Genomic DNA, 71,669 nt, shown 5'->3' on the forward strand with positions numbered 1-71,669 from the left:
AGCCTTTGGACCATTCATTTTTGTTTGAACTGAACATAATCTTTAGCTACTCTCATTGATTTTGTCTCGTATTCCTTTCAATTTGATGTGCTCCTCTATAAACAATTGACCAGTTTTCGTTATAAAATACTCCTCAAATGTACATATATCAATAAGAAAAGAGGATCCTTTTGCTGTTCATATTGATAACGAGAACATGCAATACTAAGATAAAATTAGTAGGTCTTTTTTGCCTAATGGAAAATATCAAAATAAAGGATTAGAGTTTAAAGAGTCCATTGGATTCAAATTTATTTTTTAACTCTCTATATTAAAGATGCTCTTTATATTAAGAAAGATACTCTTTAAAATAAAGAGTAACCTTGGAGATGCTCTAAGTCCGCTATCTTCTCAAGTACATAGAAACGTATACGTTTCTTCTCCCTTAAAGGAAAGTTGCATTTCACCTTTAATTTCTTAGACAAAACCACGTTGCATCATAAAATGATCTTAACACATACCTTTCATTTACCGTTGTAATTGCTTTTAGTTTAGCCTAATAATTTTCTGTTTTATTACAAAAAATCATGCTGCAAACAACCGCTTTCTTCGTTCCATAACAAATTATAATTTTTTATTTTGGATATTTAAAATATAAATAAATTTATTATTTTTATTTGAATAGTCAAAAAGGTATTAATGTTATATTTATTATCACTTTATTTGATATAAAAATTATTAATACACTTAGTTATTTAATCTTTATCTTCAATTTTAAGGTGTTTTTAAAATTTAGAATTAAAATTTAGAATATTTAATTAAGAATATAAGAGTTAATAAATAATACTTAATTCAACCGCTATTTGTTAATCTATATGCAAATTAAATTTTATTTATTTTTATAGGACGGAGCGAGTATTTTGAATATTTGATAAATTATATATTTAATAAATAGCTAGCTATTAACTTATAAAATTTCAAATAGATGTTGATATAAGAAATTGTTATTTTTTATAGTTTTGTTGATTATTTTATAAATTTTATACTTTAATTTTTTTATAATATTAAATTTTTCTTATTTTATTATATATTATTTATTACAAATTATATAAATTTAGAAATAACTTTTATATAATAGAAATTACATTTATTAACTTTATGAGTCAACTATAGTTTTATTAGATTTATAATTTTATGAGGAATAAAAACAGTGTTTAAAAGGAGAAGCTAGCAATTGTAGATATCCAATCATGAAAAGAAAGAAAAGTATATTCTGGTGTTTGGGTCCATATGCATTGTAGTCAAACATTTTTGCTACTTTTAGAAATGTGTGGCGGGTGTAATGTCAATCCATAACCAAGGTGGGGCGGGGTCCCATCTTCGAGATATCAAAAACTGATAAACATCAAATAATTATTTTAAAAATAAATAAAAATAAATTATTATAAGATCACTCACATTTAACATAATTTACACTTTAATCTCTCCTGTTTGAAAATTAAACGATATGACTTTTCACTTTTATTTCCGTCAACAGTTTAGTCCCTCTATCCATTTTTGTTATTACTCAACGAAGTTAAAGGACTTATGAGTAAATTAATTTTCAAATATGAGGGATGAAATTGTTGGTAAAAACAAAAATGAGACCAAATCGTTGAGAAAAATATAAATGGGGGACCATATTATTTCGTTGACTTAGTTGACTAACACCAAAAATGGATAGAAGGACTTAATCGTTGACAGAATCAAAAATGAGGGGTCATATCATTTGATTTTCAAATAAGAAAGACTAAACTGTAAATTATATAAAATGTGATGGTGTCAATAAAATAATTTTAAAAAAAAAGTTAAAAAAAGTGTCATTGTATAGAAATACGAAAATTGAATAATAGTTTTTTCTGCTTAGGTTTTGCTCTGCAGAATAGTTTTTTCTTAAGTCCTTGTGCTTAAGTTTTCCCAGTATTCTTCCGTTATTATGGAGATAACATCTCTGTGTCAATCTTTATCATTATCTGATGAGGAGGAGGATGTCATTGTATGCAATTTAAATGAGAAAGCAAGGAATGTTGAAGAGAAAAAAGTTGCGAATTTCTTAATTGGAAAGATCCTGTTTATGAAAAAAGTTAATAAAGAAGGTGTTATCTCTACTGTGAATTATCTCTGAGAAACAAAAAAACCTTTGATTGTGGATTTATTGGGGAAAAATATGTTTGTTTTCCATTTTGATACTGAAAAGACAAAATGAGAGTGATGAATGGAGATCCATGGAAGTACCAAGAAATTTTGAGTGCTCTGGAGATTCCTACTGGGCTGGGAAATTATTCTGAAATGAAGTTTGATTTTGTGTCCTTTTGGTACAGCTCCATAACTTTCCTCTAATGTGCTTGAACAAAAAAGCAGGGCTGTCGTTAGGAGCTAAGATCGGTATAGTTAAAGATGTGGACCATGGAGCATCTAGGGGCTGCTTAGAGAAATATATAAGAGTCTGTGTCAAAATTAGAATCACAGCACCTTTGAAACACGATAAAGGAACGATGGGTTCTTAAGTACAATGAACTGATCAGGGCAGACTCTAATCAAGGGTTTAATGGTCGTGGGAAGAGACCAAGAGTAAACTCTGAAAAGGATAAAGTTAACAGGTTTGTGCAAAAACCGCCATTGACAAAGCTTGAAGAAGAAGGAATCAATGGAGATGGTAATAGCGTAATAAATAGGAAGAATATAATCGAATCCTCATCAACTCAGGAAATTCGGGTAATAGTTAGAAAGGAAAGTAATCAAGGAAGGAAATCAGGGGAGATTGTGGAAAATCTGAAAATTTTAAATTTGATTGAAATTGAGGTGGACAATAATACCGACCTAAAAGGGAGGGAATTAATTGCTCGCTCAAAAGAAAAATTTAAATTGGAGAAAGAAAATTTGTCTGGGCTTAAAATTAAAGATAAAGGAGTTAGAAAGCCCAATACAAAAAAAAAGATCCAGTTAAATACTGCCATTAAAATGGTACCATTTAAAGATATAACTAATGTCGATAGAATCCTTACTGAAACTGAGCCACACGCATTATCTCAAATCGGGGACAATTCAGGTGGAGAGGCTGATTATACGGTGGATCCTGCAGGGCAGGACCACCGAGGATTTTGAAAATCCTATGTTGAAACGTTCAGAGTCTGGGCTCCCTTAAAACGTTCAAGAAGTCTAAATTTAATTATTAAATCTATTTAGCCTATATATTTAGATGACTCTTGATGAGTAGTTTAGACACATGTCCATTCACACATACAACCAATGTGGGATTTTCCCACTTTAACACTCCCCCTCACGTGTAGCGTGTACGGGCCGAGCAACAAAGTCCCCCCTCACGTAAATCTCACATGGGTCCGGCCAAACTCAAATTGTGTGAATGGATAAGGCTCTGATACCATGTTAGATTCCATCTTAAAACCAATTGGTTTTAAGATGGAATCTAACATGTTAAAGTGGGAAAATCCCACATTGGTTGTGTGTGTGAATGGACATGTGTTTATATATTAGATGGGCACCTCCATTTAATACCAATTGGTTTTAAGATGGAATCTAACATCGTTCAAGTAATTTTCGTTATTATTAAAAAAAAATTTTATGAAAAAAAAATGTCTATTTTATTCTAAAAAACCTAAAAAAACAAACAACGTGCCATTAGATTTACGATAACCAAACCATTTATAATTCAACCAAAAAAAATCTCACCCTAAACAAAATTTCTAATTTTGCCGCTGTCCATAAGCATAAAATACCGCGATAGATTCCGCTACATGTGATTTAGTTACCTAATTTACAACTAAAACGAGAATTAACAGTTAATAGGGTTTAATTTGCATAATTCACATATTTTCCACTCGCATTATTAACTGCTAAAGAGGCTTTGAAATTGGTGGGTGTTCATGATGGTAATGCCATTTTTAATTGTTTAGCAATTTGGGTCTATAAAATTTTCAAGAGACAAGGAAGCTAAAGCTATTGAAATGATGAATATGGTGCATCGAATTTGTAATTTAAAGTCAAGCTTGATGCGCCGTAGTTGTTAAAGCTATGAAAAATAAATTTGATGATATTAATATTTCAGTTTTGTTATCCCAGATTGCAAAACTTTTTTAGCTAATTTATTTAATTACTTCTTCCGTTTTTATTTAATTGTCGATTCTACCTCAATTGAAGTGATTTAATGAGAAGGTTAAATTTAAAATATAATTGTAAAGTTACATAAAAACAACTATCGATAGATAAAAGTATTTATTTAAAACGACAACTAAAAAAAGAGAGTATTTATTATAGTTTTAGTCACGATCAACTAACGATGTTGCTCAAAATTTAGTTGGAACATTAAATTTTATGCCTGATTTTAGTATGTGGGAACTTTTTCACCTGAATTCTTGTTTCATGCTTTGACTTTTGATACTCGCGTTTAATGCTTTAAATTCTTGTTTCATGCTTGGAGTAAAAAAAAGGCAGCGTTTGATTTGGTGCTACCATTATATTAATTAATTGAAAAATTATTTAATACAATTGTTATGTTAGATCACTCGTATAAAAAATCAGATGTGCATTAGCCATGTGAAATTTTAGTGATTAAAAAATAAATAATAATTAAAAAAAATTCTATCGTAAATGCTCATTGCATTGATGGAAATATGACATCTCTCAATTATTGGATGGGATAAACACTCTAATTAATTAAACATATGGTCAAACCTTAAAACTCATGTCAATACTTTGTTTGTTGAATGTTTTCAGTTAAGAGTGTTTATCCCATGCAACCGTTGCGCCACGTCATTTTTACATCAAGCCAATGAGCATTTGCGATAGGGAATCTTTTAATTAATACTTATTTTTTTTATCATTCAATTTTCCACATAGCTAACGCACAATTGGTTTGTTGCACGAATGACATGGCGCTACGGTTGTGTGCAATAATTTTTCTTCAGTTAATGTGCTCTTGGTCCGCAACATCATTGATTATTCAACGGATTTCTATGACTCTTAAAAATATTTTAAGAATAATAAGTGAAATTGAAATAATTTTAAAAATCAATTCATCTATTGAGCAACACTTAACTTTCTACATAAGCAGTAATAAAAGTAATATATTTTTCGAAAATTTATCGATACACTGGTTGTACATGTCATATTTAAACCATTGAGCATTTACGATAGAATTTTTTTAATATTACTTAATTTTTTAATCATTAAAAATTTCACATAGCGCACAATTAGTTTATTGCACGAATAACATGACGCAACGATTGCATTGAATAATTTTCCCGTTTTTCCTGATAGAAAATCATGGTACCTAACTTGCACATTTACTAAGTCGATCCCAACTATCTCTTCTTTAGGATCTTTACTATAGAACAATTCATATCCGTCACATCCTATCGGCATAGACACTCCAATGGGTGAACACGGATTTAAGCATTTCCCGACTTTTCCGATAATCAAAATCCTTATCCACGAACTTGACACACCATAATCTTTCATTATCCATGAATGATTAAACGCATGACTACGCCAAAGATACTAATTGTTGAATCGTTATATGCCAAAACATTTAATGCCGAAGGATCAATTGACGGGAAAATCAATTCTTCTGATATAACAATTTTTCGAAAAGGCTCGTCTCTCACGTTGAACTCTAATAACACATTAGATTAATCTTTTCAAAGAATATTCCAATGAATAGTTCCATTAATAATAGTCTGGCTACCTGGAAGAAATAAATCCTACAATATGGTACACTCTGAGAATCCATAATCTTCCAAGAACCTGAATTGAGCGAGAAAATTTCAGCTAAAGATCTGAAACCTGTAGGGTTAGAAAAATTGATCATCTTCAATAACTTGTAATTTTCGAAATATCTATGCGTTTATTTCTACTAGTTTCGCATTACGTGCTATGCACGTGGCTCGTAACGTAACTCGTCAATGAACGTATTAGTAAATTTATTATAATTATATCAATTTTTTATTTATAATTAATATTAAATTAGTTAAAAAAATTTATAGTAAATATAATATATTCGGTTATTAAATTTTTTTCATACTGAATTTATTCTTCTTTTGATTTTATAATAACCATAATTAAATAATTAACTTAATTTATTAATAATATCTTTAAAAATAATAAGATAGAAATTTAAATAATAATATATTGACCAAATACAGTATTTTAATTTTGTAGTTCAATCAAACTAAAAGATAAGTATTCCTACTAATTTGGAGACAATTTAGTTATTTTTTACATATTAAAAACTAAATTGGAGATAACTTAGCTACCTATTATAATTAGGACTTTAATTACAATAGTGATTAATTAAATAACTAATTAGTTAATGACTATAAAACCTTTATTTAGTACTAAACTGAAAAGAATTACTCAGTAAATTTGTCTGTCCCCTCCCCCCATCCGTGCTTTTATATATAGTATAGATGTGGAGGAATTCAAGCATGTCCTTATCTTCTCTGCTTATCATCTTTATAACTTCGGCAGAGAGTGATTACAACTAGCTATTCTCACTCTTATAGAGTTTTATACGCTTCAATAATGCAAAAGGATTAATTCGCCCCTCATTTTGATCAACAATATTGAAATTGAAATTTATGACTTTTCTTGACAAATAAACCAAATTTTGTAATTTTTGAACCATGTAAGTTGATTCAACCAAATTTGTATTTATAAATGTCATGTAGGACTCACGGTTGCAATGTCAGCAGATTTACGCACTGTGCACATAGTTAAACGTCGTTTAGAAGAAGGGCTTATCGGCACCTTGTAAAGTTGTTAGGGGTTTATTTGTCCTTTTTAAACTTTAAAGGCATATTTACTCATGACTTCAAACGTTAGATGCATATATGCCCCTTTTTCCTATTTAAAAGAGAAATAAAAGACGAGCATAATAAAAAAAAAGAAATAACATTAATAGATATCGAATCATGTATACACGAATAATATATTCTGGTCTTTGTGGTAACATTTATGAGTGTGTCGTGGGTTTAATTAAAGTCGCTCTTTAAACACAAAATTTCATGTACGAATGGTTCGAATTAGGGGTGTAAAAGAACCCAGCCGAGCCGAGTTTTGTAGTGTTCATGTTCAACTTGTTTAGATAACAAGGTGTTCATGTTCGTTCGAACTTTGAATGGGGGTGTCCATGTTTAGTTCGTTTAGATTTTATAGTTTTTACGTTCGGCTCGTGTTCAGCTTGTATTCGTTCTTTAGCTGCTAAACGAACAAGCTCACAAACAAGCTCGATAAGTATCAAACGGGCTTGTTCGCGAATTCGTCTGGGAGGCCGTTCGCAAACCCGTTCATTTAACAGCTAATACATATAAAATACTCGAGCACAAAAATACATCTAGTTTTGTAAAATCTATGTAATTTTAGAATTATATAAGATATTTATATTAATTAATTTAAATACGAGTCACTTCACGAAAATCTAAACGAATTTATTCACAAACTCTTATTCGAGCCCGTTCACGAACACTTATTCGAGCTCGTTCACGAACCACTAATCGAGCTGTCCGTGAACCTAAACGAACCGAACACCATTACGTTCATGTTCGACTCGTTTAAATTAACAAACATAAAATCAAATTTGAACTCAGTTTGTTTAGAATGTGAACGAACACGAACTGAGCACTTATCGAGTTGAACACTAAATTGTCACGAGTAGCTCGGTTCGTTTACACCCCTAGTTAGAAGCTTACTTTTTTAATTTATATTTTCTTGAAAGCAAATTTCCTTTTGAAGACTACGATAATTAAAGAGCAAAATATTATGGGGCGACATTTATTACTCCCTCCGTCCCAATAGAGTTGTCCACTTTGAGAAAAAAAATTGTCCCAAAATACTTGTCCACTTTCAAAAAGTAACTAACTTTTACATTCAATTTTTCTATATTACCCCTATTTAAAATCCACTGATAAGTAAATTGAAAGTGGACCCTATATTAAATAGGGGTATGAAAAAAAAAGTAAGGAAAATTTTATAAAACCTATGAACAATAATTGCTTTTCTTAAACTGTGTGATAAAGGTAAAGTGGACAACTCTATTGGGACGGAGGGAATATAATTTACATTTTAGTCTATCGTGTTTGAAAATCAAGCGACATGGTCCCTTATTTTTATTTCTGCCAACAATTTTATCCTTCCGTTAATTTTTGGTGTTAGTCAGCCGAGTCAACAAAAATATTTGGTCTTCCATTTTTGTTTTTCTCAATGTCTTAGTCCTTCACGTTTGTTTCTGCCAACAATTTTGTTCTGCATGTTTAAAAATTAATTTATGCTTAAATCCTTTGACTTCGTACTAACACCAAATATGGGCAAAGAGACTGTTGATGAAAATAAAACTGAGTAACCATATTTTTTGATTTTCAAATAAAAATAAATAAAATGTGAATTGTGACAAATTTGAAAATTTCGTAGTAATTTGCTATTAATTAAAGATCACCAACTTGGACCAAACCATTTGCTTGTAACTCAAGGCTGTAGAATCTAAGGACTAAGGTTGACGTGGGTCTTAATTTTATGAGAAAAAATCATAAATACCCATACTATGTATAAATATTTTGAAAAATACAGTTTGACCAGTCTGAGTTGATGTTTACGGTTTGACTTTTAAAAGTTGCGAAATTACACTTTTTGAGTTGAAAAATACGGTTTTTTATTTTTAAAAATACATTAAGTTTACTATCGGGTTACTAACAGTTTACCAACAAAATGTTTACTAACGGTTTACTAACAATTTACTAATGGTTTTTATTTATAAAAATACGGTAAAACTCCTATCGGTTTACTAACAAAAAATTTACTTCAATTTACTAACTGTTTACTAACAGTTTATTTAAAATTAATTTACTATTAGTTTATATTTTAACCGTATAGTTAATTTATTAACCGTTTACTAAAGGATAAATTAATTTACTATCCGTTTACTAACAGGTTTACCATAGTTTACTAAAAATAAAAGTTAATTTATTAAATAAAAAATATAGTTAATTTATTAACCGTTTACTATCAGATTACTAAAAGTTAAATTAATTTACTAAAAAGTAAAGCAGACTCCTAAAATTTATAAATCGAAAATAAAAAAAAATTAAGATTAGAAAGAGTGTTTAGACATATTAATGGAGAAATCATAATAATTTTCATGATGCTTCCCGGAGAAAACACATCATTTGTCCTATTTTTAATTATAGTTGTGATTCTTGTAGTTTGGTTAGTTAAAGTAAATAAATCAGTAGTCAACCAATAGTAACCGGTAGTGAACAATAGTAAACTGGTAGTCAACAGATAGTAAACCGTCAGTCAACCGATAGTCAATCAATAGTAAATCAATATTCTAACATATAATAATTTTAATTGGGTATCCTTAAAAACACAAATTATTACAACTTTTGTAATATTAAGCTTGAGGATCCATCTAACAAATCAGTATGATTCTTCATAATTTTAAGGTCATTTTTATTAGAATAAGTACAAAGTTACATCGACACTTCAACTACATAGACATTGGTTACAACAAAAATTATACCAAAAGACAAGAAAATATAGTGGACACTTCAAATGCATAGACCACTCTTGTTCAATTCACAAAAATCAATTGACCATCTCATTATCATCTTCAATAATTTCTTCGATCTTCATCTTCTACAAAGCGTGAGCAGTATCATTCTTTAAGATACTTGGAATCAACACATCAACTCAAAAAGGAAATTCTTTGGGATACAATCATCATTCTTTGGATCTCATATCCGCTGCTAGACTCCATTGGTTCGAATCATCTTTGATTGGTTTCTGCAAATTGGAATAATAGTTTAAAAAAATTCATTCTATATAATCTGATTCTATATACAAAATCAAATATTATTCTATCGTGATTGTTTTACTTTCCTTACAACAACATGATCATTCACCCAATTATCAATATTTCTAAGAACTGTTATAATGTTCCTTCAATTTCCTACAATGTTTTGCTTTACTTATCCTAAAATTGCACAGTACGAACACATGTGTCAAACATGTAATAATAACAAAAGCTTTACTAATGATCTTAAAGAACAAGAATGTGAAAAAGGCAAACATCTAGAAAACCATCTTTATGACACTACAACCTCTAAAAAGAGAATTTTCGCATCTGTCTACAAATTAACTTGGCAAAAGATGATGAACTTAACATTGTATGCACAAAACGGCAAAAGATGATGAACTTAACATTATATGCACAAAACTTTGTCAGAATTTAAATAAGCTTTAAGAAATCCATAATAACAAAATATCAAATGAAAGGCTCTTTTCAGAACAAAATAAAGTAAAGACCAGTTCTTCTAAATTATACGAAAAAAGAACATTATAGATATGAATCTACTAAAAGAACCCTAAAAATCTAATCTTTTTTTTCACAAAGGGTTCGAAAATAAAGAAGAAAACAATACCAATTTCGGCAACCCATCGCCGTTGTAGCCGCGACACGACAACCCGCCGCCGCCGCCATCGACAATATACCCATGGATCGGCAACCCATTGATGTTGTAGCCGCAACCTTGAAATTCAGAGAAAAATCGGAGAAAAGAGTACTACTTGAGGAAGACGGAGATCGGAATAAAGAAAGAAACGTTGCAACTGATAAAAGCTTTGGACTTGATTAATTGAAACAGTAATATTGCAATGAAGAATTTTGTTCCCAAATTTTAAACGTATTATTCATTACGGGTTTTAGAAACAGTAAATCTCAAATTAAGTTGGGCTGTAACAGTGCTGGGCCTAATTTCCTCTAATTTTATTGGATGCTTGAGCAAAGCCCAGTATTTTAACTCGGAGTCTCGGATGATCCATCTCACAGGTAATTATAGACATCCCCTGAAATTTTGGAAGAGCATAAACAAAAGCAGTAGAGAGATTTGAAGGCTAATTAGGACAAAATACCTAGAGCCTAAAGAAACATGTATTTAACAAAGCTAGCCAACCCAATGTATTCTACTGCCACTCCCACATAACATAAATTCCATCTAAAAACAATAATTAGAAACAAATCTAACTCTAACCACCCCTATCAACTACTTTTTAACTGTTTCTGATATAACCAAGCGGCCACTGCCTGGGACATAGCTAACCCTAACAATGGCGTACTGTGGTGCTTGGACATCAAAAAAAGCTGCAAGAATCCTAAACACAATCGGGACTAGACAACGGCTTTGATGCAATCAAGGCCATTTAGCTTTAAACTTTTTGTCGCTTTTTTCCACTCTTCGTATCACTTCTGCTTCTTTTGGTTGAGCCCGAAGACTTGCCCCCCTTCCTAGTTTCTTGCAGTTCCTCTGAATCTGTTGAGTTATCATCCTCTTCAGTTTCTTTAACCTTGGATGAGTCGGATTTCAACTTCCCAGTACCATTAACACTCTTTGGAGATTTACCCTTTGCAATGGGAGTCTTTGGGGTGTCTTGTTTGGATTTACCAGTCTTCACTGCTTCTTGCTTCAACTTTGAGGCTGTTGTGGGTGTTTTGGACCCGTCCTCTTTCGACTTTCCGGGTTTAGATGTACTGACATCATCAGGTTTTGATTTGCTGGATGCTTTTGAACTCAGATTGGCAGACTTAGTTCCACCTTTATTAGAATTATCTTTAGTTTTTCCAGCACTGTCATCATCATTAGCTGTTTCAATCGCTTTTGAGCCATCCACAGATTTGCTGTCTGTTTTAGTGGCCTCCTTTGATTTCTTTCCAGATTTTGTTGCTGCGCTTCTGGATTTGCTCGAGGAGCCGCCTCCAACCCTACCAATCCAGCACAAATTATCAGAAGTCGAGGCACAATAAGCCAGAACCAAAAGGTAATTAATAACAAACTTACCTCAAAGGAGAAGCATCCAGTTTTACTTGCTTAGAAGACTGATCAGTATTGGTTTTAGCTTTCTTTTTCAGAGGCCTAGTCAAAATCATTAGTCAAGTAATTTCATTAACTGTACTTTGAAACCAGGGCATATGGATGAGCATTCGGTTCGGTTTTAACAGAACCAAAAACCCAAAACCAAAGAAACCTATCAAGCGAACCATTGTAGCCAACCTGACTGAATAAGCAACATTAACCAAACCCGAACCGACTGAATAAGTTGGTTGGTTTGGTTAATCTGGATATACTAAATCTCAAACTGAATCCATAACTAAAAAACTGAAATCTAAATCTGAAAACAGAACCAACCGAATCCAAATTTATTACCAAAATGACTGGAAGTCATTGATTCAGTCAGTTAAACTGGTCTGTTCAAAATTTTGTTTACCCCTATCAGGGCATTAGACAATATAGACATACCTATCAGAATGAATCTCTGGACTTTGGGGATCAGCTTCTTCTACTTCTTCTTCTTCCTCCTATCAACAATAAATGTCAGCTCAAACACTAGAAAATCCGAGAATATACGAGTCAGGTAGCCACCCACCTCATCTGACGTAAGTTCCCACTTTTGTCTTTTGAGATTTAATACTTCTTTTTCTCCATCATCATAGCAAACCTACATGCATGAAAATAGTCAGTATACATATAAATAGACATTTTGTATCACTTGCATATAGAGATTTTTTTACTGAGTATGTCATGAGTGTACGCATGGCAAATAAGCATACGAAATAAATATAATAGAATATAATCTGAATTAAAAAAAGAAACCTAATTCAAAACATAATCAGAATCAAACTTCACCTCATGCCTCTTTTTAGCAGGATCATAATTACCAATGTAACCTTTATAGAATCTGCATTTATAACATAAGAGAATTAGTGGACTTTGGGTTTAAAAATAACCATGATAGGGAGGAGCAGTAACTATAATCCTCATCTTTAGTCCACAATTGACCGTTGAGGAAAAGGAAAAAAATAAATCGGTACGTCATAATGACCAGATTATAGAACTTAAAGTGCCAACTCATCATAGATACAGACCTGACTACAACTAGAAATTCATTTGACACAAGAAACAAAGCTTATTATATCCACGGAGGTGCATTACTTTGATGTCTAAGTACGTCTTTACAAATTATTTTGATACCAAGGTAGTTAAAAGCGTTAGGCGCATATCGCTCTAGGCGGAAAACGCAAAACAGGCGCTTTTGACAACCTTCTTTGATACCATCCAAATAAACCGAAGTTCACTGCTAACACTTCATTTACCAGAGAATTGAACATCAAAGAGATCCCCCAAGGTAAAGGAGACTAAAGATCCAAGTGAATAGTAAAATTCACTCGCACATTCATCCATATTATCACTACGCATTTATATAAATTATTCTATATAGGAGCATGAACATCAGCTCTAAAACTGCTGGGGAAGAAAATACCAGAAAAAGAGAACTTACGTGCGATCTTTTGGCCACCAAACTTTGATTCTTGAACCAACAAGCTTAGCATCATCGTCTTTCACCGCAGATGCCTGGCAAATCAGTAGCTAAAGTGAGAAATTCACAAAAAAAAAGGACCTTTAAAACAAATAAAGAAGTGGGGATTGCAAAGATGTTTTCTTGAAGGACTACATTTAAAATATATTTTAGAAACAAAGGGTAAAATATTATTAGAAAAACATAATGATATTCGTATTTAATCCACTAGTATTCATATGTTAACTCCAATGACCAATGGAAAAGACAGTTGCATAAATTAGATTATAAAAGAGCAACCCCAAAATGACCACACGTACATAATTTGACTTCATGCTAATAGACACTGCAAACTGCCTCCTCCGAAAGACCAAAAAAATCCTCAAATAACATACAAATCAATGATGCATGTCTAAGTTTATACGCTAAACAATAGATTTATTTACAATGGTGCAATATTTATTCATTTTCCTGTAGGGCGGAGATATAAATTGAAAAGATGCTCTAACTGCACAGAAAACTCTCAGGCTTCGCAGGAGGGATGGAATTTTCTAGAGAGAGAGAATGCCAAACTGCTGCTTATGATATGACCCACAAAAATCAAATACATGATTGTAAGAGATATAAATGACTGCACCAGTTCGGATTTTATAAAAAGCAAACCTTCTCACTGCCTGAAGTATGCTTCCTCTTGATGTTGTTCTTGGGAGTCTCTTCCAATTGATGCGCGTCTTGAGCTGATTTTGCAGCTGATTTTGGTGAAGGTATCTTTTCACCGAGAAATTATGATAACATTAATCACCAATTTCTTACTGATGGAATCAGCAAACAAACTTTACATGCAACAACACTCACCAAACTGTAAGTCACAAACGAAGACCAAGTGAGGAAAAAATACATACCTTATCATCAACTTTAGTTGTGCTCTTCACAATATTCTTTCCTGACATAGATTTTCCACGACTTCGCTGTTTCTTAAACTCGGACACTTTTGATGAGGATCCACCACCATTCTTTCTGCTTGCATCCGCCTTTCTAGATGACAGCTTCAATGGTTTTTCATCTGAGTCGTCTGTAGCATCACTGTCATTTTTCAATGAATCTGTCTCTATTGGTGAGGATCCACCACCCTTCTTTTTGCTTGAGTCCACCCTTTTAGATGACTGCTTCAATGGTTTTTCATCTGAGTCATCTGTGGCATCACTGTCATTTTTCAATGCATCTGTCTCTATTGGTGAGGATTCACCACCCTTCTTTCTGCTTGGCTCAGCCTTTTTAGATGACAGCTTCAATAGTTTTCCCTCTGATTCATTTGTAGCATCACTGTCATGTTTCAAAACATCTGTCTCTATTGGTGAGGATCCACCACCCTTCTTTCTACTTGAAACAGCCTTTTTGGATAACTGCTTCAATGATTTTTCCTTTGATTCATTTGTAGCATCACTTTCATTTTTCAACGCATCTGTCTCTATTGAAACCTTTTCCTCATTGGATTTCTTGCCAGATGCCTTTCCAGCAGATTTTTTGTATGGTTTTGTTTCGGAGTCAGTTGGCACTTCAGATTCCTTTTTGGGAACATCGCCAGTAGATGATTTAATTTCTTTGATCTTACTACCTTTCCTCTTTGATCGTCCACCCTTTTTGGGAAGACTTATATCAGGAAGGTTGCCACTTTGGGATGGAGAAGAAACTGGCTTTGACTCACCCTCTTGGGCCTTGGGAGAAGAAGGCCGGCCACCATCAGCCTCTTTCTTATTATCCGACGAAGCAGCTGTGTCAATTGAAGGTTCCCCATGAGGTGAGCTAGGAACATCTTTGCTGGGAGTTTCAACATCCAGTAATTGTTTAGCTTCATTCCCACCATCAATATGAGAACTCTCAGAAGGTTTTGTCAACTTCGCTGCTGAATCATCTTCCTTCTCCCTCTTTTTTGAAGCCTGTTCTCGCTTGCTTTCCTCATCAACTACCTTCTCAACATCTGAAATATCAGGCTCGGCATTGCTTGATGTGTCTTCGCTTTTCGGCTGATTGGCATGATTACCATCATCCTGCTGTTTTATGGAACATGAATCTGCCAAGGAGTCATCCTCGACAACCTGGGCAACGCCATTGCTAACAACTGACTTAGGAGATTTTTCATTCTTAGTATCAGCTTGTTTAGGAGAATCAGCATCAGCATCTGCATCTGCATCTGCTACTGCAGCTATCTCTATATCAGCCTGAACCAACAAATTGGTCAGAAGATAGATGTTTAAGAATAACAAAAAGAATTTAGTAAGGGAAACTGCCTTGCCTGGGCAGCGTGATTAGATGATGCTCCTGCTGGCTTGCTCTCTTCAGCCTGCAGGAGATTATCAAAACTAAGCTAGGAATATAAAAGCATGCAACAATATGATTTGAGTCAAGAAAGTTATTGACCAGTGAACAAAGCTATTGGATGCATGGTAGGCTCTACTAAAGAATGTCAGTGAACAATATTCTATTGAAAAATGAAATTCTAGTTACATGCTTGGTTTCTTGATATAAAAATCCTGCAACGCAAGATTGGTCAAAATCAATAGCCTATCAATAACCTCATCTGAGAAAAGCAAACAAACAGCATGACACATAAATACACCATAATTTAAATCAATTACTAAAATCATGCCAATTTAATGCAAAGGAATATTACTGCAGAAGAATCAAAACCTTACTTTATTTTCATTTGCAGCAAGATCGGTTTGTTCATCAGTACCAGACGTCTCTTGGCATATGGATCCAACTATGTCACTGTAATCATCTAAAGTAATATTCAATGATCTCACAGCATTTTGCAAGTAAGGTTTAACCTTGGCAGCACAACTTTCAAGTACTTTGTCTCCCAACTTACGAGCAACAGGTAGAACTTTCTGAAAAAAGGAAGCACTAAAAAATTTAAGAATACTAGAAAACACTAAAGAAGATGATCGCACAAAATAAATGACTTTGACCTCATTGTCTTTTTTTGTGCTAGCTAAAAGTGGAAAGAGAAGTTCATGGGAGATTTCTTCACTTTCTTCCAAGACAAGGGTCATAATTGTCTCCATAGATGAAAAGACATTCTCTGGGTGATAATCCCTGGAGAATGAAAAAGAACCCTCAGTACACAAAATATTGCAGCCAGTATCAAGCACCAAACAGTCGTAAACATAATAGAATAAAAGTATTTACACAATAAAACTGCAGAATAATTAACAGTCATAGTAACCATCTAAAAAAATGACTTATATTATGCTGTTGCCCAAGTAAGCCAGCAATGCAGGCCTCCGTGGTGCATCTTGTGCCTACCTCCCAAGTAAAGCAATTGTGGTACCAAATGCAGAAAATTACCACGAGACTCCAAAAAAAATCAGTGATTTTTTAATGAGTTCACACTCCATAAGATGGACTTCAGAGTCCAAATTCCTTCACTTCACCCACATTTCAATGCACATAATGAAAAAAATACATAGGTATCCAAAATATTCAATTGCGTAAAAAACTGTCACTGAAGGCTCCAAAACCCTGGTGTGCTGCTCATACATGTGAGACTTCAGAGTCCAGTTCCTCCACTTCGCCCACAATCCAATGCATATAATGCAAAAAATACATATTATGTGTCCAAAACATCCAAAGGCTCCAGAACCCTGGTGTGCTGATCATACATGTGAGACATAGAAGACAGCTAGGGGGAAAAAAGAAAGCGATGATAATCACAAATAAATCACATCTGTAACAGTAAAAGGTAAAACAATCATATCTCCACTAAATATATGAGTTCACACCTTATAGCATCAAGGAAATGCTGGAACATCTCAACTATCAGAGCCTCACATTCAAGATCCAACATCACCACACATGACCTAACTTTTGCAACAGTCTCCAGAATTGACGTCCTTTTACCATAAGATCGACTAGACTTGTCAGCTAGATTTTCAAATGATGATACAATCAGCTGAAAAACATCCTGCATGCATATGAAATGAGTTTTAAAAGAAACAGAAAAGATAGTAAAACAACTACCAATAGCATTAAAATAGCGGAAAGCCTCAAAGAAAAAGATTTAATGTCAAAAACCAAAAACTTCCAAGTACCTTCATCTGATCATCATCATAAGGAGCATCGGGTGCAGTTATCCTGGTTATTTCACTAATACAAGATGCAACTGCTACTTTCACATCGGTATCTGAATGTTTAAAAAGCTGATCCGCAACCAACGCGTTCTGCGATGGGGCAAGTGCACTTTGCATTGATGGTGTAGGGGACTGCTCCACTTTTGATAGACAATTCTCAACTTGCTACAATTTGGCACAAAAAATTAAAACATAGAATATAACAAATACATAAGAACATGCCAACATGCAGAAAAAACATATAGTTACAAACAAGCACCTAAAAAAAAGATTTTCGACTCAGTCTGACTCATGAAGCCCATGTGGAAGAGCACATGGAATTTCTAATTCACTATCCAATCTTCATTAAATTGACAAAGTTTACCAAATTTCAGAAAATAACATGCATAAAGCCATTAAGAGACAGATGTAAAACACAATCATGCACATCCCACGAACTAGATCAACAGCTAAACTAGAATAGAGTTTATAAACTATATGACAGCATTCAACCATAGCAAGTAAAAATACTAAATTTTGCATATAAGCCAATTTAAGTAATCCATATTCCAACCATGTGCTCCCACTTAAGAAAAAGAAGTTCCTAGTTCATCATCAGATCTCTGTTCACAGCAATATTTCAAGCCTCCATGAGAATGAAAGGTGCAGGCACATTAATCGCCGCGTAGTATTAAACATGAAAAACAAATCAAAGGATTCAAAAAAGGTTTACAGCCAGTTATTCGTTAATAGTATGGTACATTTACATACATATGCATAGGCAAGGAAGGCTCTCGAATTTTATCAGATTTGTGACAGTTGATCAAGGAAAAAGAGGACATTCATGTACACATAGTAGATAAATGTTCGCAGAATAAATGCAGAATATTTTCTCAGCTTAACAGCTTAAAAAGACATGGATGCTGAAATATGTTCATATCCTATGAGTAATTTGTCAGTAATAAGAAAGAGCAAATGAGATAAGGAAAATTTTCCTCTATATGGAAAGAAAAAATAGGCACACACATATTGCATGATATAAAAATACATATATGGTAAAAAAAGGGACCATATATGGAAAGCATAAAAGCAAAAATGTCCCACAAATAGAATCTCCATCTCCTTTTAAGGAAAGGGGACAAATCGGATACAAGACTACAATGCTACACCGACTCATATCACTTGCGAGACCAACCATAATGATAGAAGAACATCATCTTAAGGGTTATATGTTCTCTTTCTCATTCAGTTTAATTTGAACTTAAATGAAGTACTAGGTATTAAACGTAAACCAGCACAATAGTTTCTGGATATTCCAAAGTTTTTCTTCAAAGAGTCTCCAATTAATAGAACATGACATGGCAGCATCATTCATGCTTTCTTTCCATTCTCAAATTAAAGGAATAACTTTATTTACATGCTCACCAAACATTTACTTGCATATATGGGTTGTTTTTATATACACGTCTTATATATTACTCCGTTAAAAATATTCCCGCACATCTCACATTCCAAAATGCGCGCCAACAACATAACCAACTACACATGCATGCTACATGAGTAATGTAAACATATATAAACGAGAAAGAACAGTGAAGATTGCTTTCTAAACATTCTAAAGGTTCATCGTCTTAAGGTTATACATTCTCATTCTCATCTCCAGTTTAATTCAAACTTGAATGAAGTTCCTAGGTACTAAATGTAAGCCAGCACCGCAGTTTCTGGATTTTCCAAAGTTTTCCTTCAATAAGTTTCCTATTAATAGAACATAACACGGCAGCAGCAATTATGGTTTGTTTCCATACTTGAATAAAATGAATATCTTTAATTGCTAACATTTACTTGCACATATGGATAGTTCATAAATAAAAAGAATCCTATATACTACTCCATCAAGAATAAAAAAACCGCGCACATCTCAAATTCAAAAATGCGCGCGAACAACATAACGAACTACACATGCATGCTACATGAGACATATGAACACATCTAAACAAAACAAAACATTCAAAATTGCTTTTAAATCCTTCTAACGACTCTCCCAATTAAATAAACTAACAAAAGCACACATCTCCAAAAGCTAATTTTTTAAATTCAACGATTTGAGCATAAACATTCCATTACAATACTAGCAATTAATTAAAACCACTCAATTTTACAATTACTAGTCTCATATACATTAGACAGTTGTATCAGTATTAATAAACATACAAATGCAAATACAGCAACAGTTAACTCCAAAAATACTTAAACAATAACACTGCAAGATCGCAATTGAAAAAAAGAACAAAACAACACCATTTCTTGAAAAAAAATTGAATGAAAAAACATTAGGGCTTACGTTGAGAAGAGGAAGAAGGTCGTCAACAGAAGGAGGAGGATCCGTAAGCTTATTTCCAGCTTCCAATAGCTGCTGCTCCAGCTCTTTATCAGTCATCGCCATTGTTCTAATATCAACTTCAAAACTGTAAACAAAATTTCAAAAAATGAAAAGAAAAATAAAACAACAGATCCTTCGGACAAATCACACAAACTTTATTTCGTTCGCTCTCTACAGTCAATCTTTTTCACATCATTTGGGAGATTGCAGAGTAAGAATTTTAACAGCAAGATTTTGAAATTTATGAGAACTGTAAGTTAGGGTTTTTTTTTTTTAATTTGAGGGGGAGAGAGAGAGAGTGTGTTTGTTTGGTTGGAAGAAGAGTGAGTTTTTTTTATTTTTTTGCGATGTGAAATTTTGGTTTGAATAAATGAAATTTTCAGGTAATTTTGTGTACGCTTTAAAAGGAGAATCCAGCGAAACTTTTTTGGCTCGGATTCTGCCGCGCTTTATTAAATTGGGTTTAATTAATGGGTTTCAAGTCCGGTGTTTTTGAGAATATCAGGGATTTGAGTTTCGGATGGGACCACCCTACTTTCTTTATTTCTTCATTAAAAACAACTTTCCTTATTTCTTTTTAATTTATTAATGAATTGCAGGTAATATCTCATATTTGGTGTATATTTCTAAATTATAATACGCGATAACAGTATCACGTCATTTATACAACAAACTAGTAAAGCGTCTGCAATGTTAAAATATTTTCTATCACAAATGAAAATGATGTGGCACGTCGGATGAAATGGACACTCAAGTTTCTATATGCACCTTAAGAGTTTGTTCATGCACAGTATCTTCTTACAGTTGATTACATATATAATGAATTAAGGCAGAGTTTAAAAAATTATGAAATTGCAGCCAAAATGATTATACGAACTACGAAGCATCAACTCCTATAAGATTTTGCTTTGACAAATTATGTTTTGATATCCATTAATAGAAAATTGAAATAATAGTACATTTCCAATTGAAGATGTGAAAAGTAAAATTACTTTTCAAGCTTATTAAATTTTTATCGCTATTATTGCGATTAAGAAAATCAACAGCAATTAATATTATCAACAGCGGCAGCTCGACACAGCATAGTGCATACCGCCAAGCTTACGGGTGAGCACGCAGTTCGTTAATGCTAAACTAAAGTAACTGATTTCACCAATTTATTTCAATTAGATTTGGTTAAAGAATTTAATCCGGTTATAGTTAATATTTATTTTTTAAAACCGATTACCGAATTAACCAAATATTTTATATTTCATTTTAGACATTATTTTTTATATTTTTATCAATTAACCAAATTTAAGGATTAAATCAATCCGTTCAATTTGTATACTCTAATTTTTCTAACTAATTCAATTAAATCATTTTTGATTAAAATTAATAGTTTGAAATGTTCAATTAAATAAGTTAAATAATTCAATTTTCTTTAAATCAATCGGTTCTTAACCGACCAGACCACCCTGACCATGCTAATCAAACTTAATTTAGAATTGTACAATGCAGCTATGCTTCAAATTGCAACATAATCCAAATTTATGCAAAACAAGAAAGAAAAATCTCGCAGATTGCACAAAATAGACAGTCTAATCCTAGACTTGGCAATAAAATCTTCTTTTTTTTCATACTTGACCCGGTCTATCAAAATAATTATTTTCCCATTCAAAGTGTACCTGACTTACATTTTTGGGTCAACTCCATCAAAGGTTCAACCACAATTTCCGGTCAGCTCAATAGAGCTTGGACTTGGTAATCTCTAACTAAACCCAACCCATCTCATTTGGTTCAGATTCAACCGGTCCCCAAGAACTTAACCAGGTCTACATACAACAAAATATGCAAAATCGGATATTAAATTTGAGGCTTATGAGTTCTGACAACTTTAAAAGTAATTATACACGAAATTATAGAATAACAAGACAGATTAACACTAAAATCGAAGATTCAAAGAAACAGAATATGGATTTCGGTTCAAGCCATTTCAGTGAAAAGGTCACTTGAAATACACACAGCATAACTGAAGAAGAATGAATACTACAGGTTTTTGTGTGCTGTGATGTTTCACCTCAGAAAAATAACAAGAGTTGAGCTAGCGCCACGAATCTTGTACAGATCATCTTTGACTTGTACTATATGAAGGCCGACTTGTAAGATACGCTGGCAACAAATACTAGCTGTGTCCAGAAGTGGAAACCTCAGTGCTGCAAACCGGGCAAACCTGCAGCGACAGAGCAAGTAACTAAGCATGTCTTCAAGAGAACAATCCATTGCATCATAGCTTAGTGATAAGGAATCAGGATAGTTGTGTAATGACAACATTCTTATCCCCATTGCCTAACTTACAAAATTTATTTCGCATGCAATTTCAGTTCTCAATTCTATATGATGAGCAGAACGTTTACTAACCAAACACTCAAAGAGCAGTATGAACGTAAGATACTAAAAAAGCGGACAATGTTCATGACCGGAAAAGGTTGTAGTTACATATGAATCCATGCTCAATCCACTACACACACTTTTGTTACAAAAAGCTAGTACAAGCATCCAATACACATGCGCTTTCCACCTGTCAGGTCTATTAGAAGGTTATGCCACATATCATCAATTATTTCCACTTGCTTCAATCACCTACCAGGTTTAGTAGAACGTTATGCCACAAATCATCAATTACTGCTACTATAAACTAATCAGGTCAACAAGTGCAGTTCGATACTCGGTTAATATACAACTAACTAAGGGAATCAGTAGTTATACTCGGTTTTCAGCAACTCACGTTCAGTTTTAGTTGACTTTTAGTCACCCCACAGTTAAAATACAAATCTGTGACCTATTTATATTTAAAAAAAAAGGAGGATGCAAAAACCCCAAGAAAAAGTGACTAGCCAAGACATTCCATCAAAAAAGCAGTGCAGTTAGCAAAATATATCAGCCTAGTAAAATAAATCAACCAGGTAATCTTGGATAGAAAATGGCTTAGCAAGAAACAAGGGAAGACAGCATGAAGAGGTACCAAACAATATAAAATGAAGCATACCTTGTTTATTTTCAACCAATTATTTATGCATTCTGAATGGTAGGAATGTTTGCATGAAAGCAGTGTGAGAGTCTCACCATCTTCATAATCTATCCGACATATGACACAGCTGTAACACAAGGAAAAGAAATTAGTTATCACAAAATAACTACTGACAATAAAACTAGGTATTTGCACTTACGAATCGTTACTTCCATTTTGACTGCTTCCGACCTTGTACTTCACTGATGGTAAAGAGGCAATTGTATCAGCAGAAAGCCCTCTACTTTCATGTCCAACAACTTCACCCAGTGCAAGCAATTCCTGAATGATCAACCAACATTCCATGACAATTAAATCAAACTAAACAATTTGCAAGGAGGACGAAATTATAGCCATATCTTACCTCGTAGGAAAGCTCATCTGGATCAACATCTTCCCATCCATCCTGTACGTCAAAGAATAAAAGAAATGTTAATGACAACATAATTATGTATAAAGAACAATTACTTCCATGATTGGTATAAAATAGCCCATCTGCATGCAATTCATTTCACATCTTTATAAACAAAAGTTCAAGGCCACAAAAAACAGTAACAGAATTATATAAAGACAATTGAATTGTGTCCAATTACTCTGGACAAGGGTTTGCATACTCAATCGTTGAAATTAAGCTATTCTACTCAATCATACGGCAAACAGTTCACAAGCAGGATGAACATAAACAAAGCATAAAACCATCTATATCGTTACAATTAATAAGTTCTTGATGTGAAAAGCTTATAGATTACTTTTCAATCTTGTTTTCAACTCACTTTTAGTGCTAGAAAAAGTGGAAATGTTATGGATTATGAAACATGTGGTTTGAAAAATCAATATCAAAAATGATTAGTGGAACAGCGCCTGAAAGCATAAATTTTAAGACTTTAGCGGTTTATGAGGCTAGTTCATATGAAGGAAAATTGACAAATGATATCTTTGACACTGGCCAAAAGAATAATAACCTAACATACATTGTCAAGAAAGGACTCAAAATTTGTCAATAAGGAATACGATGGATGGAAATTCAAATAAAGATTAAAAGGCACCTGAGAGTTACCGGCATGGTCCTCAGCATCCTGAACTTCTACAAGAGAGACAGAACAGGCAGAATTAGATGGATTTTTTTCCTAACAAAAACTACTAATTGATTATACAAATAAAAGAAAAAAGCACAGACGATCATGAATTCCAGCAAAAGCAAAGAGCCGGGCAGCCATTTCTCGTTCTTCAGCATCCTGTAAGGCTCTAGCATAAGCTTCGTCACTAGAAAACATAGCAGGATCAATAACAACATCAACCACTGGTTCAGAATCAGTCAAATGAGCATGAACATCAAATGCATCCTCCTCATCATCCTCGTCTTCATCCTCATCAACACCATCTCCATCACTTCCATCGTCATCCTCGTCATCCTCCTCCTCACCAAAATCACCATCATGAAAGTGATCATGGTCATCATGTACATAACTACTGGTCTCCCAACTTCCATAATCACTCCCTTCATTGCTGTTAAACCTCAACATCATATAAGCCCTTTCCTAAAAAAAAACAACAACTCCATCATCAACAATGATCAAACAAACAAAAAACAATACTTATAATTAACAGTAAAAGAAACCTGTTCTTGAAGAGTGCGGGCAAGAGCCAGGTCAGCATCGACCTGACTGAGATTAGTAAACGGAGTTCTCCGAGAAGGCGGCTGCTGCTGTGAAGAATCATCGTCTTGTAACGTATCTCCGCCATTTTCAGTTAAACTAGGGTTCTCTTCTTCTTCGTTGTAAATCTCATTTTCTGCTGCAATTTCTCTGCTATTACTGTTGTTATCAATACTACTACTCTTTGCGTCTTCGCCTGAACCTAATTTTCCGTCCTTGTCCATTGATTAATTAGGGTTTTTTCTTTGTCGAGATTCTTGAATCGATTTCGCAATGAGTAAATCAAAATTAAAAAGGATCTTGAATTAAGCGAGATTGGAGAATAGTAATTAGGTTTCTTTCTAAAAAAGAAAGAAAACGAACAAGATGAGTTCGGTTTGGAGTATTTTCTCTTTGGACCGCTTATTTTATGTTTTTTGAAAGAAAACAGTGTAATTTTTCAATTTTGTTTCAGAAAATTTTAAGATTGATGACATTCAATAATTAATAATTTTCTTGGCACAATTATATTCTTTGAACATCTCCAATAGGACTCTTTATTTAAAAAAGCATTTTTAATAAAATAAAAAGCATCTTTAAAATAGAGAGTGCTATTTTTATTTTTACTCCAATGAGCTTTCTAAATTTAATTTTAAATTTTGAATTTTTAAATATAATAATAAAAATATTAAATATTAATAACATTAATTCAATGATTTTTTTAATAATAATATTTTTATTTAATTTAATTTTATGCTAATTTTTCTAAATACATGTTTCGCCAAAATAATTACAACTTTACATGCAAGTTTTGAGTTTTATTTTTTGACTTTTTGCCCTAACTTTATTTACCTGTTTTGTTTTTTTATTTACCAAAATATATTTTTCGGTTTTTCAATTTCGGTTTTCGGTTCGGTCAACCAAACTGACAGAACCGACCGGCGGTTTTTTTATATAGTGTTAATTTTTATTTTTTATAGATTTTTTTCCTGGAATTTTTTATAGTGTAACAGTAGTGTATATATAGTGTTTTTATGGTGTTTATATAGTGTAAAATTAGTGTGTATATATAGTGTATAAGTAGTGTATAAGTAGTGTATTTATAGCATTTTGTAGTGTTTTTTGTGGTTTAACCATGAAACATTGTAAATACACCATAAACACTGCAAATACACCATAAATATCGTAAATGCACCATAAATATACTAAAAACGGCAGAAATACACCATTAATACACCAAATATACACTAAAAACGGCATAAATACACCATTAATACGCCAAAAATACACTAAAACGTAAATATATTATAAAATTATTGCAAATGCACCATAAATCAATATTCTCTCTACAAAATCAGTAGCAATAAACAAATATATGAATAAGAGAAGACAAAATAAATAATTATATGAACAATAGAACAATTTTATAAATAAAAAATTATAGATCTACAAAAATTTATTTATAAAATATTTAAATTATTAAAAAAAACCTAAAAAATTACACAAATCTAAAAACGAGTCGAGAAATCCATAGCGCGAACGGAAAAGACGAACGAACTAGCGCGAACGGAAAAGATGAATGGAAAAACGACCGGAAACGACGAGAAATTCATCGGAAGTAGACGAATGGAAGCGCAATCGGAAAGACGAACGGACAAGACGAACGGGAAAGTAATCGGAGAAGATAAACTGAAAATCAAATGAAAAAGAAGAAAAGAAGAGAGAATAAGAGAGAGGAAAGAGAGAAAAAAAGGTGGCTATGTAAAAGTTTAACCTAAAATGAGATAAAGCTTCTTTATATAATGGGTATTTTTGGTAAATAAATTAGCTTATTAGGTAATGTATGATAAGAGAAAAAGATGGGCCAAAATTATATAAATACTTTACCCAAAACAGTCCCTTTAATTTTTACAAAAATAAATTAATAATATAAATTTATTTTTATTTTGAAATTATTTATTTATTCAGTTTTTATATTAAAAATAATTAATATTATATTTTAAAGTAAAACTAACTAATTTATTTGTTGAAATTTAAAAGTTGATCTTTTAAGGTTTGAAGTAGAGAGTGAAAATAGCTCTCTATATGTGGAATGCCATTTTCACTCTTTTCTTTAAATTTAAAAAATAGAGAGTACATTGAATTTTTAATTTATTGTTAAACTCTCTGAATTAAAAATTTGATAATTTTAAAGAGTTTTTTGAAGATGCTCTTATATATTCTTTTGTATAATTAGAAGATGCCATGACCGCAAATATGAATTTTAATATTTTTGTTAAATTATGAACAAATTGTTCTTTTTTAATTATTTCATATGACAAACTTGCATCTTTAAAATCTGAAAAATTACCAATAGATGTAATAGCATTTGTGCTTTGTAGCCTGTGTGTAAAATAGTAAACATTAAGCCTGATTATTTAAAAAAAATCACTTTAAATTTTTTTCGTTTATACCATAAATTTGTAAAAAAGTCATTTGTACCCAGATAATATTTTGTAACTTTAAAATGGTCTAGCAGATAATATTATGTAACTTTAAAATTGTCTTTATTTAAGTACATTAGACCAAATCATTTTTTAAATCCAATCTTTGCATCTTTTATCAATTACGACCAAATTCTTTAATTTTTATAAATATGCTCAATTTTGAAAGTTTTTTTTTCAATTGTGACACAAAAAATATGAATTTCATTTTTTAAATCCAAGCCTTTGCATCTTTTATCAATTACGACCAAACCCATTAATTTTGACTATATCCAATTTGAAAGTTTTATTTTTTGCAATTGTGACAAAAAAACTCTAAATTTTATTTTTTAAAATTCAAACATTTGTATCTTTTATCACGGCCAAATTTATTTATTTTTTGTCTAACTTCTAAAAAGAGTTAGTATGAACGTTTGGTCGGAATTGATAAAAATGTAAGGATTTAGATTTTAAAAAATGAAATTTAACTTTTGTTGTCATAATTGCAAAAAAAAAAACTTTCAAACTATATATAATTTTAAAAATTAAAAAATTTGATTGTATATGAAAAAAACTGCAAAAGTTTTGATTTAAATAATGGTTAGACCAAAACATTAAAATAAAATATTTTAAAATTAAAAATTGATCCACTTTATAAGCCTAAAACTTTTTTTAATGACATAACTCTTATTGAAAAACTACATAAGTTTTTTTTAGCCTCTTAGTCTCTCGATGTTTTTAAACCGTGCTAATAAACATTTACACCTGAAAAAAGCCATAAATAACTAAAGATGTAAGGGGTCAAGTGTCAACAAAATGTACTAAAAAGGCTTTGGTGCTATTTTCTAAATTTTAAAGTATTGTTTTGCAACGTTTGAAAACACTGAGGGTCTCAATGGTCAAGAAACAACTAAAAGTGCTAGTTGTTCCTTTTTAACAATTTAAAAGCCTCTTGTATCTTTGACCTTTTTAAATTATTTAAGACAAAGTAACTCAAAGATCATCACAAATGTCATAATTTACAATTTGGTCTGTGGTTCTCTATTTTATTTTTATCAACAATTTAGCATTTTTATCTATTTTTGGTGTTACTTAACCAAGTCAAATAATTAAGTTTTAAAAATAATTTAATTTCTTAAACTTATATTTAATATGCCTAAATAAAAATTACTACATTATTATGAGATTGACCGAGTTTACGATTTCAGATTATTTTTCAATATTTACTATTTTTTGTAAAAAATTATTTTTTTGTTTTCAAATTAGTCTTAGTTTTTAAAACTAAATCAAATAGGAAAATAAAAATTAAAGACAAAACTAAAAGTAAGAAATGTAAATAGTAGCCATTTTTTGAAATTTTTATTAATATTTTGTGTCAAAATATGTTTAAACACTAAATTGAATTTAAATTTTTGTAGGCAAGTCTTTTGACATAGTTAGCTATCAAAATATACATAAAAATTAGAGGTGGCCATGGACCACGCTGAACCATGAACCGACCTAGAACCGGTCAAATTCTGAACCATGTCTAAACCAACCTGGAATCAGGAGGAGTGCGGGTTTAGACCGGTTCAACATTTCTTGAAATCGGATCCGTCAGTTCCGGTTATGAACCGTGCATTTTCAAAATTATATACTTTAAATTATTTATTATTTATGTATACATGTTATTGATTATTAATGTCATACTATAATTATTTATGATATATACTACTATAATTATATCAAAAGTTTTTATTTATTTTAATATATTTTAATTTGTCATTCCTTTTAAATACTAACCATTTATTTTATTATTATAGCAATATACGACTATATTAACAATATATAAATAATTAATTATCAAAAGTTATGGTAAATTAAATGGATATTTTAATTTTAGAGAAAAATTAACAAGAACCCAACATATGCAAACTTATTTAGAAATTTACTGTGGACAAGAAAAAAGTTGACAACATTAATTAATAGATTATAAATTGCACAAATAGATTTAGTAAATATAAGGAATACGGTGGAATGATATTAAAAAGGAAAGATATTGAATCTTTAGAATGCTTAATTATAGGAACTGTTATGGAATGATGTTGTTATGGAAAGTTGTTGTTATGATAACTTTAAATCTTTTAGAATCCTTAAATGCTAATAAACTGCCATAAAAGACGAAGATTAAAGGATTATTAAGATACATGAATTGATTTGAAAAAAATAAAAAGAATCAACTAATTGACAATATAATAAATCTATTTGTGTAATTTATAATCTATTAATTAATATTTTCATCAACCAATTAACAATATTATTGATTCGAAACAACCACAATAATAGGGTTATAAGTAGTGAATTGCATGCTTATATGATAGTAATCGGAGAATAAATTGTTCATGCAATTGCATGCATTTTTTTTCTGAATGAGGCAATATTCACAATGATATAAACTGCCACTGTTAAGTTTGTAAATTATTCAAAAAAATATAACATTTTGTTGTAAGTTAACTATAGGTGCATTAATGGTTAACTAATGATAGACTTAAAACAAATTTTGTTTAAAAATGCACAATTCAGATTTACTAAAAAATTATTAACAATATATTTATAATCGATTAACTATAAGTTTATCAGCAGTTTACTCAAGATTCACTACTGATATTCTAAAAATAAAGTCATTAATATTTTAAAAAAAATTATAATTTGTCTAAAACACACAATTCAATTTTACCAACAATTTATTAACCATATATTAAAAAAAAACAAATTTACCAACAGCTAAAACAACATTTACTAATACTGTCCTAAAATAAGAATAATGGTGTACCATTAGTACACCATTGGTTAACTAACAAAAAAACCATTACAAATTTGAAACTCCATTTCTACTAAACTAGTTGAAAATTCTATTATAAATCCCTCCGCCTTCACCACCGCAACGACAATCTTGATTGAGAAATGATCAACATGCTTGATAAAGTACTCCACATCCTACATATTAAAGAATCAACAAACATAAATACACAATACAAATTCATTTATTTATAAAAAGAAAAACACCGGTATACTATCAGTTTACATGTAATTAACCATTAGTAAATTAAATCTAATAAAAAATGCTATTAACATCATAAAATCATTTTAAATAAATCTGACAACAATATATCCTAAAATTAACAGTACACCAGATTAGTTAACTGTTAGTTAACCAGTAGTCACTTATTAGTTAACTTTAACTAATAAAAAAATAATTAACATTATATATTCATATTTTAGATAACCTGACACAAGTATAGTTTTCTAATAGTTAACCGTTAGAAAACATATAGTTACCCCCTAATTAGTATCATTGGAGGACAACCAACAGTTTACCCAAAGTTAATCATTAGCGTACTAAAAAAAACAAGAGTACTGGTGTACCATTAGTACACCATTGGTTAACCAAACAAAAAAATCAAGTCATAAAATTACAAAATCAAAAACTGATGTTGCTTCGCGGACCTGATCCCCGATTCCGATTTGTTCATCATGACGGCAGGAGGTCCTCCATCTGTAATTTTCTAGAAACAGGAAACCTTAAATAGAAAAAGAAGCGAAGATTTGAATCTAAAGAAGAATATATTGATGTCAGTGAAGAATAGAGGGATAGGTTGCGGGTCGCCGGATCTGAAGAAGGAGACGCTTCTATGAATGGACCGTGACGATGGTGGGCAATTGCAGAGGGTTTATGGCGGCGGGCGGACTTACTACGGCGGACAACATCACAAATAACAACAATTACAAACATGGAATCGCACCAAAAAACAACAAAAAATAAACAAAAAGAAATTAAACTTACCTTGACAACCATTGGATCATCACCATTAGCTTTCTCTATTTGATCTCGGCACTGAAAAGTTTTTAGTTGGAGATTTTTTTGACATAGATCTAGTGTTTGCCATTGTCAAGTGTTTTCAACGCAAATTCAAACTAAATGAGAATGATTTTGGTAATTGGATTAATGGTGAGTGTTAATGACGAGATTAATGAAAAAAAATCTTTGAGAATCACTATCAAAAATACATGCAAATTCTTTCCTAAATCAACAGTTGTAATTTTGTATTTTATAAAGTATTAAAGTGAAAGAAAAAAGGTTAGAAATCAAGTTAATTAATTGACCACAGTAATTGTAAAAAGAGAAACTATCAACTGTACTTTTTAATATAAAATGGTCCAAGACCGTGAATGGTCTAATTTTCTCTTAATTTTAAGCATAATTAATTGTTTATGTTAAGTTAAATTTTAATTTTTAACTTGATTTAAAATATTTAAATTTAGTTTCATAAAATATATTTTTTAAATGTTTCGAACCGTCAAACCGTGAACCGGAACCGGCCGGTTCCAAACCGACATGAAACCACCCAAAAGGCAATTCAAGGTCGGTTCAAATATTTCTTGAACTGTTCAAAACCGCCGGTTTTTGAACCGTGACCATCCCTAGATAGAATGACTAACTGACGACGAAAATAAAAATAAAAATCACATCGTTTAATTTTCAATCGAAAGGAAAGAAAGTCAAAATTTTGACATATTACTTTCTAATATAACTCCGTATATGAGACTAATAAGTTATAACTCAAATGGTATAAGCGCTCACCGTCGTGGATTAAATTCCTCTCGCAAGCGCTTTGTCTCTCCAATTATAAAAAAAACCTCCCGTGTATAGGGAAACAAACAAATTTATTTCAAATAGAGCACAATATGCAATGGCGGGAATGTTCCGCGCCAAACACCATCAGTTTTTTTTCTCTATTTAATAACCCTTGAGCGTTTTCTATTCATTTAACGTAAAACCCATTTTAATTCCTTATTCGTCCTGCTTATCCTTCGTCTTTTCCCCCAAAATGACTCAAAACAACTGCCCTGAGGTTCAAGAGCCATCACCCAAGATCCAAAAGCTTGAACAAAATGGCAATCATCTACCCGCCGACTCCTTCTTTAAGGTTAAAAAGCTCTCTGATAAAGCTGTTTTGCCATCTAAAGGCTCTTCCCTCGCCGCTGGCTACGATCTTTCAAGGTAATTTCTCCACAAAACTGCGTATTTTTACCCTCTCCGATTTTTAAATCAATCAATAATATCTCGTGGGTTTCTTGTAATATTGTCTGCAGTGCAACTGAGACTAAGGTTCCTGCAAGAGGAAAAGCTCTAATCCCGACCGATCTGAATATCGCCGTACCTGAAGGAACATATGCTCGCATTGGTACTATGTTTATATATAATCATGTAATTGATTCTGTTTCGGACAAAATTTTCAGTTTTAATTTTATACCTTTTGTTAACTGCAGCGCCGAGATCAGGACTGGCGTGGAAGCACTCGATCGATGTGGGAGCAGGAGTGATAGATGCTGATTACAGGGGACCTGTCGGTGTTATATTGTTTAATCATTCTGATGTTGATTTTGAAGTGAAAGTTGGAGATAGAATCGCGCAGCTGATTATTCAGAAGATAATTACTCCTCAAGTTGTGGAAGTTGAGGATTTGGATGCCACAGTTAGAGGTGAAGGAGGGTTTGGGTCTACAGGTGTTTGATATTTATATCTACTAATTTGTTTTGTTTAGTTCAGTTCAGTAATTTTAGTGAACAGTTGGTGGGCATATGAAAAAGTAAATTGTATGTTTTAGCAGGATCAAAGAAAGTAAATCAAATCTGTAATGCAAATGCAGTTTAGCGAAAACAAGGAGTCTGTGCTTTATGATAAGTTTTTTTGTTATTTTTGAGTTTATGTAGTACCTTAGAACATGATCATACAACTGTAAACATACAATTTATTTGAAATACAATAATGTGTATGCAAAAGCTCAAGATAGCTTTAGTTTTTGGAAGAGAAGAAACCCTAAACATTAGGGAAGTCTCAAAACGACTCAAGTTAATATATAAGCCGACGGAATTATGTAAGAACCACCGATTCGTCAGCAAAATGGCCAGCCAAAGTATATATTTGTTCTAATTATATTCGAGGCAGGAGTGTTTGAGGTTTAGCTGGAACATCTGAACTTTCCTGCAAAATATAATTCAATCTCAGTTCATAATTGTTGAGTATATAGGGGTCTATCTACACTTCTCTTTTATGTAGCCTTTACCTCCAAGAATCTTGTTAGCATCGTTGTAGTGCTGAAGTTAAAGCCCTCCACTGGTTCTCCCTTTGTACGAGATGCATTAAGTTGCTTTCGGACTTGACTAGCCAGTGACTATCAACAAATCACATAAACATAAATACAAGTTGCCATGAAATAGTAAAATTGTGCTGTAAGGAAATTATCATCTTTCCTCAGCTCATACCTTCCCCAACTCGACTCCCCACTGGTCAAAAGAGTTGATTCCCCAGATAAAGCCTTGCACAGCTACTCTGTGTTCATAAATCGCCAACAACTGAAGAAAAAAACGGTAGATGTTACGTGCCAGCACAAGTCCATGTACACACAGCTTATGCAGATTGCAGACCTGTCCAATTTCGTAATTAAGTTTAACCACAAACCTGTCCGATCTTGTAAGCATCCAATGATGAAAGCAGGATACTGACAGAAGGCCGATTCCCAGTGAAGGTCTGAAAAAGTCGCGTCGGCTTAGAATAACCATTTTTCGGCAAAGAAAAAGTATAAATGCAAAATAGAGAAGCTGCATAAATTCAACCTTATGAGGAATTAAATGTTGTGGAACATTCTCCTTTTGCAACTGTTCTGCTGTCTGCAAGATACCAAACATAAACACAAAGATGTAAATCAACTCCATATTGAAGTAAGGGTGAGCATTCAAACCATTGTAACCAAACCGAATAAGCAACAGTAACAAAACTGAACCAACCAAAATTTAAAAATTCAAAACCAAACCGACTGAATAAGTCAATTAATTTGATGGGTTCCGTCTAATCTGGATATTCTAAATCTCAAACCGAGAACTGAAAAACCAAAATTTAAAAGCTCTAAAACCGAAGCCACCAAACCCAAATTTATCACCGACCAAACCGACTGAAGGTCATCAGTTCAGTCGGTTCAAGATTTTGCTCACCCCTACATTGAAGTAGACGGAAAATTAAATTGCACTATATATATGCATTGTGTACCTTCCCATAAGCAAGGGCATCTGGCTGTGCAAAAAAGTTGGACATGAGTTCATCATGGTTATTTACAACCTCACCTGTCAAACAAATTAATCTTAAAGCATGACAACTAGAAAATAAAGCTTTTCAAAATCTGATTTTTTTTAATTCTTGAAATTAATGATACCTTCAAGATATACAGGTTGCTGACTTTTCACAACACCGATAAAATCACAGGGAATTACACGTCCCTGTAAACTCAAGAAGAAGAAACAACATGAACACAGCTTGTGGTGCATAGACAATTGAAGAAAAACTTTAATGTGCACATAGCAAACAAAAGCTTCTATGATCCGTCCTATCACCCATTCAAGAATGCATTGCACATCATGAGCATAGAAAATTTTCAAGTTTGTGAAAACAAAGTATGATCTGAAGACGAGGTTAAAGTCTTAAACCTGTGCATGATACATAAAAATAATTCTAGAAGAGTTTACCCTTACTTAGTTTTAACGTTAAAATTCGACAAAAGAGTAGAAAATGTTCATACAGTAGTCTATTGCTAAATAATTAATCTATGATATATGTATAACAGAATGTGCATTTACCTGGTGAATTAGTTGATAAAAGCTGTGCTGACCATTTGTCCCTGGTTCACCAAAATCAATTTCACCAGTTCCAAAAGGAAGCGGCGTACCATCAATAGATACCCCCTTCCCGTTACTTTCCATGCTAACCTAGAGTAAAGTAGATAAGAGGTTTATTACTACAAGTGCTATATCAAGCAGATCTCTTCATTTTTCATTCAATTTGAGGGGAAATTAATCTTTCATGTAGACTTGCCTGTTGAATGTGTGGAGCCAGTTTTTCCAGGGCTTGGGAATAAGGTAAGATAGCCTGAAAGATATTTGAATAAGTTATGGTGTGAACAACATAGAATTTAAGAATATTCAATAATGGTTCCAAAATTCAAAAATATCCAGGGGAGGAGAGCACTGACTCTTGTAGGATATCCAAGGAATGAAACATTCCACACGCTCAACAAACCCAAAAGAACCTGAAGGAAAAAATTGTGGACAGTCAAAGTAAGAATCTTTAATGCATACCTAGTTTGCATGCTCCAAAAGCTATCAAGATAACCCACCATAGGATGATGTCAATATAACTAGTGGCAAGTTTACTTTTAATGCTCTATGAAGCCAAAAACATTAAGAACACAGAAAAAATAAAAGAACTAAAGAAATAACATGATTATAAAATACCCAACATTTTCTCCATTCAGCCCTTCGCCTGCTAAGTTCTACCTAAACTCTAGGATCTAAAGTATAGCCAGGGACTAAAGAGGTTGAACATCAATTATGGACCAAGCAAAAGTATAGTTCTGGTATGCTTCGTAGTACTAGCAGCCTTACTGGAATATTTTTCTCAAACGGTGCAGAAGAAAAATGGCGGTCAATGCTTGATGCTCCTTGCAAGAACCTTCACACAATAAATTAAAAGCGCTTAGTATCTTAACAAGATGCACTTATACCAAAAGAATATACCATCCCTTAATGCATTCAAGATGGTAGCAACAAACTTTAAATCACAAATTAATGCAATTTGCAGTTTAGTAGTACTGTGTTTTTTATACTTTGCCCTCACACTAAACAATAGTTATTGAAAGAAAAAAAAAACAAAGAATTTCACAATTCCACCAACTCAAGTATATGCAGCAATAATTATCAGATGTATATTTAGAATAATTAGAAACAGTCATACTTCTCAACAATGGAGAAGCCATACTGAAGAGACAAAGGCAACACTCCAACGGCACTGCAAACTGAAACCCAAAATCAAATTAGAACTAACCAAAATAACTCAAAAAAAGAAGGCATCCAAAAGAAGGGAAAAACTTACCACTATATCTGCCACCAACCCAGTCCCAGAATGCAAAAGCATTATTTGGATCAATACCAAACTTTTCTACAAGCTGCATTTTTAAGTTAATAAATGAGGATGAGACAGCTCGTTATGAATTTAATATCGTGATCATTGACATGTCACACACTTAGCTATTACATGTACCCAATCAGCTTTTTTGGGCAGTAGAACTTTACATATAATGATATTTTTAATAAATAGATGGAATATTAGATCAATAGAATAAAGAAAGGAGTTGCACAGCACTTCCACTGCCACAATTTCTGACAAATTAAAAGCTGCAAGTGAAAAACAGAAAGAAAAATGTACCGTGAGATTTGTGCTAACAGCCACCATATGCTTTGCAACTGCAGAAGGCCTAAAAAAATTTAACAGTCACTTACAGATAAAGCCATTGTAAGCATATAGAGCACGATATACATTCATTAAGATGGCAGCACATGTTCTCTATCAACCTTAACACACATTGATCCAGCCACTCCCAAAATCCACTATTAGTTTAACTAATTCCTCGAATTTACGCTGAACATTATCCTCTTAAGTAATTTAATACTAAAAAATTCAAGCTTCATTACAAGGAGTATAAATTTATTGCACTTACCCAAGTTCTTTAGAAATCCATGCCCTTAGCGTTCTTGCATTTAGCATAGTTTCAGCAGTAGTAAAGGTTTTTGAAACCACGACAACTGCAAGTAAATGCCAAAAATCCTTGCATTTAAGAACTTGAAGCCAAATAACCGGAGAAATAAACAATAAAAAAGATTATGGTTTACCAAGGGTGGTTTCAGGACTTAGGCCTGCTATGTTTCTAGCGACATCAATTGGATCAACATTTGCAAGACTGTTACAAATGAAAATAATAATTAAATGAGAGCAGAGTATGAAACAGACACTTGAGATAAACTGCATAAAACCTTGCATAGACATCCCTTAAAAGTAATCATGCCATTAATGACAAAATTCATAAGTAACAACAGAACATTGTAATACAAGTACTTACAACTGCAACTGGCGGCCCTTTGCAGATTTCTTAGCCTCCGGGTCTGCGAGTTTCAAGCCAGTAACAAGTAATAAGGAATCTTTCCGAGTAGGAAAACGGAATTACAATGAATAAAAGCTGAGGAGAAGCTTTAACATAGGGATCATCTAAAGACCTGTTTGAAGAGCTGTGTGGACAAACAATGGACCTAAGAAGCTGCCACCAATACCAATGGCAATAACATCAGTAAGTGGCTTCCCAGTAGCTCCAACCTATCAACATTTTCCAGTTACCACACAATTCAAGCAAGTATTAAGTATCCCAACTTCAATTCAGAACAATAACTCTAAATTACCCAGGAACCAGTGCGGATCCTCTCAGAAAAGTCCTTTATTTTGTCAAGAACACTCCAGACATCTGGTACAACGTTCTTCCCATCACTATTTATAACTGCATCCCTTGGAGCACGAAGAGCTACATGAAGGACGGATCTATCCTCTGTGCTGTTGATCTGAAAGGTAAACAAACATCGTCATACAACTACGACAAGGGTTGTCCCACATTGCTAAAGCGTCCAAACAAATCCTAAACGCATCACTGTTCTTGCACTCCAACCAATTTGTCTAATCTCCCACCATCTTAATTCTATCCAATAAATCAATTCTAAGCTCTAATAAACCATAATGATACAACTACAAAAATCATAACATAACTCCACATAAAAACAAATTGTATTAAGACTCCTATAGTTAAATGAACAATCTTACCAAAAAAATTGTTTCATCCTGTGTATAGATTAATTTCAGAGAAGAAGAAATATAAAAGTTAGAATGTAGAGAAGAAAACAAGACTTACGCGTTCTCCATTGAACATGCGATGAATCTTTTCCTTGAGATGAGCTGCCTGCATTAACAAACAAGACAAATATAACAAAATTTATGGTATTATAAAACTATCACCATCTACTTCCAGCACAGATTTTTTGTTTAAAAAAAGGTTGTTTTTTTTTACCTCAGCCAAATTATAGAGCTTGTCAACAGTTTCAGCAGTAGCTTGTTGCCTCGAGTAGTCGAGCATAATCCCATCAAACTCACTGTAAACAACATACAGCACAAGCTAAAAGGATGATATGATGACTGAACATAATTGGCAATATAAATGAAGAGAAATGAGAAACTCACGCCAACATGGACTTGCATCGGTCAGTATCGCTCAACAAATTGCGTAAATGAGTCTTCTTTACATCATCAACATGAGCCTACACCAAATAACAACAATACAATTAGCAATTAGCAATTCGGTTTTTACAATAGCAATAAAATAAAGTTTGTGATAATCACCTGCAAGTCCTTCCAGGGCTGGGTGTCACAGATTAGAGTTGATGAAGCCATCTGCACAAAAATATTTGAAAAACTTCAGAACCCCTCAATCAAATCAAAATTGATCTAGATTCTATGTTTAGCAAATTATTCAGAACAGGGCAATCAAATGATGAGGTAAGTCATGAAAATTAGTAGTAATTAGAAAGTGGATTAAGGAAGGGTAATGTGATGATAGATACCTGGGAATAAAGAGAGCAGATAAGATAGAGAGAATTTGCAGCAGAGACAGAACTGAAATAAAAAGGCAAGGGCGATGCCTTCTCCTTATGATGTGGATCAGATGAAGAACTGTGTGCGGTGCTCTAATTTATGCCCACTGATTACTGACACTTTATAGATACTTCAACATTTTAAAATCATTTGGTTTACTAATCTCACTTTCATTTTTTTTATGATCGACAAAACAGAAGACTAATCATTTTTAATTTCATTAGTAGGGTCATTAGATGAGTCATGGGCGATGCCTATCCAAAAGTGTATGCATTGATTTCTCTTTTAAAATTGATCCACTCGTTTGCTGTCACGTCAGATGGTACAAGAAGGTGGGTTAAAATAACCCAACTACTTTAACCCACCTTCTTGTACCACCTGACGTGGCAACAAACGAGTGGATTAATTTAAAGAGAGAAATCAATACATACACTGTTGGATAGGAATTGAGCAAATAAAAACATGTCACGTAAGACGGTACAATAAGGTAGGTTAAATTAGGTGGGTTAAATAGCATTTTTTCAATAATAAGTAGGAAATTGCCGAAGTGGATAATAAGATGTTTGTGAAGCTTCCAGTTTTGATGTTTTGTTCAGCCCAAATATTGTCTCCTTGCTCCACAAATGGATTATCCTAGCCCTTCTACCTTTTCAGTGTTTTCATGAGCCAGGATTGGACGGACTCGAGCAGGGCTTTTCAAATGTAGGTTTAAGTTTTATCTAAGTCTAATACTTTATTAATCAACTCTGGTAGGGGTGTAAATGAACCGAGCTCTAACTGAATTTGAATTAGGGGTGTAAATGAACCATCAGCTCGACGTTCTGCTCCATAGAAACCCAATTCATGTTTGTTCATTTTCCAAATGAACCGAGATCAAACTTGATTTTATGTTCATTTTTTTAAATATTCGAATATGAAAATGGTATCGTTCCACTCGTTTATGTTTTCTCGAAGTACTCGTATACGAGCTCGTTTATTTGTCAGTTAACGAGTTTGTATATGAACTAGATTAGGAGTTTGTGAACTAATTTGTATATAAGCTCAGTTAAGAATTCGTGAATTAGGTAGTATTAAATTAAATATAATTTTTATGTGAACTTTTTTTTCAAAAATAAATTAGATTACGGAGCAAGCTAATCAAACTATTATATAAAAATACTATAACGTCGAAATTTAGCTTTCTACAGTTGAACTAGCCGGTGAGCCTCGCTGTTGTTTTGACGTTTAATCCATCTAAATGGACTGTATTCAAAAGAGGGTAGGCGTAAACAAATGTCCTGACAAATTGCCCAACGAAAAGCCAATAAACATTCAACTAAATTGAAGACCTGAATGGCATCCCCCTTAAAAACCACTTTCCGCCAGCCCATTTTTTCCGCCCATATAATTGCTTCACGAAGCGCCATAAACTCAGTAATACAAGAATACCATATTCTCCTGAAGAAGTAACAAACTTTCCCAACACAACACATGTTGCTATTAAACGAGTTGAGCTCGTGGTCATTTGTTTAAGCGCTAACAAACAAACTCGTGAACGAGTTGGTTTAGTACTTTCACGATATCGTTTATGAGCTGAACCGAAGATGAAGAGTGTAAATCTCAAATGAATCAAACATAAACACTTTTCTTTAAACTATAACGAATATAAAGCAAAAATAAACACCTCAAAACACAGGAGAGAACTTGTCAATTAGTGTAGAATCAGCTTATCCAATAATAATTAAATATATTATGTGGTAGAAACAACATTAGTTTTCAAATTAAAAGTATCATGTTTTAGAAAAAAAAAAGTATTTTTTATAAATATTTGATGAAATTGAATTAAATATATTAGATTTATTTAGCATATTTAATCCATCTACTATTAGAAGAATTTTTAATTATTTATATCATAATTTCTTAATTTAATAAGATACTATTTTAGTTTATAATTTTTCAAACTATTAAATGTATAAAATATATTTTAGCAATAAAATTTATATAAAATAACTTTCAAGTTTCAAGCACCGAATTAAAAAAAGTTAACAACATAATTTGGGTCAAGAGTGGAAGAATATATAAGAGTGAAGGAGTAATATCAAATAGATAGTCTCCACGTCACCACAAATTCCAGGTGGAACAACATGATTGGCTAAAACAGTGTCAATTAACGTGTCCAGCCTTAAGAATTATACCATCTTCTTCTCCATCAAATTTCAATTTCTTTCAATCCCTCTGAATCACAATCAAAACCTTCACAGATCCAAATTAAAAAAATTAAACATCTAAGCAAACCCTAAAAAGTTCGATCGTCTAAAGAAACCCTAAAACCAAACCACATTAACTAATCGTGGCTCCTTCAACTCCACAAGCCCCTTTCAGAAGAAAACCCTCTTCTTCCTCAACATCATCAGCATCACAACCACAATATCAAACAGGTGCAACAAGAATTGTGTACAGAGAACCAATACCATTTTGGCAACAAAACTGGTTTATTGGGCTGCTATTTGCTATGGCTATTGCTTTTTTTACTCTTTCAATTTTCCTCTTTTTAAATCTTGACCTTGAATATGCCTCATTCTCATCTGCATCTGCTGCCACCTCATCATCGTCCTCCTCCTCATCTGAATCTGTTGAGGTAGTTCTCTTATTCTTTGTTTTTTTTATAAGCTTTTAAATTTTAATCGATTAAAAGCTCATGGCTATACCTAGATTTTTTTTTATAAAGTGGTTAAAATAGTAATGAAAATTTGTAAGATGGGCAAAATAAACAAAATAGATTTTTGAAGGCGGTACTATAAATTTTGAAGGCATAAAAATTATACTGCTATACTATATTCATATTTTTTTTCAAAGATTCAAAATAATAAAATGTTCAACTGACCACCATAAGCTCTTGCTAGGTCCGCCTGATTATCGGTAAATTGAAATTATGTCAAATTTCATCATCTTTATGTGATTTTAGAGTGATCATATTTTAGATAACTTCTAAACCATAGTGAGTTCTAGCTTAATTTAGATTATGTTATGTTATTAATGTTGTTACATTTTAGTCTACAATGCTGATTATATATATAATGTTCACTTAGAATTTGTATGCCGGACAGAATTCCGTAGTGTTCACGCTTGATAGTTACCTCAATAAATTAGAACAGTACTATAGTGACAAAGAGAATGACAATCTTGCATATTCAGGTTTTAATTTATTGACTGAATGAAATGTTGAATGTGGGTGTTTGAGTCGGAAGTGTGATCCTTTCTTTTTTTGTTTAGATTACATATGGAACGGTTCTCAAATTGATGCACGAGCGGACAAAATTCAGGTTACATTCTCATGATGTACCTTATGGTTCTGGTAGTGGACAGCAATCTGTTACGGGATTCCCTAATGTCGATGATGCCAATAGTTACTGGGTAAGTTTCTCTTCTTTATCCTATGAAGTTGTGAAAAAAAAAGTTTACATAGTTAGTGGATCTTAGCTTGAACAGAAAGAATGTGGTTTCTTAGAAGCTTTGTGAATTTTATTCTAGCATTCTTAAAATGATATAGTGATTGATCTTTTTCTTTTTATTATATTTATTATCTGTGTTTATTCGAACTTTGATTGGTTGTCATTTCACCCATGTGGATCTCTTATTTATGGATTTGAAATACCCTTTATTCCTGCAGATTGTTAGGCCCGAGCCAGACACGGCTAAACAAGGTGATCCTATCAAGAGTGGGACAATCATCCGTCTTCAACACATGAAGACTAGAAAATGGCTGCATAGCCATTTGCATTCATCCCCAATATCAGGAAACCTGGAGGTCAGTATGAGTTTTAGTTTTTGAATCCACACTTCATAAGATACCTCTTTTGTGTTTGATGTGACAGAACAATACTTATCCTTTGTCTGGTTCAATTCCACTGTAGAATTCATTTCATTTGCAAATGAATTCATTTAATAATCTATTTGACATAAACATAATCAATTCCACAAAACTTAAAAAACAGAGGTACTAAATGAATTTCTAAGTGAACCGAATGCAGCTATATTTGTTTATAAATGAATTCTACAAAAATTTGTGGAATTCTTTTGAACTAAACACATCATTATATCCCTAATGTGAAGCTCCTTCAATGCTTAGAAGATGCTGTGATTGTATATGATACATAAATTATCATTTAATTGAGTCGGCTAGATGCCATTGTTTTTGGTGAACCTTTGTATTGAAAAACTCTTTTTTTAGAAGTTAGAGATGTTTTGAGGTACCTGGACACTGTCCTTTTGAGGGTCTGCATTTATTCTGCAGCAATATTATCAGAACAGCCATTCCTTCAAACGATTATGTCTATGTATTGAGAAATATATAGAAATATATGCCCAAAGTATCCTTAGCAGGCAGAAAACTTACTTTTTGGTACTCGAGAAGATATCCACAGCACTATTGACTCAAGTCACATACTTAACTGGTTATAGGTTAGCTGCTTTGGAGGAGAGTCTCAGTCCGACACTGGGGATTACTGGAGGTCAGACTAAATAAAAACTGTTTTTTTTGGTTCATATTTGTATGCCTTGACCTTGTTTTTGTTTAGCAAATTTATACTGGTCTTCTGTTTTCAGGCTTTTTATCGAAGGGAGTGAGAAAACTTGGAAGAAAGATCAACGGATTCGGCTCCAACATGTTGATACTAGTGGCTACTTGCACAGTCATGATAAGAAATACCAAAGGATTGCTGGAGGCCAGCAAGAGGTGAGGAGAACATTGCTGATTGTTAGTAAAACTGAGGAAGTTTGAAACGGAAACTTAGTAAAAGTGTGGCGTCATCCGTGTTTATGATAGTTTGTTTGAATTAAACTTGTGGTCCAGCTAAAATTAAAATTGGGCGTGTGCCAGCATTCCGATTTTATATTTTCTTTCTGATCTATGAGCTTATGCAGGTTTGTGGTGTCCGAGAAAAGCGTGCGGATAATGTTTGGATAGCAGCTGAAGGCGTGTACCTCCCTGTTGCTGAAAGCAAGTAGGATCCTACTCAACTCTATTAGGCTAATTACTTTGTAAAAACAGGTGCACGGGTTTTGAGTTTAGTAGCGGCGGGTGCCTGTTATCGTACTTGCTGTGGATTCTTTATATTAAAGAAGGAAGTATATTTCAAAGAGTTAGGATGTAATTGCTACTGCTTTACAGGCATTATATCAAACCTCTGAAGATTTGTTTCTTTAATGGTTATGCATTAGCAACTCAATCGAGGATTAAACTGAACATAGATTATGTGTTAATTTCATGATTCAGTGATGAACATGCTATGTAGGAATATGTTTTTGATACCAGCAGTAATCTTTTTGACTGGCTTGGAATTACGGGGTCTATGATAATATCAAATCGAAAATAATTTAGAGATCGACCACAGTTATCAGATTTACCCATAACTGGCAGATTTTCAGGCTTAAAATTCATCATTTGAGGAACTTTTGGACCTTTAAAGATTTCTACATTAATTTAGTTTTTTCAATTTAGTTTTTGTTTTATTTTTTTTGGTTTGCTTAGGATTTTCCATTTTGACTGGTTACCTTTATAGATCCTACAAATATATTTTGTTTTATTTTAATGGACATCAAATAATATTATAAATTTTAGGAATAAGGTACAAAAATGACCCTAATGTTTACTTTCTGACTCAAATGATCCTCTAATGTTTTTTGAATCTCAAAAATGATCCTAATTATATTGATACAAACTGCCTATGATTTCTCTTATTATATTGATACAAACTGCTTGTGATTTATTTTGAACTGAATTCTTTCAGAAAAAAAATATTTTTTTTAATAAAACATAATTTTTTTTTATTTTTATTCTATGTATAGTGCGAAGAGGGAGGGGGCGGACATATAAAATTACAAAGTTAGCTTCAATTATTAAAAAAATTATGAAGTTGAATATAAGTCTAATTCTAAAAAAAATTACATTAAATAAAAGTAAAAATAAATAATTAAAGTAAGAGTATTTAACTAAGAGTTTTACATTAACAAAGAAAATAACTTTTTTTTTTGAATAGACAAAGAAAATAAATTTAGTTACCGTAAAAGTGGTTAAGAATTTAAACAAGGTTAGCAATACATTGCTTAAATTTAAGGCCTAATTACTTAAAAAAACTCTCATCTTATAACATTTTTTCGTTTATATCCTGACCTAGGAAAAAGTTTATTTGTACCCTTTTTTTGATTTTTCGTTTTCGTCTCTATCCCGAAATACTAAATTGATCTCTTTTTATATGCAAAAAAAACTAAAATAATCCTTCATATTTATCTATTATTCTAACTACACATTAATATTATTAATTGTACAAAAGTACCTTCTTTTCTAAAAAAAATCAATATAATTATTTTAAATCAAAAATTATAAAAAAAATTAAACATAAAATAAAAATAATTTATATTTTTTAAAAAAAACATTTAGGGTAAGGAGCAACTCGGCTCCTTCCTCCATGCTCCTTCCTCCCATGGAAGAAGGAGAGCTCCTCCTTCCAAGGAAGGAGGAGCATCAATTTTTTTTTTTTAAATTTAGCGGGTTCGAAAAAATCAAAAGAGTACGGTGGTAGGTTGAAAATATTTTTTAAATAATTTAATTTTTTTAATAAAATATTTAAAAATAATAAATTATAGGATATATTTGAATATTTTTAAAGTTAGAGGACTTATTTGTATTTTTCCAAATAAGAAAAAATATCGTTTAACCCTTCTATTTAGTTGTTATTAGCAATTTTACGGCTAATAATCACCCACGGACCCTGACTTTAGGGGTACCTTACGCTAAACCCCCTGATAAAAAAAAACTGCCGTAAACCCCCTAAACTTTACCTAATGATCAGCTAAACCCCTTTTACCCTAAAACCGCCCCAAAAAACCGCCCCAAGCCCTTTATTTTCTCAAAAATACCTAAAATGCCCCTAAGGTCAATAACAAAAACCAAACCAACCCAATCTAACCAAATCTAAAGTCATTATCTAATCAAATCAGACATAAACCATCCAAATCATACTTAAACCACCGATCAACTCAACTAAATCAAACCATCCAACCGAAAACTTCCACCCGCCGCCGCCGGTTTTTTCCGGCCACCACCGTCCATTGCCGCAAAAAAAATTATTCAAATAAAAACTCATTTAATTTTAAAAAATAAATAAATAATTATTTTTAATTTAAATAAAAAAAATAATTTTTTTAAATTAATTTTAAACCCACCGTGGTGGGTCTGCTCACCGGAGAGCAAACCCACCACGGTGGGTCTGCAGCAGACCCACCACGGTGGGTCTGCTCTGTGAAGCAGACCCACCGGCCGGTGGGTCTGCTGCAGATAGCAGACCCACCGTGGTGGGTCTGCTTTCCGGTGAGCAGACCCACCGCGGTGGGTCTGCTCACCGGATTGGAAAAAAAAATTTATTATTTTTTATTTAAATTAAAAATAATTATTTATTTAATTTTTAAGTAAATTTAGGTTTGATTAGATTGTTTGGTTTGATTTGATTGGATCGGTTTTAAGTGTGGTTTGATTGAAGCTGTCTGGTTTGTTTGTATTTATTTACAGATTTGAAGGGTATTTTGGTCAATTTATGCGAAAAGGGGTTTAGCTAATTATTGGGTAAAGTTTAGGGGGTTTACGGCAGTTTTTTTTTTATCAGGGGGTTTAGCGTAAGGTACCCCTAAAGTCAGGGTCCGTGGGTGATTATTAGCCCAATTTTACCCTTAAATTATTTAAATTGTCAATTGTATTTTTTTCGGGATAGAGACGAAAACGAAAAATCAAAAAAAGAGTATAAATAAATTTTTTCTAAGGTCAGAGTATAAACGAAAAAATGTTATAAGGTGAGATTTTTATAAGTAATCAGGCCTAAATTTAATACGTAAATTGTAAAAGTTGGAATATCCATATAATTGTAATTTTATTTAGAGTTCATTGTTATATCAATATCTATACAATTGCCTAGATAGAAAAGTGGTTAAGCATTGTTAATATTGAAACGAATCTTCTTAAAATGAATAAAAGGGCTAAGCACACACATACACGAACATATTACTAATTGTCTCACATTAAAACACAAAAACGTAAACATTTTCTTATAAAATATCATGTTATAATTTCATAATTATCAATTCACAATTGGTAAGTTGCACACTGAACTAAAATATTAAAAGTATATTGAGGAGTAAAGCTAAAAATCATTATAAAAAATAATCATATAATTTAATATAAAATAAAATAAACAGATAAATATATTTTATAATAATTTATTTATAGTTAAAATGTTATATTTAATGATTAATAATATTTAAAGTAAATAATAGGTCATATAATAATTACATAATTTAATAATATTTAAAATAAAGAACGAGTCATATAATTATCACTCACGTGTTATTTAAGTAATTATATATAAATAATAAAAATGATTAAAAGCATATAATAATTACATAATTTAAAAATATTTAAAGTAAAGAACGGGTCATATAATTATCACTTACGTGTTATTTAAGTAATTATAAATAAATAATAAAAAAAATGATTAAAAGTGTAAGTGTTTAGTCTCATTACGTAAAGAGTTTAGTTCCAACAAAATTATATTTGTGTACGTAATTGGAAAAGATAAATTAAATAAGAATTTAATATCCAATAAAAGTGCAATTATAATAGGAAAAATAAGTTAATTGATGGTCAATTCTTGCATTGCATCTCAGGGAAGTTTGCTACATTGACAAGGACAATTATTATCGATCGATAAAAAGAAACACAATAGATTTCATTTATGAAATTGACATAGTTGTTTGTACTATGCCTAGGGGTGGGCATGGACCGGTTAACTGGTCCATGAGGGTGATTTGTAAACCGGTCCATTGTAATACGGTTTTTAAAATTAAAAACCTAAACCTAAAATTTTAAACGGTTAACCGGTAAATCGGTTAACCATCAAAAACGGTTCGGTTTTTCGGTTTTGCGGTTTTTAACCATATAACCATTAGAAAAATTAAAGACAAAAAAAGATAAAATTTTAATTCTATTTAATTTTTTAGCAAACAAAAAAAAACCATAGAAATTCAAATTATATTAAAAATATAAATCTAAACTATCTTATGAATAGTTAAGTCAATGCAAATATTTAAAACTATTATTATTTACAAATAATTTATAAGTAACATTAAAGTTAGGTTTGTATTTTTTGAATTGTTTGTGGTGTTGTTCACGTCCACTTTCTGCTATCTATATACTTAAATATTCCTATTTCTGTTAAGTAAATATTTTAATAAGGAAAACAAATTTCTTTCAAAATATTTTTATATATAAATTCTCCTAAAATATAGAAATATTCCTAAATAAAATATCTATCAATATATTTTTATATTTATATTTTATTGTGTATATTATAAAATCCATATTATTTTATAGATCATAAAATATATCTTATTAATTATTAAAAATATATGAATATATATATATATATATATAAACCGGTTAACCGATTAACCACGGTTTTTAGAAATCCAAAACCTAAACCTAAACCATTAACCATGAAAATTAAAAATCAAAAACCTAAACCTAAACCGTTGGACCGGTTAACCACATTTTCTGGTTCGGTTTTCCGGTTTCGGTTCGGTTAATCGGTTTGATCGGTTTTTTTGCCCACCCCTAACTATGCCTCCATTAGTTGTGATACTTACAGTAATCTCCACCGTTTTTCTGATCACCAGACGGAATCACATACCCCTCATTTAGGACGATTTGACCATCTTTTAACAAAGCAGCAAAAATATCATCTACCTTGGTGAGATCGAAAGTATAATCTTTCTTTATAGCGGAATTTTTATTTTTCTTTGAAAAACCAAATTTCCTCAGTGCCGCACACTTTTGAGTTTTTTTACCCAACTATTCGGTCAGATTAATTTCTCCATCTGACGCCTCCTCACTATCTAGTGAGTTAACTTGATAGAGTTGTATCAGGACTCACACCTTAGGTTTAAAGCATGGTTGATGGTTAATTCGGTGAGTTATAAATCTCTCGAGACGTCATCATTGGTCGATTAACTCGGTAAGCTACAAAACTTCTCGGGACAATACCACAAGAAATGATATGATATATGTGACATTTGTAATGGTATATGTAATACGAATATAGTACGTGGTCTTGGGACTAGGGTTTTGATAAGAGAAAATATTTGGCTATGAATGATTTTATGCGATCTTATTTTATTTAACACACATTGGTAATCTGTGAACTCATTCAGACTAAGTCTGACCCGCTGATATTTTTCCTTTTCAAGTTTATCGAGTTACATCATAGTCATTTTTCCATAATAATTTTGGAAGTCAGTTTTAAAGCAAAGTACGAGTACTACTTTTATTTCTAGAGCTACAGTTAGTTGGGTATCTGGGAGTTTGTTTTTTATTTTCAGTAGTTCGTTTTATTTTGATATAACTTTGATTTGAACTACTGTATATGTATATGATTGAAAAATCGCGATATTGTATAAAAGACAAATTGTTACCAGTATTTCTTTTAGTGTACTGGGTTATGTGAATATAAAGGTTCTAGTATTGTTTTAGAAACATGACGGTTTAAATTATAAGGCAAGTAAGCTACGCCCTAGTTTCTTTATAGTACCGATTTTTCAGAAAAATATTTACGTTAAATAAAAGAAAAAATTTAATGGAATTTTCAGAAAACACATCATATATGCTATATGATTTTGAAACATATAGTGGTTTTAGGCCTGTTACGGGTTTTGAAGCTAGCACTCTTATTCCCTAACGCTGGTCTCGGTTCGAGATTTCGGGTCGTGACAAAATTTTAAAAGTTTTTTTTATTTTGTTAATACTTGTAAGTTATGAAATTTGAAAAGACTATTTTTTTGTATATAAACAATGAGAAGTATCAACAAAATTTCATGTACATAATTTCTAATCAAATATACATGTATGCACTTAGATACTAAAAGTAAGGTATGTATTTTTCATCGTTTAAAATGACAAAATATATTTATGTTTCACAAAAAAAATTACTTATAGTTTATTTTTTATTATTTATATTCAATTGATGCGTTTTTATCATAAGAGAAAAAATTGCATGTACGCAAATTGTTAGTTTATAATTAAAAGTATGTTCTAATAATATTATTTTTCTTTACTTGTTTTGATATGACATGAGTGAATTATATAAGAAGTGTTAATATCGATTTAGAATGAGAATAAAGAGCACAAAAATAGGTTTGCATTGTGAATTGAAAATATTTATTCTAATTCAACAAAAAATACTTGGCACTTAATTTTTATGTTTTTACATTATTATGAATCAGAATTGCGATAATAACTTTCTGTTTTGAAAAATTGAAAATTGAATTATTAAAATATAATAAGAAAACAATGATAACTTAAATTTAACAAACTTATATTGTAAATTTTTCAAACCAAGATGTAAACTTTTGGCCATGTTTGGTTTATGGAATAGGTGCGGAATGGAATAACTATTCCGTATAAAATGAAAATTTTTTGCTTTGGTTCATGGAATAGGTATTTTACGGAATTGCTATTCCATGATTTTGTGGAATAAGTACTCCTCTTAAAAACTAAGAAATGGCTATTCTATTTTTTATGAAATAGCTATTCTATTATATGCTATTCCATTCTATAAAACAAACATGACCTTTAGTGTTTAGGACTCCATACATTGAGTTAGTAGATGAATAATGAGAGTAATGAATAAGGCATTAATTAGTGTTAAATGTTTGATGGACATGGAACCACTTTAGTTGATAAAGTTGGTGTTCTTCTCAATAATTTTATGCAAATTCCTCTAGTGTGATATTAAAGTATGGGCAAGAGAAGCATATGGCCTGTCTTTAACTGTTGCGACGATTGATTGTATAAAAATATAAATAATAATTTACCCCTCAACTTTAAAATGATACTCCTTCCGTTCTTTTTTAGTTGTCACTTTAGCAAATTTTATTTATTTACAAATAGTTGTCTATTTAAAAATCTCATATTATATTAGTTACTTATCTTCCAAGTTTACCCATCGCTAATAAATAACTCTATGTTTTAATTTAAAAGGCATTTATTAACTAATAGGGCTATATTAGTATCTTTCTTTATAAATTAAGACAAAAGAAACACTATCTTGGTATGTGCAATATTGGCTAAATGAACAACTAAAAAAGAACGGAGGGAGTATCAATTAACATATAAATTAATTTTGTGGGCAAATCAGTCATGAATTTGGTGATTATAATCAATTAACATTATTTTGACAAATTAAATTATAAATTGAGAGGACAAATTACTAATTGGGACAATTAGTTTATAAGTTGAAGGAGTAAATTTGCAAATGAGATTAATCGACCAAGATCAACAAATTGATGACTAATTTACTCAGAAAATTAATTTATATGGTGATTATCTATTATTTACGAGTTCAAGGGACAATTTTCTATGGAAGTCAAACAAATTTTATCTACTAGTGTGCCATGGGCTTTAGTGTTGATATCCATTGCAATTTGTGCAAATGCAGCTGCAGCCCCTCGTCTGGAATATTAAAATGAAAAAGAAAAATAGTGCAAATTATTTTAAACCGAATAGAGGTTGTAGTGGAAGAGTTTAGTCCAAATATTTAGTGAGTAATAAGAGCCAGAAGAAATGAATTTATGATGCTTTAGTGTTAGATGGATCCACTTTAGAAATATTGAAATGTCGGCAAGAGGAAGATTCAAGATAAGAATGTGTAGTATAAATAGGGGTGGGTGCATATGAAGCATAGATAAAACATAAAGAAAAAAAAGATGGCGAAGAAACAAATTTTATATATTGGTATGGCATGGGCTTTACTATTGGTATCCATTGCCATCTGTGCAAATGCTACTGCAGCCCCTCGTCTGCATACTTTTATGCCACAGCCACACCCACAGCCAGGTAAGTAACTCATGTTTAATTAAGCATTCGTATTAGTTTTTTTTAGGATTAAATATATATAAAATTACCACCTTTACACGAATTTTCAAAAATAACACGATCTTTAAAACGTGTCAATTCAGGTCATCTCTTCTTATTTTTTTTCAAAAACAACATGGACACATTTTTAAATAAAATTTTGCTGACTTGTACACTCGATAGGAGTGTACGTGTCATGCCACGTCAGCAAAAACGCCATTAAAAATGTGCCCGTGTTATTTTTGAAAAGAAATGAAAGGTGGTGACATGAATTGCCACGTTTTAAAAATTGTGTTATTTTTACAATTTCGTGTAAAGGTGATAATTTTATATGTAATTAATCCTTTTTTTTATTGATGAATAAAACTAATGGTTTGTTATTTGAAGATTGCTGGTTTCCAACCTGCTGCATTCCCGCCCCAATTCCATTCCCCTGTTTAAAATCATGTTGCGAGGATGGTTGTTGCTCCAAACTTGAAGAATCAATGGACTTTCAAGGGCTCTCTGCAAATTGACCACAGAATCATGATGATTTGCTCTTCCAGTGTGGCTTTAATATCCATTGTGTTTTTTACCCATAATAAAGGCTGCTCAGTGCAGTACGTCACGTTGTCCAAAGTGAAATAGGTCTTGTAATTGTGTGTGTCAACTACGATCTTAATACTTTGTGTCCAGCGTTTATATCATTTGAGTTGTAGCTCGTTTGTTATATAGTTGTATTTTATATAAATATCAATGCAATATGTGTTTGTTTGCTTCTACTATTGCCGAGTTATGTTAAACCGCTTTTTGTTTATGATCCTCATGATATGTTAGAGTATGTTGTTTTAGGGTAAATAATTCATGATTATCTGTGTATCTTTGCTTATCATAATTAACTTAATTCGGCCAGCATGCCCGGCCTTAGGCATAGGCCACAAATATTAGAGGGCCCCATATTTATATGGGGCCATTAAAAAAATAAATATAATATTAAATGTTTTTGATGTTTTATTAATTTTTTGTGTCATAGATGTAATTTTTAGTTTAAAATTTAATTAGATATTTTAGTAATTAGAAAACAAATTTTAAAGGGCCCCTTTTAGGTGATAGGTGTCGTAGTTTATTAACTAAACTCTTTAGTAATAACTAGTAATACAAATGAAAATAATATATAATTTTAAATTTTTATTCGTTTAGGGCGTAATCTATTTATTTATCTATCAAATAGAAAAAACAGTAAATTATACTGAATATATAGTTTTTTTTATAATATATTTTTTTACAAAGAAATGTTATGAAAATCTACTAACAATTTACCGAACATGCATTTACTAAAAATCTATCAACGATCTACTAAAACAATATCAAAAATTTATCGACAGTGGACCTTTATAAAACAAAGTAAAAAGAACGTGTTTTGTGAAAAGAAATAAAAAAAGCTTATTTTTATAAATAAGTTTACGGATAGATATTATTATAAAAAAAAATTAAAAACTTCGCCTAGGGCCTCAGTTGATCTAAGGCCGGCCCTGTCGGCCAGGTTAAGAATTGTATTGATGCATGTATTCGAATCAACATTGACGATTTACTTCTATATATATATATATATATATGAGTGTGTTCTCTTTTTTTTTAATTAACACAATCAATTCATTATTTCAAATATATTCTACTATAGAAGAAAATTTCAATAAAAATTAAGTTGAAAGTAATAAATATGAGGTTTAATCATTTAAAAGCCCCCATCTTTAAATTTTTTTCAATTGCACCCTAACATAAAAAAATTCTCTCAGAACCTCTCCACCTTTAGATTCTTTTTCAATTGTATTTGAAAATATTAAATTGACCTCTTTTCATATGAAAAATAAAATAAAATAATTTTTTATTTTTAATCTAGATTCTTATTCAACACTAATATTATTAATAATGTAAAAAATCATTCTTCCTAAAATTATATCTAATAACTTTTAAAATCAAAACTATAAAAAAATTTAATTTAGGGTATAATTGAAAAAAATCTAAAGATGTGGGGATTTTGAGAGTGAAGTTTTCTATAAATTGAAAATGAAGTTTATAAATTTATTCAATTGAAAATGAAGTTTTCAATTGAAAGTGAAGTTAAAGACAACGATCTTGAATCAGTTTTTCTCAAGAAAGATCAAGAACACTTTTACAATTGAAGTGTTGTTTCTTTGAATGTTTATGATCCAAATAAATAAGAACGATCAATTTAAAACATTAATTTTGATTAATCCTGAGATAATTTTTTATATATGAAACGATTTTTGATTTTACAACCCCATGAAACATCTTTTTTCCTCATTCTTCCGTAATTGTTTTGTTTGATGGGTTAATTATATTTACTTTTTCTTCGAATTAATAATTTTGTTATATAATATTAATAGTTTTATATCTATTTTATTTTAATTTATGATTTTAAATAGTTACACTAAGTACTTTTTTATTTTAATATATAAATAACACACCCCCAAGGATAGAGAAGAACGTCTGGAGGAAAAAGTACGTCAGGTCATGAGCAGGCTCGGGATAAGATGCGAAGACGTAGATATTTCCCTTCGGAGTGACTCACCGCTTGCAGATTTCATCATCTCTCACGAGTTCCCTGCAAAATTCAAATATCGTCCAAATTTGAAATCTTATGATGGGACCGGTTGCCCCAAGAGCCATGTGCATAAATTTCAAGCAGTAATCAATGTTCAGACAAATCTGGATCATGTATTGTGCAAACTTTTTCCCACTACCCTAAAAGGCCTGGCACATGAATGGTACCAAAGCTTGAAGCCGGACTCGATACAAACATTCAAGCAATTCTCAGGGTTATTTCAGGCCAGATTCGTAGCATGCATCCCTCAAAAGAAGTTGTCCACGGACCTGCTAGCTATCATGCAAAGAGACGGAGAGACACTCAGGAAATATGTAGAAAGGTTCAACAAGGAGGCGATGCAGATAGAAGAGCTGAGTCAGGAGATCGCCTATACAACATTACTCAACGGGACAACTAATTCAGACCTGAGAAAAGAGTTGCTGGCTAAATCACCAAAATCGTTTACTACGCTGATGACCATCGCACATACACAAATCAGAGTGGATGACGGACAGAGAGAGATAGAGAACCGGCACGGACGGACAGAAGAACGAACATTCTCAGAAAAAAGGAATGGGGATAGATCGCCCATAGGAAAAAGGTTCGGGGAAAAGGGTAACGACCGTTTCAGAAATAAGAGAAAAACGGACGAGGACAGGCGATACACCCCCCTAAACATAACCAGAACCAATGTATTATTTTGGGTGAAAGACAACCGGGAGAAGGTCAGGTGGCCAAGAAAAATGAATGTTGCATCAGCCAGCAAGAGGGACAACAGCAAATACTGTGAATTCCATAGAGATAACGGCCACACCACAGATGAATGCTGGCACCTGAAGGAAGAAATAGAGGAATTAGTAGAAATAGGCTCCTTTGCCTGGACAACAGACGAATTGATCGTAGTAAACCCGGATGTCATATGCCATCGGTTAAACATAGCGGCCAACTCAAAGCCCGTGGTACAAAAGAAAAGAAGACACTCACCCGAAAAACAGCTAGCCATCGCAGAAGAAATCGCCAAGTTAAAGGAAGCAAACATGATCAAAGATGCATATTACCCAAAATGGGTGGCCAACGTGGTAATGGTGAAAAAGTCTAACGGCACTTATCGAATGTGTGTAGACTTCACAGATCTAAACAAGGCATGTCCTAAAGATAGCTTCCCATTGCCGAGCATCGATCAATTAGTGGACTCCACGGCGGGCCACGCCCTATATGTGTTCCTAGACGCCAAAGCAGGATACCATCAAATACCCATGGCATCAGAAGACCAGGAAAAAACGGCTTTCGTGACGGACCAGGGGTTATTTTGTTACAAGATGATGCCATTCGGCCTAAAAAATGCAGGAGCCACATATCAGCGGTTGGTGAACTTCATATTCAGAGATCAGATCGGAAAACACATGGAAGTTTATGTGGATGACATGATTATTAAAAGTGCCAGGACTGAAGACCATCCAGCGGATGTGAAGGTAGTCTTAGAGACGCTGAAAAGATACCAATTAAAGCTAAATCCGGAGAAGTGTGTATTTGGAGTACCAGCAGGAAAATTCTTGAGATACATGGTCTCCCAGCGTGGGATTGAAGCCAACCCAGACAAAATCGAAGCAGTCCTGAAAATGGCACCACCCCGGAGCATACACGAAGTCCAAAAACTCAACGGCCGGATCACGGCCCTAGGTCGATTCATGTCTTGCTCGGCAAAACGATGCTTGCCTTTCTTCAAAACCCTGAAGCAGATCAAGAACTTCACGTGGACAGCAGAATGCCAACAGGCGTTCGAGGAATTGAAAAGCTTCCTCTCGTCGCCCCCACTCTTGGCGAGACCAGATCCGGGCGACGTGTTATATTTATATATCTCTTGCTCTGACGAAACAATAGCCGGAGTATTGGTATCGGAAAAAGAAGGAGAACAATACCTGATCTACTACATTAGCAAAGTGCTCAGAGATGCAGAGCTAAGATACCCAAAGTTGGAGAAGCTGGCGTTATGTGTATACACCGCCACAATCAAGCTCCGACATTATTTCGAAGGACACCAAGTCATTGTACGGACCGACCAACCATTACGAAAAATCCTCCAGAAGGCAGAAACAAGTGGACACATAGCAGAATGGGCTGTCAAAATAGGAAGCTTGGGCGTTATATATGAAGCTCGGAAACCATTGAAGGCTCAAGCACTAGCCGACTTCTTCGCAGAATTAACATTCAAGGAGCCCATGGAGAACAAAGCGACTCCCTGGGAGATACACGTCGACGGAGCAGTTTGTGAAGAAGGAGCGGGTATCGGTATTGTGCTCAAAGGACCAGGGAGAGTCCAAATGGAATACACAGCAAGACTCGAATTTCCAGCTTCCAACAATGCTGCAGAATATGAGGCGCTGATAACAGGATTGCAATTGTGTGAAGAACTCAATATCTCCGAAGCCCAGATCTATAGCGACTCACAACTGGTCGTGAACCAAGTCTCAGGGAACTTCGAGGTAAAAGAAGCTACACTGAAGAAGTACGCCAAGCAAGCCAAAACCTTCTTTGTCAATAATGGGCGATCTTGGTCGTTACAGCAAATACCTAGAGCAATGAATGGAAGATCAGACGAATTGGCGAAGTGGGCGGCAACAAAGAATTACGATTAAATGAGAAATATCCCTCATGAAATCAAATGACAGCCTAGCTTCCAAGAAGAAATTGAAGAAGGCGAAGTGCTGATGGTAGAAGGAGAAGAAACCTGGATGACTCCCCTCACAACATATTTAGCTAATGGAATACTCCCTGAGGACAGAAAGGAAGCCAAAAGAATAGTGATACTATCATCAAAGTTCGGAATATACAATGGCCAACTGTACAAACGGTCATTCACCCATCCCTGGCTAAGGTGTGTGAACAAAGAAGAAGGAGAGTACATCATGAAAGAATTACATGAGGGGACCTGCGGAGCACATGGTGGAGCATCAACTCTGGTCAGGAAAGCCCTGCTACAAGGCTATTATTGGCCCACAATGAAAGAGCAAGCAACAACGCTAGTAAGAGGATGCTGGCCTTGCCAGCAACATACTTTGATACCAAGAAAGCAAGCTTCAGAAATGAAACCAATCGGCAGTGCATGACCCTTCGCCCAATGGGGTATGGATATCCTGGGACCTCTCCCTTTGGCCACAGGACAGCGGAAGTTCCTAGTAGTGGCAATCGACCACTTCACTAAGTGGATAGAAGCAGAACCACTGGCAAAAATCACCCAACAACGCATAACTAACTTTTTCTTTAGATCTATCTTGTGCAGGTTTGGGATACCGAAGGTGCTAATCACAGACAATGGAAAGCAATTCGACTCAGCGAAATTCAGAAAGTTCTGTGCCGAATATCAAATCGATCTAAGGTTCACCTCGGTTTACCATCCACAATCAAATGGGCAAACCGAAGTGGCCAACAGGATTCTACTGGCCGGACTAAAAAGAAGATTAGATGAATACAAAGGAAGATGGGTAGAAGAACTCTACAGCGTCCTATGGAACTACCGTACCACCCCTAGGGAATCAACGGGCGAAACTCCATTCGCCCTAACTTATGGAACGGAAGCTGTAATTCCTGTAGAGATCGGCGCACCTATACCAAGGACAGAGGACAACCAGCTAAACCTAGAAGAAAACAAAGAAGAGCTCAGGAACAATCTGGATCTCTTGGTTGAAAAAAATCAACAGATCAGATATCAGGATGGAAGCCTATAGACAAAAGATGGCCAAACATTTCAACAGCCATGTGAAGAAAAGAAAATTCAAACTAGGCGACCTCGTCATGCGAAAGACCGAAGTCAAAAAAGGAGAGGCAGGAAGCGGAAAACTGCAACCAAACTGGGAAGGACCTTACACCATCAGCGAGGTCATTAAGGAAGGAACAATCAAGCTCACCAACTCCATGAGAAGAATCATACCAAGGACATGGAACGCTAACAACTTAAGGAAAATTTAGCGACAATGGGTCACCATCTGACATGATTAGTTATTCCTCAAGAATTAACATGATTAGTCAAGTGATGTTTCGTTTCACATCCTCAATCTTCTCAGGGACAGCTCCCTTAACCACTTCGGAAGCAGCGGGGTCAGATAATCCTTCATGCGAACTCCGCCTGACAGAAGAAGCAACGACAACAATGTTGCCAGACTGGGTAGGAGAAGGAATGTCGGCTAGACTAAGAGGATCGGCCCCGGGAAGAATAGAATCTGAAAGACCCTTTGGGTTATAAGGCAAACCGGTTTTTGATTTGTGAATCGGAAATTTAAATTCTTTAAAGCGGAAAAGAGAATTTAAAGACACAAGAGATTTAGAGTGGTTCGGATCAACTCACGATCCTACTCCACTACTCAATCTAAGATTGAGATTTTAGAATCCACTAAATGGGATTGTGCTTTATAGATAAGCACCAACTTTACAAAGAGATTTCTTAGAGATAATCTCAAACTCACAATTGATTTTTCAAGGATAATCAAGAACCTACAAGGGTTGAGTTTTTCCAAAGCTAAACTCTAACTCACAATGATTAGGAGTTTCCAAGATTACTCCAAAACTACAACAAAAGTAAGTGATTTAAAAATGCATGTTTGTTGTTTCAAGGTGTGTAAATCATTAACCTTGAAACATTGCAAATGAGTTTATATTTATACCCAAAGCAATCCCCAAACAAAGCACTAACAAACAAAACAAAAAAATGATCTCTGCACACATATCGCCCCCGTGATGCATGGATCACGGGCGAGATATTTGAATGAGACAAAAACCTTCAACGGCTAGAGCCACGTGTCAATGCTTCATTGGGTCTTCAAAAATGTATCCGTTGGATCTTCAACGGTCTCATTTATCGCGCCCGAGATGTGTTCGTCGCGCCCGTGATTCGTTCCAACGGTCGACTAGGGTTTTGTCAGCTCGAATATCGCCCCCGTGATATTTGCGTCGCCCCCGTGATATATATCGCCCCCGAGATGGAAATCCATCACGGGCGAGATATGCTACTCGACAGCTTTCTACTCAAAAACACGATTTTTGCTAGAGAGCTCCGAATTGACTTCCGATTGTTCCTATGAGTTCCTATACACTAATAAACATGATTAGATCACTCATAGTTGATTGTCAAAGTCAAAACAAAAGGAGTTTGAAAGGACAAAGGTCCAACATAATCCAAATCAGAAGGCCTATCCAATAACTCCAGAGCAGCATAAGGGCGCTCGGAAGAAATAATCAAACCGAAGTCCTTCTCCTCAGGACTACTTCCCAAACCAGGAACGAGTGACTCCTTGTCAGCCTTAGCAGGTTCCTTGGCCACTTGGGCAGACTGCTCGGCGACCTCCGCAGCACTTCCACCCTTTTCAAACTTGATGGAGACAAACAAGTCTTTAGGGGAATCTGGCTCACTCTCACTGTTGACCCCGGAAGGAAAGCCATACAAAAAGTCAATGTCACCATCAGGATGACGCTCTAAGTAGGTACCCACAATGGCTTCAGTGAAGTCAGTCAGATCGTTGGCAAGCTGGGCGGTATTGCGGCGACGCCTCTCCTTCTCACGAGCCAGTCGACCTCGCTTCAAATAAAGCTTCTTCTCAGCAGCAGACACCTTCTCAGTAAGATCCAGGACGGTGGTGTCAAACTCCTTTTTCAGCTCATCATAATCACTTCCCTTCACCACCACCTCCGCCGATAAACTCTTATTCTCCTTTTTAAGGCGGGCGACCTCCGCAGATAGCGCCTGCTGCTGTTTAACGGCACTCTCCCTCTCTTTGGACAACCTATCCACATCGGCGAGAAGAGAGTTTTGCTTAGGAGCACCTCCGCCGTGCTCAGCTCGAAGGGAGTCATACTTCCCCTTCAAAATCTTGTACTCCGCCTTCAGCTTGACTTGCATATCATCATCATTCAGACGGTTTGCGCGATATTGGCAGAGGGCGAAACCAATCTGGAAACAAAATAAAATAAAGTCAAAAAATAATAATAAAAAGAAAAAGGGGCGGGGGAGAAAAAGGGGAAAATAATCACCCTTAGCAGGCCGGTAAAACAGATCAGCACGTCGTCCGACCTTTTCAGATAATAATCAACATCAGAAGGGCAGCAAGAACCCCTAAAGATGTCAGCCGCAACAGCAGGACAACGGGTGGTTGCCTCCATCCCATATTTTTGAAGGAGAAGGTCGACCTGAGTCACCATAACGTCCTTCCGAGGCTTCTTCATGGAAGGACCCTCCTCAGCGACATCCTCGCCCCCAGAAGAAGGAGCTCGCCTCTTCGAGCCCGAAGAAGCAGTCATGACAGCTTGGGGAGGAGGAGGAATGGAATTGGACTTCTTCTCCTTCAGGGGAACCTCCACTTTGTTCTTCCCTTTACCAGTATAGGAGGGAGCAGCAGCAGGAGGAGGGCTCAGGACAGGCTCCCTAATTGCAAAACCAGGAAGTACCACCCTGGAAGGAACAAGAGGATTTGGGGCAGAGCCATCATCCTTCTGGGAAGAAGGCGGTTTATCTCCAGTCTTTGAAGGAGCGTCGCCCACCTTCTCTTGAGGCTCCTTCCCAGCCTCAGAAAGTTTCGCAGAGACAGCCCGGGCAAGAGCTTCCTTCTCCCGCACCTCTTTTTCTCGCCGAGCTCTTCTATCCTCCATAACCTTCTGTTGAAGCTCCTTGAAATTTGGCACTGAGAATTCCAAGGAAATAAACAAGTATCAGGAACTGAATATCAGAATTCAAAGAAAATAAAAGCTTCATGGTACAAACAAGGTACCAGAAGAACTAAGGGGCATAGAAGAAATATTAAGGGGAGAAGAAAGAGGTGGTTCGCCCCCATCAGGAAACTTGTCCTCGTTACTGGGCGAGGTTTCCTGTTTACCATCATCCTTCTTCCCCTTCTTGCCACTCCTTACTCTCCTGCTTCTCTTGGAAGCAACGCCCTGATCCCAGCCAAAATAATGGTCTATAAGCTTCACCACATGAACCTTCTCACCATCTCGGAGCAGAAGCAATGTCTCCTGATCATCCTCGCTCAGCTTCACCTTGTCCAATTTCATAGGCCCTTCCAAAAATACATTGGGGATGGAGCCCCAACCCCCTTCCTGCTTAGCAATCACGAAGGAACCTTTCCACCGCTTCAAAGAATTGGGAAGGCCACAAAAGGGAGATCGGCCAGGTTGTAGATAAAAGAACTCATCACTTTTCTTCCTCCCAAGAGAGTAAATCGACCGAACAATTTCATAACCAACCGACCTCTTCAGATGGAGCCCACGAATGAAAATCCCCGTCAGGTGGCGATGGGCGTTAGGATGAAGTTGACCTAAAGGGATTTTAAAATGGTCAAATACCATCTGTGTAAAGCCATCAAGTGGTAGCCTCAAGCCCGCCTCAAAATCCTCTATAAAGATCAAATGTTCGTCGTCGCCTAGGACTTGGTCAACAGCAGAACCTTCAGAAGGAATCCTGAGCCCGATAGTAGGGGGAATCTCGTACCTCGCCCTAATCCATACAAGGGCACTTTGACCAAGGACGATGGGCCACTCGGACAAAGGTTTTTTCTTGCCAGAGGACGTCCCAGAAGACGCTTTACGTTTTTGCAAAACATAATCCTCCCCATCCTCCTCACCATCGCCCATTTCGCCCTCGTCACCATCATCACCTCCCAAAGGAACCTCGCCTCCCGGTTCTCTATTACTAAGCCCCGAAGGCGCGTCAATATCTTCCACAAGGGGCACGCCCTCCTCACTATCCGGAACCACCTTCTGAGACAACCCTTTCTCATCAGAACTCAAATCGACCAGTATCGCAAGGGGAGCAGGATAAAGAGAATCACTAGAAGCGCTCCCAGAAGAAGAAGAAGGAGAAGAAGTAGTCGAGGAAACCTCGGAAAGAGACATCCTAAACGCACTAACTGAAGACTAGAACAGAAAATAAAAAGAACACTAGAAGAAAAGCAAAAAGGGCCAAGTCACTTACTGATGAAAGAAGAGAATCTGGCAATATATAACTCGAAGAAAGCCTGTTTAGAAAAGATGATTAACAACGACGAAGGAATTAGACAAAACGGAGAGCAAGAATAAAAAAATTAAAATTGGAAACTAATGCCTCTTTTATATGTCAAGTCAGAAATAGGGCACTCAAGTACCTAGTTGCAGGAAACTCCTCGAAACAATCAATCAATTAATGAAAAAACCCAAGGGTCGCGTTCTTTTATATGCCAAAGGACGCTTGAAATTCGTAACTGCTGAAGAAAACGTTCGAAATTCAAATAATCTCGAAAAATCCGGGAATTTGAATTTTGAAAATTGGCGCTTCAAGTCTTTGACTTAGCGAGATCATCAGGGGGGACATCTGATACCGACCTAAGAATATCCGAACTCCAAGCATCGCCTAGGAAACGCTATACTCGCCCACTAAGTATCCGAAAGAACCATCGCCCAGATATGATACAAATATCGCCCAAGTCGGCCTTAATCAGACTCCGCCCGATTGGCTATCAAGCTTACCTCGTCCACTTCGTTCCCTTACCTCCACGACCCGGGATAATCGGAGAACGTGCCTTAACCATCATCAGAAGTCGTGGGACAAACCCACGATTTACCAGATGACAACTGCCATAAACTCACTATAAAAGGAAGCCGCCGAATGTTGAGAAAGGTACGCATAAAAGAGACTTAAACACTTCAACACTCACTTACTCACAAAAAAACCCTTATTGACTTAAGCATCGGAGCGGCTTCCAGGCTGAACCAGCCTGAGGTCCTTTGAGCTTACATCTGTTATTTGTGCAGGAAAACAGTACGGGCGACCCTCGTAGATCGACCTGTATCAATAACTAACAATAAGGCATAATCACTTAAAATTCCTCCACCTTTAACTTCTTTTGCAAATATATCCGAGGTAATTTTTTTTTCAATTTTACCCTAATTTGCCCTTTTATGTTCTATTGTACCTTAAAGCATTAAATCGACCTCTTTTTACTTGAAAAAAATAATCCTTCATTTTTAGCATAAATTTCAATTAGACTCTAATATTATTAATAATATAAAAAATAAAAATTATTTTAAACTTTTTTATAAATGAATAGTGGTCAATTTAATACTTCGGGGTACAATTGAACATAAAAAGGCAAATTAGAATAAAATTGAAGAAATTTCTACGTCATGGTACATTTGCAAAAGGGGCTAAAGGTGGGGGGAGGGGGTTTGAGTGATTAAGCCTTAATATAATATTATACATACTACTATAATAAATTACAAATAAATACTATTAACACTAATTAATTTTAAAAATTAATAAATTGAAATATTATATTTATTTCCTACAAAAATTCTAATTAATTTACTATTAATTATAATAAAATAAATTGTTATAGAGTATAATGAATTTACTTAATATATAAATTAACGAGTTACATTACGAGTCACGTGCGTATCACGTAATATAAAACTAGTATTGATAAGTAGTTGAACGAACTGTATTTAATGCGGAGTTTGGCTGCAAATTAAAATAGATGAAACATAGGTTATGGTGAAAGCCAACAGAGAGAACAATAAGGTTAATGAGCGCTCTACCAATCAAGCGGCGGCAAGAACATTGGGCAAGTGCTTGGTAGGCCAACGGCCCTATAAACCGGGTGCAACGTTATCCTAAAATTAAGATTCATTTATGATCGTAAATATTCACTTATAGCAATCTTATCTCAACAGATCCGCGATGAACTGAGCATATCAGTTGATAATATCATTTTTACTACTTCTATCTTTCAAATATTATTCTAAATTGAACAATTTAATGGTCCCCTTAGTTAAAGAAAATTCGTTCACCTCATGATCATGAATCGCAGAGAAGAAATTAAGCAGCCACATTTAGTACGTTAGTTAAAAAAATTAAATATATTAAAATGGTATGAACCACTGGTCAGACAAGGATGTGCCCTAGTTTATTTATATCATTAATCAGTGCTATATTATGCCAAAGATTGGGAGATTCTGAAGTCACATGTAAATCACTATACAATATATGCATTCTAACTCTTCATTGATTGCACTTGCATTCTATGTGACTTACAACGGCTACAATATTTAAATTTCTATCAACCTTTTATTAATTTCTTTATTATTTTTCTGTTAAAAGCTACAGTACGATTGTGAATTTTATTTACCAATACGTTGGTTTTAGCTTTGTGAGAACAGTAAGGATTTAAAATTTGAGTCTGCTCGAACGATCACGTTCATCTATTTATCATTTTAATATTTTCATGATAAATGAGACGCAATGAATCATTTTCGATTGTATAGCTCACAAATAGTTAGGAATAGAAACTAAGAAAGGCAAAATATAATTATTTTATATAATAATATATACAAATTTGAATTTATTGAAACTAAAGGGGTTAATACGAGATATTTAAATTTTGTTTTAATAAATATTTTTAAAATTATATATAATAATTTAGTCATAAATTGGCCGCACAAAATATTATATCCATATTTGCTACTTTGACAAATAAACTCACAACTTGGCTAAATTAGATCATTTTATTTTGAATTTTCAAAATAACACAACAAATATACATTCAAAAAATCCATTCTTAAAAAATTCAGAGAAATATTTCACTTTGGTCAAATTGCAGATTTATTTGTTAAAAAATACCAACTTGATCACTTTTAATTGAAGAGTGAACTGAATCTTCGTTCATTTTTTTATATATTAATTATTTCATTTTATAGATACAAGTTTTTTTAATTTATATTTCATTTCATGAAACAAATACAGTCGACCCTCTAATAATTAATATACATGGTGGACCAAAAAAATTTAAATTATTAATTTATTAAATTTTTATAGAAAAAGTTATAAAAAATATAAAACATATTTCATAACATCTGCATTTGTAAATCTAATATTAATATTATATTATAAAAAAGCCAACCAAATACATTTCACAATTATTCAATCCTGATGGAGTCTGCCTTCTGAACCGGTGAGTGAACCTGCAAAACAGGGTAGAAGCTAACCGGACGGTGGTTGTCCGATTAACTCTCCGATGCTAAAGTCAGTCTAGAGCTTTGAGCAGCGTTTTGAGTATATGAATGTAATTGTGATTCTAGGCATACCTCGTGCTCCTTTTATAGTAGTCGAATATACCTAGTAGAGTTGTATTAGGCAGGTGAATCCTACTTTGTAGGGATTCGGTCGTATCCTAGAGATTCTCCTGATTTGTCGGGATCTACCTTAATCTGACAAGAGTCCTATTTAGGAACGTCTTCCTAAATAGTCTTATCTTCCTAAAGTAGAGCTTATCCTTCCATATGTAGTGTTTGTGTCCTAATAGGACAATATTTCCATACTTAGTCGTTTACCCGAATTCCGGACCTGACGCGCTCTCGGCGGATCATGTGGGATTCGGTCTTTATTAGGGTGTTACCGAATCTTAGAGATTCGGCATCTCCTTCATATCTTTCGGTCTTCAGGGGGAGTCCGGTGTCGCCTGAGAGCGGATCTCCTGCTACTCGGCTCCATTATGCTTTCAGTAGGATTCGGTATCCATCATTAGCCCCCCCGCAAGTGAGCTGAAGTATTTTGGCATTTATGCCTTAGTGGATTTTAGCTCTTTTGGAGCTGAGTTCTTTTATACGGGCGAGTCGTTTTGTATTCCGGACGAGTCGTTCCATATGTTTGTGGGTGACGTTTCTTCTTTAGTAAGATTCTGTGTTGCCACGTGTCGACATTTAATGATTCAACGTTTAATGATTCAAAAGCGTTTTGTATTTAATCTCTTCGCATTTCTTCTTTTCCCTCTTACTTTGCTTTTCGAATTTACTCTCATTTCTTGTAGCTATTTCCTTTTTGTTCTTCGTTTGATTATTTGATTCTTCGTGACTTGTTTTCTCCAGATTTTTCAGGTATGTTTTCTTCCGTCGTTTGGATGTTAATATGGCTTTCTTCTTTGTATATTCTCCATGATTTATATTCTGGAAATTCCTTCTGTACTTGGTGTTCTTCGATGTGTTCTTCAACGTGTTCTTCAATATATTTTTTGTTTGATCCTTATTCTGTGTTTATGTTTGTGATTTCCTGTTCTAGGATGCCTCTTAGTCGAGTGGAAGATGCATGCGCTGCTATGGCTTTTACCCGATCAAAGCTTCGTAGGGATGAAGTCTTAGATATCTATTTTAAGTATAGCTTTCCTTTTGATTATAGGGTGATATTACCCGGTGCCGATATGGCTGCGTCCGATTCTCCAGGGTCTTCTTGTAGGGCGGTTCTCTTCGAAGAGCAATTTGCTGCTGGTCTTAGGTTTCCTTTAGATTCGTTTTTAGTAGAAGTGTGTAGGGATTTAAAGGTTGCTCTGGGGCAACTTTACCCTGGTACGATTAAAGTAGTGCTCGCCTTTTCGGAGGCATGTAGGCTCCGGGGTTGTGCCCCTTCTCTCAAAGTGTTATATCATTTTGTAGATTTTAGGAAGTGTGATGGTTGCTTCGTTTTCGCCCTTGGCAGGGAAGGGCGGTCTCGTATTTATCTTCCTTGCCTAACCAGTCGCTGGCGAAGGCGTTTCTTTATTGTTTACCATAAATTTGCTTTTCTTCATTTTTCGGACGGTTTTTCTTCTCATCAAGTTCGGAGCTGTCCGTCTCCTTTAAGTTTATCCGAGTCAAAACTTGCTTTTGACATATCTTCCTGTAGTATTGTGTCGCGTCCCATTTTAGATGTCTTGGTTAATAGTCATCTTCGGAGTCGATGGTTTCCTTTGGAGGATCCTCCTCGAGGCTTGGCGGATCTTTGCTACTCTTTTGTTCAAGGTATATTAATTTGCTTAAGTTCTTTTTAATGTTTCTTTTGTAGGATGTCTTCTTCTTCTGACGATTTCCTTTCCGGATTTCAAGTAGATTTGGACGTTCCGATGGGTGGTCCTGACGTTCCTTTTGCCAACATTATTCCTGGCGACATTGGCGTGGATGGGGCTCCTGTTGATATTCCCATAGCTCCTGCCGAGATGGCGTTGCCTGAGATAATTATTGTAGATGATGATGGTGGATCGGCTGATCCAGTAGGTGACGAGGCGGTTCCGTCACTACTTCCCCCTCTAGCATCATCTATCGTCTCGGGGGGAGTTGGGGGTGTGGCCTCAGAGGGGCCTGTTGTTGCTGATTCGGGAGAGATTTCTCTAGGTCGAGACCCGGATTCTCCGTCTAGAAAAAGACGTCGAGTTGGTGATGGTTCTCCAACAAGGGAGAGTTTTCCTGGAAGCTCTTCTTCTGCTCCAGACTTGGTTCAGTGGGTCGAAGGTCAGGATCCTGCCAGTTTGCTGAATCCGAGAGTGCTAGCGGAATATATCCGGACTTTGGCGATTCCTGCTGATGTCACGTGGTTTTGTGGTAGGCCGGGTCAAGAGCTTTCCGATCTGGCTTGTTTTCATGGTTTCTCTGTAAGTGCTTTCTTTCCTGAGTATAATATGTTTTTTTGTATTCAGTTGTTTTCTTATTTGTTTATTTCTGGTGTGTGTAGGCTCTTCAATCTGTTCTGGTATTGAACGACCGCCGACAGTATGCCGAGGAGGAGGTCGAGCGTCTGTCTTCTCTTTTGGCGGCTTCCGAGTCCGAAAGGGCAAAATTGAAGGCCTCTTTGGAAGAGCATGATTCCCTTCTGGCGCAGCTCAAGGCGCAGGATGCGATTAATGATCGTCAAGTGAAGGTGATCGAGAAGAAGACCGATGACTTGACTCAAGAGATTGAGGAGCTCATTCGAATCAATTCCCTCGTTGGTGGGGAGAGGGACAGTCTAAGATCGGAAGTTGAGAGTCTTCATATCCGTCTGCTAGATACGAAAGCTTTTTACTCTGCTTTGATAAGCGAGTATCGTCTTGCGATTGGGAGGAAGCTTCTAGAGCAAAATCCTGATATTGATCTTTCTGGGGTTAATGGGTTGGATCCCCAAGCCATCGCTCGTGATCTTCTTGTCAAGATGTCTAAAGACCGTGTCTAGTAGTTTATCTTTTGATTGTATTTGCTGATGTAATAATTTTGCTTTTTGTAATTCGCAATTTATGAATATGTTTTCTTCGTGTTTCTTTGAAATGTGCTTTCGCCTTATTTTTATGTACTTGTCTTGCCTCGAGGGTTATTCTAAACCCTGTTCTTGGCGTTGCTTTTGTAGAGTTAATTTAAACTCTTTTTATTTTTGTTTTTGTTTCGAGTTAATCTAAACTCTTTTTTGGCGATTTGCCTTTTCTGAGTTAATCTAAACTCATTTTTAGCCTTTTGTGGCGATTTGCCTGGTTCGGCGATTTTGCTTTGAGTTAATTTAAACTCATTTTCTTGGCTCTTAGCCTTTCGTGGCGATTTGCCTAGTTCGGCGATTTTGCCTTGAGTTAATTTAAACTCATTTTCTTGGCTTTTAGCCTTTCGTGGTGATTTGCCTAGTTCGGCGATTTTGCTTTGAGTTAATTTAAACTCATTTTCTTGGCTTTTAGCTTTTCTTGAATTTGATCTTTAATTTATTTTTTCTTCTTTCGTCTTTGATTTAATCATTCGTGGCTGTTCTTGATTTTTATTTCTTTATTGGTTCGTCTGGCTAATCAGATGGTAGCGAAATTGAATTTTTATTGATAAAAAGATGGCATACAAAACATTAAAGATAGATTTGACGCCATCTGGTAAGACGGAAAGTCGTTACCGATGATGGGTCGTTTTTCATTCCTATTCTTCCTTCTTTTCGGTCTTGTTTTCTTGGAGATCCACCACTGACTCGTCATAGCACTTCTTGGCTATTCCTTGGTCTCCTCTCAGCGTCACTACTCCCTTTTCGGTTGGTACTTTCATTGCCAACGCTCTTATGCTGGTTACTGCTGCCGAATCATGGAGGAAAGGCCTTCATAGGATGGCATTGTATGTCAGTTCCATGTCCACTATGTTAAATAGTGACATGATTTTCTTATTTATTCCTCTTTCTGGGCCGATTATTACTTCCAAGGTGACTGCTCCCAGTGGAGTGATGGAGGGGCCGCCGAGTCCCGATAGCGGGATTGGGACTCGGCGTAGCCTTGACGCTGTTCCTCCCAGCATTTTGTATGCTGCGTTTGTCATCAGGTTTACCGCGCTTCCTTCGTCGATTAGGATCCGCTCCATGTTCCAATTTTCAATGATAGTAGTTACTACCAGAGCATCGTTGTGGGGTGCTTTGACGTGTTCATAGTCTTCTACATCGAAGATCACTGGCGGCATGTGAGTTTCTCGTATGTTCATTACTTCCTTCCTCTGCTTCCTCCTGATCGTGGAGCTGCTATGCCCTCCACCATTAATCATGTGTATGGTTCCCAGAATTTTGGATGGGCGCTCGTCTTCCTTTTCTTTCGGCTTGTCTTCTCTGTTTCTTTTTTCTCCCTTGTCGTTGCTCTTCTCTTTTCGGGCCACAAATTTCCTCAGCTCGCCTGTGTCGATCATTCTTTCGATCTCGACCTTCAAGTCCCTGCAGGTATCCGTTTCATGTCCGTAATCGTCGTGAAATTTGCAGAACTTCCTAGTGTCTCTTATCTCTGCTTTCATCTTTGGTGGCCATACCACGTTTTTGACGTTTTCTTTGATCCACATGAGGACATTAGTTCGGCTGGTGTTTAGCGGAGTGAAGTTATTCTCGTCATCTCTGGGATCGTATCTTGATTCATATCTTGTCTGGGGGGCGAATCGTCTGCTTTCTTCGGGTCTTCCTCTCCTGTCATCAGGTTTGGACTTGGTTTTTTCTCTGGATCTCTCTTTCGATTCTTTTCCTTTTGCTTCCTTACCGCGAATCGCCCTTCGCCCTTCGTCTAACTCGAAGTATTTCTGGGCTATGCCCATTAGGTTCGAGAAAGTTGTGGGTTTATTGACTAGCAACTTGTCCACCAGCTTTCCGAATCGCGTTCCTTCTCGCAATGCTTCTGTCGCCATGTCGACGTTCAGGTTGTCTATCTTCATAGCTTGCTTGTTGAATCGTTCGATGTAGCTTCGCAGGGTTTCTCCTTCTTCTTGGATGCAGGCTCTCAGGATACTCGTAGTGGTTTTAGCTGGGATGTTTGTGAGATATCTATTAAGGAACTCCGTTGAGAGCGAAGCGAAGCTTTTGATCGAGCCTGGTTTTAACTTGTTATACCATCTCTGGGCCGTGCCCGTGAGTGTGGTGGGGAAAACCCTGCAAAGAATGGCGTCTGATACGCTGAGTAGCCCCATGGTCGCTGTGAACCTAGAAGTATGGTCTCGGGGGTCTCCTTCTCCATTGAAAATTGGAAGGATCGGCAACTTCATGCTGTGCGGGATAGTTTCCTCCATGATCTCGGGCGAGAGGGGTGATCCTTTCAGCCTGAGGTCGTCTATATCCAATTCTTCAGATTTTAGTTTTTTGAGCGCTTTGGCGATCTTCTCTTCCAAATCTTCTTCCACCACATATGTGGCTTTGCTTTTTTGGGGTGTTTCTGACGATTCGCCCTCTCCTTCTTGGTGTTTTTTCTTAGTTTGCTCTTTCCCTGCATCTCTTTCCTGTCGCTTACTCTTTGGTGGGGCGTCTTCTTTTTCCTTCTCCCTTCGTTCGTCTCTCTTTGAATTCAGACCGCTCCTGGCGTCCTCCTGGTTGTGCTCATTTCTGGGTGTCTCCGGTGATTCCTCGTTGGATTTGTCTCTGTTCGAACTTTCCTCGTCGCTGGTTCTATTTTCTCGCTGGTTTCTTGCTTCGTTTCTTTCTCCGTTCCCTCTGGTTCGGGGTTCCTTGCTTTTATTGTTTTCTGCCCTTGCCTCTCGTCGGCCTGGGTTTGCATTTTCTCTTCTTCTGGGAGCTGTAGGGCTGAATTTTTCCCTTAGGATTTTCATAGTTTCTTCGTGCCTGTCGTTTGTTCTTTTGGCTTCGCTAGCCAATCTGTCAATATTTGCCTGCACAGATTCCAGTATCTTCTTCAGCATTTCGTTGTGTGAGTCTTGTGCTGCTGCGTTTGGTGCTTGTTCTTCAGTGCCTAGGTTGAAAGCAATTGGGATGCTTCCCCTTATTGGATTAGTTTGGTACTGGGGTGTTGAGAAAGAGGGCCCTCCGGTGTTGCTTTTTTCCCCGGAGTTGTGAAGCCCGTCTTCCGTCACGTTGATTATCTCCGGAGTGCTTTTTGGGTCCATTGGTTGTTTGTCTTTCAGGTTTACTCTTTCAGAAGTCATCTTCTTCAATGAGATTTGTTTTTTGAGTTCAGAAAAGCTCCTTCTTTTGAAGTTTAGTTAAGCTTTTCCCACAGACGGCGCCAATTGATGGAGTCTGCCTTCTGAACCGGTGAGTGAACCTGCAAAACAGGGTAGAAGCTAACCGGACGGTGGTTGTCCGATTAACTCTCCGATGCTAAAGTCAGTCTAGAGCTTTGAGCAGCGTTTTGAGTATATGAATGTAATTGTGATTCTAGGCATACCTCGTGCTCCTTTTATAGTAGTCGAATATACCTAGTAGAGTTGTATTAGGCAGGTGAATCCTACTTTGTAGGGATTCGGCCGTATCCTAGAGATTCTCCTGATTTGTCGGGATCTACCTTAATCTGACAAGAGTCCTATTTAGGAACGTCTTCCTAAATAGTCTTATCTTCCTAAAGTAGA

At 34.4% G+C, this 71,669-nt stretch overlaps 5 protein-coding genes across 6 annotated transcripts; 2 read left to right on the forward strand and 3 right to left on the reverse strand.

Annotated features, from left to right (window-relative positions):
* Nucleotides 1-10,927: 10,927 nt before the first annotated feature.
* On the reverse strand, nt 10,928-20,246 carry LOC126666779 (sister chromatid cohesion protein PDS5 homolog C). Of its 2 annotated transcripts, none has more exons than XM_050359641.2 (14): nt 19,831-20,246; nt 17,472-17,675; nt 17,163-17,344; nt 16,350-16,476; nt 16,074-16,268; nt 15,674-15,721; nt 14,283-15,599; nt 14,044-14,148; nt 13,363-13,436; nt 12,711-12,762; nt 12,451-12,522; nt 12,324-12,382; nt 11,865-11,939; nt 10,928-11,788 (listed from the first exon to the last, which is right to left on the reverse strand). In XM_050359641.2, exons 1-14 carry the CDS (start codon nt 19,930-19,932, stop codon nt 11,236-11,238), a joined length of 3,165 nt encoding a protein of 1,054 aa, XP_050215598.1. In that variant the 5' UTR covers nt 19,933-20,246; the 3' UTR covers nt 10,928-11,235. The 2 variants fall into 2 exon arrangements, with proteins under 2 accessions (XP_050215598.1, XP_050215600.1); XM_050359643.2 differs by having other exon boundaries at nt 12,324-12,375; nt 12,447-12,522.
* A 1,454-nt stretch (nt 20,247-21,700) lies between these two features.
* Nucleotides 21,701-25,006, reverse strand: LOC126669998 (E3 ubiquitin ligase BIG BROTHER-related-like). Its single transcript, XM_050363650.2, has 7 exons — nt 24,537-25,006; nt 24,096-24,456; nt 23,965-24,002; nt 23,283-23,324; nt 23,079-23,200; nt 22,898-23,006; nt 21,701-22,081 (listed from the first exon to the last, which is right to left on the reverse strand). Exons 1-7 carry the CDS (start codon nt 24,795-24,797, stop codon nt 22,034-22,036), a joined length of 981 nt encoding a protein of 326 aa, XP_050219607.1. The 5' UTR covers nt 24,798-25,006; the 3' UTR covers nt 21,701-22,033.
* Nucleotides 25,007-31,817: 6,811 nt separating this feature from the next.
* On the forward strand, nt 31,818-32,751 carry LOC126668825 (deoxyuridine 5'-triphosphate nucleotidohydrolase). Its single transcript, XM_050362025.2, has 3 exons — nt 31,818-32,055; nt 32,148-32,239; nt 32,325-32,751. Exons 1-3 carry the CDS (start codon nt 31,883-31,885, stop codon nt 32,567-32,569), a joined length of 510 nt encoding a protein of 169 aa, XP_050217982.1. The 5' UTR covers nt 31,818-31,882; the 3' UTR covers nt 32,570-32,751.
* On the reverse strand, nt 32,730-38,770 carry LOC126668824 (glucose-6-phosphate isomerase, cytosolic). Its single transcript, XM_050362024.2, has 24 exons — nt 38,541-38,770; nt 38,320-38,370; nt 38,161-38,237; nt 37,991-38,072; nt 37,835-37,882; nt 37,335-37,490; nt 37,155-37,251; nt 37,001-37,043; nt 36,774-36,841; nt 36,602-36,686; nt 36,310-36,358; nt 35,977-36,049; nt 35,839-35,899; nt 35,490-35,556; nt 35,078-35,134; nt 34,921-34,974; nt 34,686-34,814; nt 34,265-34,328; nt 34,102-34,175; nt 33,672-33,725; nt 33,517-33,585; nt 33,321-33,410; nt 33,122-33,229; nt 32,730-33,039 (listed from the first exon to the last, which is right to left on the reverse strand). The coding sequence occupies exons 2-24, from the start codon at nt 38,368-38,370 to the stop codon at nt 32,989-32,991; spliced, it is 1,707 nt and encodes a 568-aa protein (XP_050217981.1). The 5' UTR covers nt 38,541-38,770; the 3' UTR covers nt 32,730-32,988.
* Nucleotides 38,771-40,739: 1,969 nt separating this feature from the next.
* LOC126670158 (stromal cell-derived factor 2-like protein) lies at nt 40,740-43,756 on the forward strand. The gene is made up of 6 exons (XM_050363828.2): nt 40,740-41,188; nt 41,824-41,964; nt 42,221-42,358; nt 43,012-43,061; nt 43,156-43,285; nt 43,474-43,756. The coding sequence occupies exons 1-6, from the start codon at nt 41,063-41,065 to the stop codon at nt 43,555-43,557; spliced, it is 669 nt and encodes a 222-aa protein (XP_050219785.1). The 5' UTR covers nt 40,740-41,062; the 3' UTR covers nt 43,558-43,756.
* Nucleotides 43,757-71,669: the final 27,913 nt, after the last annotated feature.

The sequence above is a fragment of the Mercurialis annua genome, linkage group LG2, assembly GCF_937616625.2.
Source record: "Mercurialis annua linkage group LG2, ddMerAnnu1.2, whole genome shotgun sequence".
In the NCBI taxonomy this organism is placed as follows: domain Eukaryota; kingdom Viridiplantae; phylum Streptophyta; class Magnoliopsida; order Malpighiales; family Euphorbiaceae; genus Mercurialis; species Mercurialis annua.

Coding starts and splice junctions, on each gene's coding strand:
- LOC126668825 (XM_050362025.2), top strand. CDS start 31,883: ATGACTCAAAACAACTGCCCTGAGGTTCAAGAGCCATCACCCAAGATC. Junction 32,056..32,147: donor GCTGGCTACGATCTTTCAAG/GTAATTTCTCCA, acceptor TATTGTCTGCAG/TGCAACTGAGACTAAGGTTC. Junction 32,240..32,324: donor AGGAACATATGCTCGCATTG/GTACTATGTTTA, acceptor TGTTAACTGCAG/CGCCGAGATCAGGACTGGCG.
- LOC126669998 (XM_050363650.2), bottom strand. CDS start 24,797: ATGGACAAGGACGGAAAATTAGGTTCAGGCGAAGACGCAAAGAGTAGT. Junction 23,201..23,282: donor CAGATGAGCTTTCCTACGAG/GTAAGATATGGC, acceptor TTGATCATTCAG/GAATTGCTTGCACTGGGTGA. Junction 23,007..23,078: donor CAAAATGGAAGTAACGATTC/GTAAGTGCAAAT, acceptor CTTGTGTTACAG/CTGTGTCATATGTCGGATAG.
- LOC126666779 (XM_050359641.2), bottom strand. CDS start 19,932: ATGGCGATGACTGATAAAGAGCTGGAGCAGCAGCTATTGGAAGCTGGA. Junction 15,600..15,673: donor CATCTAATCACGCTGCCCAG/GCAAGGCAGTTT, acceptor TTGTTGGTTCAG/GCTGATATAGAGATAGCTGC. Junction 12,523..12,710: donor CTGCTAAAAAGAGGCATGAG/GTGAAGTTTGAT, acceptor TCATGCATGTAG/GTTTGCTATGATGATGGAGA.
- LOC126670158 (XM_050363828.2), top strand. CDS start 41,063: ATGGCTATTGCTTTTTTTACTCTTTCAATTTTCCTCTTTTTAAATCTT. Junction 41,965..42,220: donor ATGATGCCAATAGTTACTGG/GTAAGTTTCTCT, acceptor TTATTCCTGCAG/ATTGTTAGGCCCGAGCCAGA. Junction 43,286..43,473: donor TTGCTGGAGGCCAGCAAGAG/GTGAGGAGAACA, acceptor GAGCTTATGCAG/GTTTGTGGTGTCCGAGAAAA.
- LOC126668824 (XM_050362024.2), bottom strand. CDS start 38,370: ATGGCTTCATCAACTCTAATCTGTGACACCCAGCCCTGGAAGGACTTG. Junction 35,135..35,489: donor CGTTTGAGAAAAATATTCCA/GTAAGGCTGCTA, acceptor TTTTTCCTTCAG/GTTCTTTTGGGTTTGTTGAG. Junction 33,726..34,101: donor ATGCCCTTGCTTATGGGAAG/GTACACAATGCA, acceptor GGTATCTTGCAG/ACAGCAGAACAGTTGCAAAA.